The following is a 71,099-nucleotide window of genomic DNA, read 5'->3' as shown; positions in this document are numbered from 1 at the left end:
CGGCCTTCCACCCCATCCGCTCCTCCTCGTCCGCGTCATCCTCGGCAAACACCATGGCGCGCGGGTTGCACTCGCCGCTGTCGCCGAGGGAGCGGCGCAGGCGGCGGAACTCGCGGCCGCAGCCGGCGCCCGCGCCGGAGAAGCAGCCGGCGGCGCCGAGATCCTCCCAGCGCAGCACCCGACGAACGGCCCGGCCGCACAGCACCTTGCTCAGCGGGGACCGCAGGCCGCTCCCGACTCCCGCGCCGCCGCCGGCACCGCCGCCGCTCTTCCGCTTCTTGAACCCGTGGCTGCAGAGCCTGAGCAGCCGCCGGCACGCGGCGGCTGGGCAGCAGCCCAGCCATCCGCCGGCGCCGCCTCCGCTCGCGCAACGGCCGCGCCGGGGTCGCCTTGCCTTGGCGGCCTCGACGAGGAAGGGCTCCTGCTGCTCCTGCAGCAGCTCGGAGAGCCTCCTCGCGGCGGCCATCGCCTCCTCCTCGCTTTCTTGGGGCAATGCAGGCGCGCGCAGGTCGTAGCAGCTCACAGGCCGGTCAGGATTAGGAAGGCACTGCGGGCGCCGCTGCCGCTGCTCGTGGCGATGAAATGACGGCAGAGCTCATGGAAGCGGCGGCGGCAGCATGGCTGGGCCTGGACGCGGGTTCTTGTGCGCATGTGACGGCGAAGGCAGTGGGAGGAGGCGAGGAAAGGGGATCATAGCATTCTCATATCTTGGGGCGGTGGTGTGGTGCGGGCTCGGGTCGGGGGTCCCCGCGGAGGTTGTTGGGTAGTGGGAGGGAAGTGAGTGACGAGTGGGGGAGGTGGGCGAGTGTCCGAGCGGGCCAGCGGGGAGTGTGTGGTCATAGAGGTGGTGGTGCGACCGCGCGTGGAGGGAGAACGGTCTCGTCTCGCGTTTCTCCGGCTGTGCAGTGACAGGGGAGGATTGATCTGATGCGTCGCAGTGTCTGGCATCGCATTGTTGGCAGCAGGGGAAATGTGCGAGGTTTTCACCGTCTGTCTGAGCGTGGTAAAAATATTTCTTTTCTAAAAGCCTACTACTGTCTAGGGCCAAATTTCAAAGTACAAGGGCTGTCATGAAAGTCGTATAGAGAATGCCAGATCATCAAGACCGTACTGCAGGGGTAAACATGATGGCAATGCCTCTTGATAGTTGATACAGCGAAAGAGCATGATAAACATAAGTGGTGCTTACTCACAAATGTTCAGAGAGACGTAGATAAACGAAGTCAATACATAGAAATGAACACTGGATTTTTTTATTGACTAAAGATTTACAATGTGCCTCGAGCCCGTAGAAGCATTTGTTATTCTTTTTGAAATTGTAGAGTGTCTAATGAACACTGGTGAAGAGGATTTCAGTTAGCATACGGTTGAAACCGATGACATATGAGATGCCCGAAGAAGCATGGTGCAATGAGATTCTGATGCACGACCCATACAATACAAGTCTTGCAGTTATCTTAAAGTATATCGCTGCTTCAAATAATAATAAGCCAACGAGTCAACTGCGTAACATTAGATGCCATCTGAACTTCTGGAGACGCATCAGCATTCAGAAAACCCAGACATACCCATTACCCAGGCTAGAGAGACAGACAGCCACCGGTAAACGGCAACCACAAGGCTCCAACGAAACACCCACAGGTTGGCATGGCACTGGCAGCAGCCACCTGGCCCCCCTGGAACGTCGATACAGAATCAGTGAAACCACCAGCCTTTTTTTTTTTGGTAGCAACCACCAGGCTTTTTAGCCTGTCCAAAATTGCACAAAACTGCTGACACCGCTGCTCCTGATGAGCTTTTGACGCGTCCGAGAGATTCAAACTCCGAGTCAACACTGGGATTAACTCGATGAGGGGCCCGGGTTGTCAGTGGCCCTCGTGCCATGCAGCTGTTGCTACCTGTTAAAAGTTTGTTCGCAGCACGGTTAGCAGTGGAGCACTTGCACGCCTCTGCCGGCTTTTCTGCACACCCTATGCACAGTCCGTGCAGGCGAAGCCATAGCCAGGGCCCCCAAATCTCTCCGAGACTCTCCTCCGCTTCAGAGGGACAGCGCGAGGGAACAGTCAGCGATGCTATGCTAGCACCACGGCCCCCACTGCTTTTTTCTTGTACAGGCAGGGGCGCAGGACAAAGGTCTGAGGGCTCCATGGTGGCCATGGCTACTAGTAGTTGGCTATGCCCCCTGCTCCATCAGCTCTTGCAAATGATGGCGCTGCCGGCCGGTAAGCCTGTGAGCTTGTAATAAGCTTTGTGAGCTGTGAGTGGTACTGTGGCAGCTGCCGGCCTCTCTCCTGCTCTGTTTCCTTGCGCTCATTGGGGAACTTTCTGCTGGCGAAACTTATGGTCACTAGCTGGAAGTTTTTTTTTTTTGAAACATCGCTAGCTGGAAGTTCCGAGGATGGACACGCAGCTCAATGGGGTGAGTGGGTGACAGGATCAGAGAGAGATTCAGAGCGGCGGGGAGATTGGTCCGGTCGCATCGGATTGTGTCTGATGAGTTTTTAAAATGTTTTGTTTTGTATAAATACCTGCAACTTTTGAACGGTGAATGAGTGACTGGCATTCCATTCAATTGAAAAGCGAAAATGATTTGAACAGCATACGTCCGTTCCCCTTTTCCACCCGGCTTTTAAACTTTGAAACACTCGAGTGCTGCTCCTACGATTCCAAATATTGATCATTTTAGCTTTTCTAATTATGTGAAACCATATACTTAGAAAAGCTAAAATGATCTACATTTTGAAACAGAGATACCGTTCCGCTAATTTGTGGGTGTTCAGTTTAGATAACGTGCCACATGGTAACATATCACGGCGATTATGTTTGTTCCACTTCTAGCATTATGGCATACCACCTTATACTGAAGTTGTCACATTTTCTAACCCACGTGTAATTAAACACGGCATCTTCTCATGCCACCATATATCCGTCTAATTGTCTTTGTTCCCGCGCAAACTGGAGCAACTCCATTAGCGTGCCGAGCGCAAGGCGATTGGTGTCTTGATGTGCTACTACGATTTTTATCATCTAAGCTTACCAGTTACCACCTTCAATAGATTGCCTTCTAAAAAGCTCAATTATGTGGTTGTTCCCACTTCAATGAGATTTGTAGATTTTATCCTCGGGAAAACCTTCTTCAGACTCGTTCCTATAACCAAAGAGAAGAAATGAAGTTGAAAGATGAAAGGGGCATATGGCCCTTCCTTGATGCTAGGATCCAACCTAGTTTATTAATCAACCAAGTGTAATACGCTGACTAGGACATTATTATGAGAGTATCGACAAATCTGAGGAACGGTGATGGTGAGTAACATCATGATCAGGCAAATCAAACTTAAATCTAGTCTTATCTTGTCGTTGGTCGTAACACTGGCTGAGCTATGCGTTTGATCAAAACTGAGGTATCGCCCATTCGCCCCCTTCCTCCACACTAGCCTCAGTGCATCTTTGCAGGTTGTCGTTGCTGCTGAAACGAACAACATAGAGAAGTGCAATCATATACATAGGCTAGTTTTGTTCCTAATCATCAGTAAAATGACCTTCACATCGGATTAATGCTTCAATCCGGACCTTTTTGTTTTCCAACAGTTTCTGATTTTTGTGTCTTGGCTTTCTCCCCTAAACTTTAGCAGTGTCACATTAGATGTTCGAATGCTAATTAGGAAGACTAAATATTAGCTAATTATAAAACTAATTGCAGAACCCGAGCTAATTCGAGAGACGTATCTATTAAGCCTAATTAATCTATCATTAGCAAATAGTTACTGTAGTACCACATTGTCAAATCATGGACTTACTAGGCTTAATAGATTCATCTCGCGAATTAGCTCCATCTGTGCATTAGTATTGTAATTAGCATATATTTAATACTCCTAATTAGTATCCGAACATCTGATGTGACAGAACATCCTCATTGTCAGTGAAATCCTCTTAACATTAGATCGATAGTATCGTGTCAATTTTCAAATCTGGATCGTTTCCTGTTCAACAGAGTCTGCCGTTTGTATTGCAATTCACTTTTTTTTTTGACACACTCATACGGACACATGCTTTTCTTTTTGTGGGCGCGTGCTACGGTGTCTCGTAACAGCGTGCAAATATGCCGCAATCGCATTCCCATTTGCGATTCTACAAAGAAGTACTCCGTACAAACCAAACCGGTATCGCAACGTTTTGCACAGCAGAAATGCTAAACTTGAAGCAACGAAGGAAACTAAATAAAAAAATTGTTGGCCGTGGATTGTACGAAATATCCTTGGGAAATCCCATGTCTAACAGGAAAAAATGCACCTTTCGAACAGTTTGGCTGATCTGACCGCTGGTGACAGTTGAAGCTTTGAAGGCGCGTTTGGTTCATGGGACTAAAGTTCTCATATCGAATGTTTATATACTAATTAGAAATATTAAATGTAGCTTAATTATAAAATCAACATAAATGAAATCTAATTTGTCAGACGAATCTATTAAGTCTAATTAGTCCATGATTTGACCATGTGATGCTATATGTGCTAATCATGAATTAATTATGTGATGCAACAAATGTGTGCTAATCATAAATTAATTAAGCTTAATTGATTCATCTCGCGAATTAGCCACGGTTTATGCAATTAGTTTTATAATTAGCTCACATTTTATCCTTCTAATTGGTATTAAACATCTAATGTAACTCGAAATTAGTCCATGAATCTAACACGCCTGAATCGAAAGGCCGGCAGCACGGCTCGCAGTCGTCTCCGCCGCCCGGACTCCGGAGGGGAGCGCCGCTGCACCGGAGCCCGGACACGTCGTCGTTTCCATCACTGAAATCAAGAAACGGAGCTCGCCTGACGCCTGCACCAGTGCCTCGTGCCTGTCTGGCATGACTGCATAGCACGGGTTGAGCTGCTGAACGCGGACGTACGCCTCGCCCATTTGGCTTGTTGCACAGGCACCCGAGCGCTGGATGCCGCTCGTGGCCGCGTCGCATGCCTTGACTCCTTGAGCAGCAGGCCATGGATGTCTGGGTGCGCCCACGGTGTACGGTGTCGTCGCAGAGGCATTCAGGTTGGGCCAAAACTGAGAAAATTACAGAAGATAAAAGAACACTTAGCCCACTATATACTACATAATAACAAAGAAAAACAATAACAAAAAAAGGAGGTCATCAGTCAAAAAGCTGGATTAGTAAAAAACACTCGAGTAATGGTTAGGAAAAAACAGTTACGGAGCTTTTTTTAGATAAGGGGGTGTTTGATCCCGGGCTAAATTTTAGCCCCTGTCACATCGAATGTTTGACACTAATTAGGAGTATTAAATATAGGCTAATTACAAAATCAATTTCACAACCCCTAGGCTAAATCGCGAGACGAATCTATTAAACCTAATTAGTCCATGATTTGATAATATGGTGCTACAGTAAACATTCGCTAATGATGGATTAATTAGGCTTAATAAATTCGTCTCGCGATTTAGCCTAAGGGTTCTGCAATTAGTTTTGTAATTAGCTCATATTTAGTTGGCCTAATTAACATCCGAATATCCGACGTGACACAAACTAAACTTTAAACTTTAGCTTCAGCATCAAACACCCCTAAGTTCTCCAAAGGAGTCGGGCGGGGAAAGGAAAGGAAAATGGTCTGGTGATGGTGATCGTCCGCTTCTCTGGGCCACAGAGGCCTTGTCATTTGGGCCAATCTCACAAGTCCATCATAAACGATGGGACGCAACTTGGTGGGCCAGGAATGCCAGTTACTCAGTGGACCTTAATTAAAGACCCAAATCAGTTTCAAAGGCGTACCGAATCTGAGGCGCGCGCGGTCTCGGGAGGCGTATCGCTCGCCGGGCCCGCTCTCGACGTGGTGACGGGACGGACGGCGACCGAGCACCCACGGAATCAACGGCTAATCCCGCTCGAAAACGATATTAACGCCCACCAAAGCAGAGCGGCTTTGGTGACGATGGGCGCATTACTAATTCCCCCCCCCCCCCCCCCCCCCCCCCCCCCCCCCAAAATTAACGTCGACAGCGAGCATCTGCGACCTCTTTTAATCAGCACACCCAACAACGACGTGCGTGCGTGCGCTAGGTCATGGTCATGGCCCAGCATGCCACTCGCCACACATGATCAGGCCCGAATCGATCGACAGGTCGATGGAGACGGCTCAGGCCATCACACTGTGGTGATTGAAGTGATTAGTGACTATCGATCATTTCTGAATGATAATTTAACCGTTGAAACTTATATAGCAGTTTTGGAGTTTCGAAACATATCTCGTTTTTGTTTTTTTAAAATCTATAACCCACTAGAGTGATTTGAAGCATTGTTCGAAAAAAAGGTAATTTGGAGCCTCTCCTCACTTGAATTTTTATCTAGTCAAGGGCTAGATTCTTCAGGGCTACAGGTTTTGGAATTGGAGGTTCACCCAAGTAGGCGGTCCCTAAAGGGAAGGGAGGTCGATGGCAGTAGGCTGGCTCGACGCAATAGGATATTGCGAGGCACGGTGCCGGTCAAGCACGGCATCGACAACGCTACTGACCAAGAGTTGAAGGAGGCCGATTGAGCAGCATGGGAGGGGGCGAAGATGGCAATGGTGGGCGGGGCATGAAAGCAGCAGCAATGGGTAGGCTAAGATTTCGCCGGTCACTGCCGAGAAGAAAGTAGGGGAGAAGAAACCAACATCGGTGTCGCTAGGTAGAAGGCGAAAGGACTGGTCAGTTAGATGCCAAACGGACGGCTTGAAAATTCAAGTGAGGGAGAACTGCAAATCATTCGTACGCAGGAATGTAGCACGCATCTAGATATAGACACGTTTTTTTAGTTTTGTTCTAAGTCAAACCTCATTTGTAGAAGAATAAAATTAACCAAGGGAGCAGGAACGTAGCACGCATCTAGCCATCTACGACAAGTAAACCGTGTAGATAGATGACCCGGCCGTTTAGAGTTCCACAACAATCTTTCAAATTAATCTTTTCGCAAAGATTTATGATAGTAGCATGTAATGTATCTACTGTACATGACTTCAGGGCCTACGTCGACTGCATCTCGTTCACCGGCAGCTCGTGCACGCTCGCTGATTGATTCATGAGCGGAGCGCAGCGGATGCATGCGTTGATTTCTCGCGCGCTACGCGATCAACGAGGAGATCGTCTGCTCAATGTCCAGGAACCCGAGGCTGCAGTGCCGCGGCGTGGTACAGACGGCCGAGCGCGAGCGCGCGGCTGGCGGCCGCGAGCCGGCGGGACAGCGCGGCGGCCTCGGCGCGCAGCCCGGCGTTGGCGAGCCGGACGAGTGCCAGGCGGCCGCGCGCGGCCTGCGCGCACGCCGCGAGCTCGCGCCTCCTGCGCTCCATGACCGCCGCGCTGCCCCGGAGCTCGTCGAGGCGACGCTGCTTCCGCGCGCGGGAACGCCGCGCGGACTCCCGGTTCGAGATCCTCCGGCGGAGTCGCTGCCCATCGTCGCACCCCGCCGCCGCGGCGTCGGCGGCTACGACCTCCAGCGAGGACGCCGCCGGGGTTTCAGTTGGGAATGGGATCGCCGTAAGTTCGGATCCGAACTCGAACTGCGGTGGCGCCACCTCCGAGAAGCCATGCATGTCGATGCAATAGTAATCTGAGAAGTCCATGAGGGGCAGGACGGTAATCGTGTGCTTATCACAGGAGGAAGAGAGGAGAGCGAGGGAAAAGGGAAGGAAGAAGTGAACGGCTGCGGTATTTATAGAGGGATTAGAGGGGTGTTTCTGGTATTTTGTTTGTTGAGATGATGTGGTAGGTTGAATATTATACTCCATCCGTTCCAAATTGCACGTTGTTTTGGGTTTTCTAAGTTCATAGATGTTTATATGCATTTAGAGGTGAGGAAACACTGACATAAAAAGAGCTCCATGCCCCCGCATCGTCATGTGCGGGTAGCTCCCTCGCCTCCCCGCCGCAAGCTCCGCCTCCCGAATCCTTGCCTCCGCCACCACCGGAGCAACCAGCCAAAAGCGCGACGAGCTGCGAGGAGGGTGGCAGCGGGGCCAACTCGGTTCCTCCCCACCTTCTTGCTCCTCGGGCCCCTCCTCCTCATCTTGTTCATGCTCTGATGTGCCTCGTGCTTAGAAGCCATTTTTGCGCGGTAGTGGCCTGATTTGTGTGGTGGGCGGTCGGATCTGCGCGGGGGACGTCCGGATCTGTGTTTGTGGCGATTCTGGTGGTGGTCCCCATGACCCTTGGCGTGGCAGCGGTGGTGGTGTTGGGCTCTAAGCACGTGGCTCAGGGGCCTGCGCTCGACTGCTGCTGCTCACAGGGGCTGAGACAATGGCTTCCCGTGGCCCTGGGGCGGCGGCAGAGCGGGTGGCCTCGCAGCCTTGCTTGCGGTTGTGGCTCCCCTGGAGGCCTGGTGTTGCCCGAGGCTGCTTTTCCTTCCCTAGCAGGTGTGTGGCGTGAGGATGATGCACGTGGTGGCGCCTGGTGGCAGCGGGGATGCCTGCGTATGCCACTAGCGTCCAACGATTGGGGCGATGGCTCCTGTTGTTCGGTGAGGGCAAGTGGTTGTGCAGGTCGTGCGGCAGCGGCAACGCGTGGGGTGGGGATGCGGCTCTTCGGCGGTCGCGTGCGGGGAGTGCTGGGGAGGAGACCTTGCGGTGGCGGTGGCATGTGGCGAGAAGGCGGCCGCGAAGCGGTGTTGGCCACGTTCCAGTGGTGTGCGGCCGGCATGGTGGACGAAGATAGCTTCGTCGGCGCCCGGGGGCTGCGGCAGCCGTAGCAGGGTGACGGTCGCGTGCTGGATTAGGTTCGTGGCGGTGGCCAGGGAAGGCGATGGAGCTACAGTGGCGAGGGGAGGAGACTTAGCCGGTAAAAGCCTTGTTCGGCTTTCTTGCTGGGCTGACAACAATGATGTTTTGAATGTCATGTTCCCTCTCGGGGGTGTTGTTGAGGCATCACCACTCCTCTTGACATGTCTCCCAGGTGAAAACCTTGCCCATGGACTCTTGGGCGGGCGACGGTGGTGCATTTTGGCGCCTTTTACCTCCCTGGAGGCGTCACTTTTGGGGGTCATGTTCTGACCTATCCACTTTGTTGGCAGCTCATCCACGTGGCAACGGCAGTTTGGGTTGTCTTGGTGGCGGTGGGATCGTGCAGGACATGTGGATTCTTCTTCTCTCGCACTTTCCCTTTGCATTCCTTGTTCATGCCAGCGTCCATGAGTCCACGCCCCTACGATGTCTCGCTAGGCATTGTTGGATGAGGCATATCGCTTATGGCTTCTTCAGTCACGCATAGCGGCGGCTGTTCTGATGTGTGGTCATCTTCTCCGGCAGGATTGTAGTGTGTTCCGGCACCCAACGCTGAGTTGTCCTGTTGATGTCCTAATCCAACCTATGGTGGTAGTGTTGTTTGAGTGGTACGTCCGCGTTGATGTTCCAATCCAACCTGTCCGATGAGTACAGCCGTGTTGATGTCTCAATCCAACTGACTCGATGTTTTTCGTTGAGTAGAGTGGTGCCGCCGCGTTGATATCCCAATCCAACCGGCCGTATCCTGTATGAGTTGAGTGGTGATACCGTGTTGATGTCCCAATTCAACCGGTCGAGCTTTACCAATAGAAACTCACACTGTCTTGTGCGGTTCGTTAAACAAAAGCATACACTATAATTATGCATCAAAAAATCAAAACCACCTACAATTTGGAACGGAGGGAGTAGTGGTTGCTGATGATGTGTGCTTAGATTCACAAGAAATTGAACCAAGAAAATCGAAGCACCCGTGATCCGATGCAACGTGATGGAGTCGTGAACTGAAGCTATCAATCTGCGAGAGATGGGTATGAATGTGTCGTATACTCCATTTTCTGTAGAATTTTGCAATGGTAAAATAATTCAGTAAAAGTAGCCTAGTAATAAGGTGCAAACTGTATGGTGTGCATTTGAAGTTGTTCAAATTTTTTAAAATTAGGTTAGTAATTAACTATAGAGAGAAATTACCTTATACGATTCATAAGACAATAGTGTATAAAAAATTACTACTATATATGATTTCAGCATGAGAGTGATAGATACTGGAAAAACCTCAACGATTTAACATCTATAATAAGACAAAAAGGTTGGTAAATGTTGCAATAACCAATAGCTCATTTACGCTGCAGTAAGATTAAGAAATGGCTGTAAGGTGTGGTGGTGAGGGAGATGCTTATGCGCTGGGTGATTCCATTGAAAGATGATCCAAAGTCCCAAACCACAGAGATTTTAAGCTTAATCACGAAGGAAGTAGGGTCAGATATTTTATCTCCCTGCATGTTCTTGTTATCTCTTAAGCCAGGGGACTAAAGCAGATTCGGTTAGTGTGCTGTAGTTAATTAACTATGTCATTCTTGTTTCAAGAGAAAAAAACATGCAACCAAATTAAAGTTTGAAATATTGACACACACTCAAACTATCACATATCTGTAAACGTGATGCAACAAACATATAAATGTAAGTATACCACGGTGAAACATTGCTAGAAGCTTGACAAGGACCATGACTAGTGACAACACCACAGTAAGCGATAACGTGAAAACTCGAATGAGTAGCAAGTGTTAGACCGAAAGGAAAAAAATGTTCCTATCTTTGCAATCTATGTTTGCATTCTAAACCCATTAAAACTAACACAAATCCAGCATGCATCAACCCTTGCCCCATTACGTGTTTGCGTTCTGTCCCCACCTTGTTTCCATGGTCACTAGCGGACCTTTCTTTGATCTCGACGGAATCAGACACCACTGCTACCCCCGCCCCCTGCGGCCCTACCCCATATGTCCACATCCTCTTCTTCACTACCTTCAAGGATTTCTATACGGCCCATATTTGTTGCCTATGCTAACATCCAAGATTTTGGAGTTGGCTGTGGAGATCAATCCTGAAGCAAAATAAAAAAGACAGCAAACTCGTGTGATTAATTTGCTGACGGAAATTACATTATATTATACGTAGAAAAATCGGTCGTATCGAGAAGGGTATCATATCCTCGTGTGACACAACAGCATAGCAGCCTAGAAGATGCTTACGGTCAATTCTTTTTTTTTTTTTGGAAAAATTACGGTCAATTCTTTTTAACTGACTAGACCATGACGAGCATCTTTTAATTCGATGTCCTAGTCCTCCAAAAGCTAGGTTATACAAAGACGAACCTTTAGTCCATAAATAAAAAAACTTTTACTTAGGATAACAGAATATGCTGAACCACTGGACAGCACGATCCCTCGGATGGGAGCTCATGAAAATCTAATGCACGCCTGCACAACCTGGTACTGCTAGTGGTCTGAATCACTGAATGTCACCAATCATTAGAGTTGCTCGGTTAGGGGCTTAGGGCAAAGACAAAACTTTGCTGAGGTAATATCCTCAGCCGACGCACTAGCAATACTACGCTCGTAAATGTTTGCCTCTAACCTTGTTCTCCGTAAGGACCAGTTTGGAAGCGAAGGATCGATCTATCGAAGTTTTAGGATTTAGTTCAACTTGGCACTGATCGCATTTCTAGGGATTTGAATCCTAAATCCACCTTTCTAAACAGGACCAAAAGACGTTGTAAACCTTATACGTCCTTCATTTTGAGATAAAAAAAACTTTCTGCATTTGGCTAAGTCGTACTCCCCATGCATGGCCATTTCACAAGCTCACCGAGTGTTGGTGGCACTAGAGATGGAGCACCGAAATGAGGAGAGGTGCAACACATACGCTGGCCATACGGAGTTATCGCACTTATCATCAGTGCTTTATCTGGCTTTACACAACGAGTAACGACAGGCCATGAGTCTGTTTCACCAAAGCAAACAGTGTTTGCTTGTAAAGCTAGCTGGCTACCTTCAATGAACCCTTAGCCTCTCCTGCATTCCAGTGTCCAAATATATATTTCGAACTCTACATAGTATGCTTCCCTATTTGAAATGCCAAATAGCGTTGGTTGTTGAGAAAAAAAAGAAAAAAAGAAAAGAAAAAAAAGAAAAGAAAAAGAAACTAGGTGCATATGCTGCTTTTAGTTGCAACGGAGACAGCCCTCTGAGTCTGTCTGTCTGTCACAAGAAAGGTTCGATGCTTGCAACGCACAGGTGTCATCGTTCCAAGGTACATATGCCGACATGCTATACTTTGCATTGTCTGCGTAGAGTTGGTTGCAGGCATGAGCATGAGCAGTATCAATCCATGGCTTTACATCGCGTAGATGTAGCCTTTAAGCTAGGGGCCAAACGGGCGAGCAATGCAATATACTAGCTAGTGTATTGTAGCCAAGACAACAAACTAAAGCCAAACACATGGGGTGCATCAACATCCGGGGATAAAGCCGCTTGCTGGTTCTTTTGGGAATTCGATTGGATTTGGATACCGACCGAATTCAGCTTTGAACAAGGTTGCAAGCATGTGAGTGGTCTTGGTCTGGTCCTGAGATTGAGACAGGGGGAATGCACTGCTTGGGAGAGATTGGAACAGACCAAGCGGCACGGAGGTGTTTTTGGGCTTTTGGTTGGAACCTGTGGGTTTTGCTTTGCCCTTTTGCCTCGTTTTCTTGAGCTACCATATCTTTGTTCTTCCTTTGGGTTATTGCTGCAATAGTGCGATCCTATATATAAAAAGGGGCCAGAAATCTCTGGTGGCATGCACTAATCACCCTGCATTAGTCTCTGATGGTTTTCAGGATAGCAAATGTCTTCCTCTTCGACCCCAATATGATCACTGTGCCTGGGCGCGTGTGAACTATGTCTATGAGTTTCGCAAAAAAAAAAAGAACTATGTCTATGAGATCCGGATGCTTGCTCTGTCTCTCTGGACATACTGCAGTCGAGCAAATCGGACATATACATAGCACACTGTTCTTCAAGATTATCTAAATGCTTTTTAGAAAAATTATGAAGGTAATCTAGGAAGGCAAAGGCCAAGTTGGGCACAAACAAAACTCTTCTGGGCCCTCAGTTCATGAGTGGGTTGGAATAAGCGCTTATTCCGGACCAGTATTGGGCTATGGAAGCTGTTGTGCTCAAACTGCAGAATCTGGCTTGGTCTTCTTGTCTACAGATTCCGACGAGTGACACTCCTACACTACAGGTGTGTTCGCTCTCCACAGTTTTCCGTCAAACATGCATGAAGATTGAAGAACTTCCAAGTCCCAACAGGTACAGTCCTGATGAACAGGTCACTTCATTGCTTGACTGATATTCCTAAGGAAGTTCTTGGCCGTTACTCAAAAGCTAGCCTGACCTGACGCCGCGTCGCCGCTATGCAGTTTCGACAGTCAAGATTAGCAGGGCCGTGAATGCTTCGGTTTCAAAGTCCGAGCTCCAACAGTGAGTGTGAATGGCATCGATTCGCTTCGCCCAGGAGGTCCAGCCAACACGGCGATGGCTGCGAGCGGCCTCGAGTTACACGGGTGGGCTCCGTCTCCTACGACGTCGCTGAAGCAAATCCACCTGATCGAGCACATCGTCACGAACTTACGAGCACATCGCCTACTGGCCTACACATCCGCCGCCCCCAGCTCCGCATCTGGGCTTCCTGGTCCGAGCAGCCGCTGGTCGGAGGGGCCAGCCACCCTCACCCTCCCCGTCGCGGACCACCCCCGTGGCCAAGGGTGACCGTGATAGGTCCGTGGCTGCCGTTGCCGGCCGCCTCCTTGCCATTCGCGTGTGGTGGTGGTCGTGGTTGCGTGGGTGCTTGTTGGTGCAGCGGCATTTGGTGACCCGGTGCAGGACTATCGGCGGCGTGCTTTCGGTGAGCGGGGAGTGGGTTCTAGGCAGGGTTTCGCCTGCTTGCGGGCTAACGATGACGACGCCCTTGGGCGCCATATCCTTCCGTGGAGGCATCGATCGTTGCCCTCTTCCCCTTCCGCCCTTTGGCCGGTCAAACCTTCCAAGTGAAAATCTAAACCGTGATGGTCGGGTAATGACGGTGCCAGTGGCGTCGTCCTCCTAAGAGGCGTCATCTTGGAAGCTCAGGGTCTGGTGGCCGCTGCTGACGGTGCATTGCGCTACCATCGGTGCTACTCATACCACCTTCCTTCGGGCTTGTTGGGACCCCGGGATTCGTCAAGGTGGTGTTGGTGGCCTTTAGTTACCTCTACCTGGGAGTGGCTTTTCTGTACCTACCTTTGCTTTGACTTGAACATCGTTGCCTTGGTCGCTGGGATAACTGTTGTGATGTCGTCTGGTGGATGCTTGACCACCGCTGCTCTTTGTTGGTGGATACTTTGTCTTTGCCGCCACTGCCTTCAGGTCGTGCTGGATGGATTGCCTTGGGTGGATACTTTGCCACCATTGTTTCGGGCGGATAGTTTGCTGTCGTGGATGATGCTTGGTCGATGCTTGGCCACCGCTGCTCTTCGTTGGTGGATACTTTGCCGCGCTGCCTTCAGGTCGTGCTAGATGGATTGCCTTGGGTGGATGCTTTGCCACCATTATTTGTTTCGGGCGGATACTTTGCCGCCGTGGGTGATGCTTGGTAGATGCTTTGCCACCTATGTTGTGTGTGGGCTACCTTTGGATGACCTTGTCATCGGTGTACCCCTTTGCCGGTTTAGATGTTTTGGTCGTTGTTGGTTTGGCTGTGTGGGTTCTTCTCTTTTTTCTTGATGTTGGCTGTGAGTTTGGTTGTACTTTCTTTTCAGTGTTTCTCTATTTTTAATCCTTTGTGCTCTTGTTTGGGCCAAACCCCATTTAGCTGCATCAAGAATTGTGTCCGTAAATTATTTTCTTCCTGATGAAATACGTGCTAAGGTACGCGGTTGCTTAAAAAAATATATCATATGTGCTGTGCTGCGTCCGTATGAACCAGAGGCTCGATCAACGCGCTTCAACCCGAAGCAAGCAGACCTGGCCACGGCCGGAGTCTTTGGGTCACCGGCCCGGACCGGGCCTAAGCCTAACTGTCCAGTGCCCAGCTTTATTGACTACCGACCGCGCACACAGCTTTTCTCACTCTGCCACTCGGTGCGCGGGAGCTCGTCGCGCGCCACGGCTTGTCGGCTATATAGGACCTGACCTGACTTGCTCATAAGACTATAGGTCAGGACTCAGGAGACGATCCGTGCTCGTCACCATTCATCAGCGTTCAGCAAGAATGTGCCTCAAGTTTGCGTGCTTCGGCTGCGGGCACTACGACGACGACTACAGCTACAGCCCGGTGGCCGATGCGCCGCGGTGCATCTCCCCCGCGACGATGTCTCGTCAGCCAGCATACTGGCCACAGCAGCACGCCGGCTACGACTACGGCGGCCACGGCCAGCAGCAGGGCCAGGGCATGGTGATCCATCATTACGGCAGCGGTCGTGGTGCCGCCACGAGGGACAATGCCTACGGCTACCGGCACCAGCGTGGCGCAACAGGCGGCGGCGTACACGTAACAGGCAGACCGGCACGGCGGCACCTGACGGAACTTTGAAGCGCCCGGCCAGGGACTACTACAGTGACGGGGATGGCCGCGGAGCACGCTACTCTGAACTGGGAAAGGTATTAGATGAGCAGCGAGCAGGCATGCTTCAGGTTTACAATAAATTAAACTCTGTAATGTATATTTAGGAAAGTTCGTTATCTAGCACGTGATGTTGCTCAAAATTATTTGATTTCTACGGTCGGTTTATTTGAGGATTTTTTTTCTTTTGGAGAAAACATTGGTTGTAATGTATTTGATGTATAATGACCAAAGAGTAATAGAATGATATAGGTTTGGTTTCAAATGATTAGTTTATCCCACAGTTATATTACTTGATTCCTGAGGTTGGTTTGAGCATTAGGTTATTGTTCATGCCCCTGGCCGGCCCTTAAGAATGAAAGCAAAATAGCACCTTTGAATGCGAATTGTGGTGGATGTGTTGTTTTGACTGGTCAAATGATGTGCAATTTGGCTGAAATTTGGGCAGCACTCATTTGGGGTTGATCAGCTGCGTCATTCTGGGCCCTGCCGCCCTGGCGTGTTGATAAACCAAAGAAACAAAGTTGGTGACCGATGCTTGTCCCTAGGCTCTTGCGAATTCTGGAGTTGATCGGCGTTGAGGCTGTGATCATCTACAATTCTGCATGCATGTCTTGCGGCGTTCTAATGGTAGTTTGACGAGACCATAATTAAGGTGATAGCCGATAGGGATACATGTGGGACTTTTTTTTTAACGAACGGCACAGATTGTGCCATTTCTATTAATATAGAAGAGATTTACAAGTTTATTTAAAAAATACGGGTAAAGGAAAACTCGGCGCAAGCAAAGCGCTCGCCTATACTATGTATACCATGTAAGGCTATACCCCCTTAATTAAGGCTGCCAGGTGTTTCGCGCCGGCACTCTTCCAGGTACGAGCTTCGTCCGTAATCTGCGATAGCAGAGTGGGCAGGACGCTCGGTTCTTTGGAACGTTCTAGCGTTTCTTTCGAGCCACAACTGCCAGCACACGAGCAGGAGGAGGGACCGCAGTCCTTTTCGGGGAACTCCCGACATGGCGCCCATGTGTGCCTACCACTCCTTGACAGTTGACGTGTGTGCCCACTGGTTCGGGTTGACTTGATTATAGGAGATCAAGGAGGCCACCATGGACCAAATCCGTCTAGAATACCGACAGTCAACGAGGATGTGGTGGATATGAGAATAGTCATCTATGTTTGTGTAATTTTGTTACTCTCTAGATCATTTATGTAATTTAGTTAATATACATACATCATTTGTGTAATTTTAAGATTGTTAGCAGTCGATCACAACTATTGTTTCTACAGAATCCATTCCATGCTCCAAAAAGAAGAAGAAGAATAATTTGGCTAAAAAATTGCCATTGCTAGAGGCATTCGGGGTCATCTTCGCGGTAAAGGTAACGCCACAAATTCAGTACTTGCACTTATATATCACACCCTCAATCATTTCTTGTCACCAAATGTAGGATCGTCCTAACAATCTCCCTTTGTGCATAAGGTGTTTGCTGAACCTCATCATACAAAGCAGCGTGTTCCTAACACGGCGAAGCGTCGAAGCAGGCTTTCTTCGGCCGGCATACACCTTACACAAAAGCATGCAACAGGTCATCTTTGTTCACGCTGTCGCTGCTAAGTCCATTCAAGCACGAGAACACATACTTCTTTAGAAAAACAAGCCGAGTTGATTAAGACCACTACTACATATATTTTTAAAACAAATTAACTTTTTAATATAAAATTATATATAGTGCTAAAGATGTACGTAATCACTAGCGCCACAGCGCTATCTAATCAACTTCATTATTGTTCTTGCTGGCTAAATTCGTAGCTAATTGACTTCTTCATCAATCACAATGATTCTTCACATGCTTCTGTTAAAAAAACAATCAACTTTAACAGGACTACAGGACAAAGACTCACGACCTAATCTATAACTAGCTGGGATGTTTTGAGAACTTTGAAACTTCTGCATATGTTTTATCTTGAATTTGCACAATTTTGGGGGAAAGTACCCCTTTTGAACATCGATCATTTGCACCCAATACCCAAATTAAAAAAGTGTGCATGATCAAGTACCAGTAAAAACTAGTAATATGCAGGAGGGCATAGGAGAGGGCCTTGCATGGTCACAAAATTTCAGACTCTTCTCTCATGAACGAAAGGAATTTTCTAAAAAAAATTCATCTATTCGTTTGAAAAAACACAACGAAATTGTAGTCCCTACTCCTTGGTTACTGATGACCCAATTGAGATCAGTTTATACAATTGAAGAAGAAGGAGGAGGAGGAGGAGGAACAGAGAACTTAGTTTACATGCATTAATTTGAATCCACTTGGATACAATCAACATCCATGTACATACTCTTAATTTAAGCGGAAACGTAAGTAATAGCATTACAAGGTCAAAAAAACTAACTTGAAGTAGGGTGCACCAGCTGATGACGACAGTAGAAACTAGGCAAGAACTTGAACAAAAATAAACAGCAGATTAATTATCATACGCTAAAAATCCCCATAGCACCCCATGCCACCACGAGACCTCTTGGCCTTGTCGTCGCTCCTCCTGCCTCCTCTCCTCCTCTCCACGCCGGCGATCCCGGCCGTGGAGTTACCGTTGCCGCCGTCGAACATGAGCGGCGCCTCCGAGTCCCTCTGCTCGTCGTCGAGGAGGTCGTCGTGCGTGCGCACGTTGACGCACGAGCACCGCTCCAGGGACGCGAAGAACACCGCGGCGATGCCGCCGCCGACCCACCCGGCCACGCGGTCCAGCGGCCACCCGCAGCCGCCGTGCCCTTGGGTGCCGGAGGACGGCGGCGGGCAGCGCGTGCGCGGCGCGCCCGAGCGGACGCCGAAGAAGGGAACGCCCCACCTCGGGGACGCACTGGAGTCGGACGTGAGGGTTGGCATCCGCCGCTGGCTAGCTAAGGACTAAGGTGACTAGGTGAGCGCTGCAATGGCGATGGCGTGAAATGGGAGGAGGAAAGGCCAACCGGCTCACGGCCTTTAGGCTTGTGTTGTTTAAAGAAAAAAAAAAAGGGAGCAAGGAGCGCGCCGAATGGCTAAAGGCTTAAAGCCACCGGTCCTTTCCTATTTTGCCCTTGGCAAAATTTTAAAATGTCGTACAGGGTAGTACGAATAGTTAGCTGTATTGAAGGTGTGACATGTCTTGCACTCTACCCTACGTAATTTTGATGATTTTCGGCAATATGACTTGTAAAATGCAGAGAATGGTTAAGGAACCTGCAGACACTTGCGCCTATGGCCCTCTGTAATGCATGCAAGCCTATGCGTTTAAGTTGTCCATGCCTCAATTATTAGTTGGTTATATCATGCCTTTACTTATCAATGGATGAAATCCTATAGGTTCCATGTCTCGTATGTTTAAGCTCTCATTGTTCTTTTTTGTTAAAATTTCAAAGTGTACGAGTCGCCAGTATCACATAGGTTGGGCTAGGACGTGTATGTACCGTCCGTTTAAGGGTGTTCTACATGTCTATATTATAGTCATATGTATTTTACTTATACATAACACGGATAATTCCATTATATTGCAGGAGGTTCCGATACTAGATTGGTGTTCTCCTCCCTTTTACCCGCTTTTAGCCGGTCCTGCGGTGTTGCTCCTCGCCAAAAAGGGCGTCCAATTCGGTGGCCAGTGCAGTGGCCACTCATCATAGAAAAGCAGGTGCAAGCAATAAGGAGAGAAAGCTCTTGGTGTTTCTCTGTTGTCTTCTTTTTCTCGGTAGAGGATGATGGCATGGGGTCGCATTAGGTGCGCATAAATAATGTCACGGGTAAACAAATCGCAAATAATAAAACCGCTAGCTGGAGTAGCATGATGGTGCTCAAAGGGAAAGTTGCTCTGCTTCATCATCGCATTCCGCCTTTTCCTGCCACCTTTGAACGAAATCTGTGTTGTTCCCGTGACCTTTTGGTTTCTCGGTTGTTTGTTCTCTCTAGATTGCAGTATGCACTAACATAAAATAAAGTCCATCTTAACAACTTGCTGCCGTGCGGCGACCGCCGGTGAACCTCAATTATCGAGTAACACATCAACACGCGCGGACGCAGTGACACCGCCGGAGCCGCCGTCTTTGCCAAATGGCATCTCGGGCGCGCGCCGCCGCCGGTCCGGCCGGCCGGTTGGTCATTCATTCGCCGGTGGCATCGGTGGTGCTAGATTGCTAGCTGGAGGCGCGTCACATCGACCGGTCGCATTCACATCACATGAAAGCTGGCCTCCCGGCGCGCGGTTGCGCGCGCGGTCACGAGATGACGCGCCGGGAATGAGACCCCGTGCAAAAGCAGCCGCGCGCGGCCGCACGGCGCCAGCAACCCGCCGGCCGCGCCGTTGCCGTCGGCCGTCGCACGGCGCGTGCAACGTGCTAGAGGAAAACGGGTTCGCCCATCGGCTACCGGCTCTTCGCGGCGCGCATCACCAGTGGCTAAGGACCCTGCCTCGACAAAAGTTTTGACCCGTCTGGAGTCGATTTTGTTTCGACCAGATTAGAGACGGAGACTTGTGGTCACGGAACCTTCCCCCCTTCACCAATCTGTGGGACGCTCGGCGTCTTTCTCATTTGTTGAGACAAAAGTCCTTGCCATTTTGCTCGAGAGGGGAAAGAAAAGAACAAAAAAAAAAAATCTAAAATCAATACGCGCCCTTCTCTGAGGTCCAAGCCCGGCACAATCAGTTCGGCCCTTTCTCTCTGCTGGCCCTTTCTCTGTTCGGCCCAGGCCCACAAATTGCATTGGACCTTTCCTTCTCTAGGGCCCAGGGGATTTTGCTTTGCCTTTGCGTCCGTCGTCATCTTCGCAAGACACCAGCGAGAGCGAGAGACCGAAGAGGAAGACAGGATGCGGCTCTCCTTCCCCCTTGTTGCCGGCGCCGTCCTGTGAGTCTCTCGATCCCCCCATCTCCCCCTAGCACCGTGCCCTCATGGATCTCGCGCGGATTCCCTGCCTGTCGCCAGCCCCACGCCGACCTAGACGCGCCGTCGAGCAAATCCTCCGGTGCTGTTTCACTTTGGGTCTCGCCTTGGTTGTTGCCCAGCGCGTAGTTAGTCACTGCGTGTAGCGCCGGAGGCCGGAGGGTTGTGGGTGTCATTCAAAGCTCTGATTAGATGCGCGCGAAGCTTCGTTGGGCACACATCCGCGTCATATCGGTAGCTTTCTCATATTGTGTTAGGTTAGGTAGTACCTCACCCGTTCTCGTGGTGGGATAGGAGCGTTTCAGCTGTATGGAACGAATGCATAAGCGTTTGCGTTTCTGTCAGGTTGCGAAGGTTGATCAAGCGTAGGGCTTATTCATGGTACTAGCTTCAGTATGCATATCTTATTGCCAGCTTGCCTTTTTTTTTGTTCCATATGTTTGGTGATGTGGTATTGTTGTTAGTAACTTTGTAATCTGGGCATTCATAATTCATAAGTTCTTTTAGTCTGTTTGAGACGTAATAGATGCGTGCTTCAAGTGCTGACTTTCAAAGACCCCTTGTGATGCAAAGAAAGTGTTTAACTAGGTTGTTCATTTTAGCCAGTGATGATTCTGTACTTTAGAAATTGTCCATCTACACGTTCATTTTAATCTGAATATAGTGCCTTCTAATTTGTTGTAGTCAGTTGTCCTCCGTCAATTTACTCCTGAGCAACTGAATTTTTAGCATAATTGAACAAATTCAACTAATAATTGATAATAGAGTCAAGACAACTTTGAAGGATGTGTGCAAACTTTTCCCATTTTCAGTTATAAACTGCTTTCTAGTTCATTGTAGCCAGTTATTCTTGACCAACTTATTCCTCAGGGCTCAGGCAGAAATTTTTTAACTGAATTGTATATATTTACTTGATAATTTGACATAGAGTCGAGATAATTCTGAAGGATTGTGCAAATACTTCCACTTTAGTAAGATCAAAGTTGTGCCTTAATGCTCAGGGCATCCAATCAATTAGATCTCAACTTATAACACAACAGTTGCTGCTTTCTAATGTGATGGCATATTTACAAACTACATGGGTTCGCATCACAATAGAAGTTGTGCTTTTAAAATGAGATATGTATTACTATTGAGAAAATGTTGTTACAAAACAGCTATTGCCATTTCTCTTGGTTGGAATAGTAATGTGTAATAGATGTTCCATCTGTTTACTTTTTGTTTGGCCAAAGAATTGAATAGTCTATGTTACTGTAGAGAAATAAGAATACCTGGCTATGCAATTGTTCTTATAGAGAGATGCCATCTCCATTATTTTTAGAGGCATCTAAAATATTGTTTTTAGACTTTAGAGGCTGCTAAAGAAAAAAAAGGTTTCCATGTATTATCTTCAATATGCATGGCAAGTTTCTAATGTTCTACCGCACGAACTTTACTGTCTTATCCTTTCTCCCATGCAAAAGTTTGGCTCTAGAAAATTTGTTTTAGACTAATTGCAGAGACATTGGCGGTGTTTTTTTCATGTGCAAAACTGCAAAAGCATCTCCAATACTTGAACGAGCATGGGCATTTTTTTTTCTCGAACACGCAGGAGAACTGTGTGTGAACGAGTATGGATATAGGCACATGGTTTTGTTAATTTGGGCACAAGGCTTGGTCAACAGATTATCTGAGTAAAATTGCTTCTGAAATCTGAATGAAATGATTATAGTAGCTCTGTTGCAGTATGATATGGGAGCAGGGGAATCATGAAGTCAAGTTGGTAGTTCTATTGCAGTAATATGTGAAATTTATTTGTGTTGATACAGTGCCATCTTATTTGCTATTGCTGACCAGAGGTGCTGACGTATGTTGCGGCTGTTCCTCTTTCTGTACTGAAACCACCTTTGTCTGAGAAAATCTTGTTTCTTGGTGTGCTGTTCGTTACTGTCACAACTACATACCTGCTTCTCTCACACTGCAAGCATAGCTTATCTTGATGATCTTAGTCATTCCTTCCTGAAAATGCCACAGGATCGGAGTGATTTCTGGGAATGTAATATTTGGGCCACCACTTCAGAAGTATTGGGCAGAGAAGCAGCAGGAAGAGGCAGCAAAGGAGGGTCAAGCTGGTTCAACCTAATAGAGGGCCCTCGGTTTTCATTGTCGCAGTTCTGTCGATGGAACACTCTACTCTGAATGCTGACATTCATAAGAAATGTGTACTTTCTTTGGTCCCTTACTGTAACTGTTGAGCTAACTTCAGTGTTTGTTAGCGTTGGTTGAATTAGCAGCCTTCGTAGTGGAAGGAAACAATGTATAAAGCACAGTATCAGTTCTCTGTTGATTCCCATTGCAAGATAGTTTCGTTATATGTATAATATATCTGTTCTCTGTTGATTTTATGCATCTCAGCCTGGGTGTCCTGTTTGGGCCGTGCGTTGGAGCGCTTCTCCTCTCGGTAGCCCAGCCCATCACTTATCCGCTTTTCTGGAGCGGCAGGCGGGTGGGGAAGACGACGAACTGCCGCCAATGTAGAAATTCCCCGCCCACTACAAGCCCTAGCTGCCCACATTCCCGCCAAAACAAGAACCTCGCCGGAGGTCACAATCTCAACCCCGCACAGGATGCCGAGGAAAGCCAAGCCCGCCGCTCAAGCCACGGCGGCGGCGACTGCCGCCACTGGCGTCCAGTACTGGCTTCTGAAGACGGAGCCAGGCGAGTGGTCGTGGTCCGACCAGGCGCGCGCCAAAGGCGGCGTCGCGCCGTGGGACGGCGTCCGCAACCACCAAGCCATGAAATACCTCCGCGCCATGCGCACCGGCGACCGGTGCCTGTTCTACCACTCCGGCGCCGGCGCCTCCTCCCGCCGCGTCGTCGGCGTCGTGGAGGTCGCTCGGACCTGGTACGAGGAAGGCGAGGGGGACGGGAAGGGGAAGGGGAAGGAGGCGGCCGCCGGCGGCGCCGTGGACGTGCGGTCGGTCGGGGAGTTCCGGAACCCCGTCCCTCTGGGTGAGATCAAGAAGGCGGCGGGAGAGGTGGAGGGGATGAGCGACTTCGCGCTGCTCCGGCAGCCGCGGCTGTCGGTGATGCCCGTGCCGGCCAAGGTCTGGGACTGGATCTGCGACGCGGGAGGGGGCTTCGTGCAGGACGGCGAGGCTGAGGAAGAAGAGCCTTGATGCTGCAACCGTCAAGGTAACCAACCTGATTTTGCAGGGCAACAAAGGCCTCATGTTGCAATGTTATATTAATCTCGGTAAATGTATGCTAATCTAAGAGTATAATTAGATGGTTCGTGCTGCAGGGTGCCACCCCAATTGCAAAGGCCGCATTTTGTGGAGTCCTTTTTGCCCTGCAAGGGGTGCTAAGTTGCAATAGCAGCACCCTTTTGTTCAGAAGAGGGATGGAATCAGTGGTATTCAGTTCATCTTTCTTTAGCGTCTGCCATCTCGGATCCGAAGTCTGCCAAACAAGGCGTGTAGTTACTAGTTGATCTCGGTAAGTTCAGTGGTTGATGTAGCTGGAGTAGCTTGTGGTCTATGAAGCACACGAGTTGTTGTGTGTGCTTCATATTGTAGCTTGTGACTTCATAACTGGGTCATCTACTTGCTGCTCTGTATGGATAAGTTGGATGCATAGTTTACTGAAGTTTCGATGTTATGGGCCTATGGCATGGCGTTAGCTGCTACTCGATTACTAAACTTTACTACCATGATGCCCACTTAGATCATCAGAGAACAGCAGGTGGTCATGATCCATGGCCTGCTTTCTGTATCTGTGCACTGAAAGTTCCTTTGCAGCTGTTCATTTATATCAGTGTAAAATGCAGATGAAGGATGCCGTGCGCTGCTCGTTCGAATGAAACTGGAAATTCAGAAAGCAGGTTCTTGGATCGGAATTGACGCTTGCCGTTTCCTCGGAGTGGGGAAAAAAGAACGACGGTGTTCATGTGAGATGTAGCTAATGCAGACACAAATGTGGTTGGTCAGCTGAGCTCTCGACAGATATGTGCAGCCCGCAGGATGCGGGCAACTCTCGGTGACTTGGAGCTGCACCTGAAAAAATGGTTGGGACTTCACGATGTCGGACAACGATTAGCTCCGACTCATTTCGACCTCAACTTGCTTCACTTGGCTAGTTGGGCTTCACCGGTGTTTTTAGAACCTGGCCCCTTTACAGGTTAACTCACGGGTCACGTAAATTTTAGAACCTGGTCTTTTTATATCAGTAATCTCAGAATGGTCCCAGATGCAATTTGGATGGGAGGTGGGAGCACATGCAGCCAGCGACACGGCTTGCGTATCGAACTGACGTAGTAGTGACGTGGCAGGAAAACAGTAGCAGGGAGTCCTCCGAGTCCAAGTTGTAGTTAAACTTACACATACACATAGACACACATACAATACTATACCCACACACCTATGCGCAAATTAAAACCTACATTCTACACTCACACTCGCATGCCTGCCTTGAAGAGATGGTTTCGGACACCAGTTCCCAGCACGTGTTGAGGGTGCAACAATCCTGAAAAATCGCTTCCGTAGAGGATTGAACCTTCGACCCTCTACTGAGGCCGGTGGTCTTACGCCCGTTCGCAAACAGCAGCTTATTTAGCCAGGTTCATTTTTTTTAAGATAAAGTTAGCTAGGTTCATATGGGGCTGCCTTAAAATTTAAAGGATAGAAGGAGGTGTCCTTTTGGGTTTTGATGGAGTGAGAATTTATCAGATCACGCGGCGTCGCCAATCAAGCAGATTCAGATAGCGCGTAATAAATGTGACCGAGACCTGAAGCTGATGGGATTGGGACTGGGCGATCGAGCAGTGCCGGTGCCGGTGCCAGCGCCGGTAGTGCCGTAGAGAGCTGTGTCGCACACTCTGAGCTGAACCGTCCATCCTCTTTGGGCTTCAATTCGTCCCATGTTGCCTGTCGGCGAGTTGCATGCTGGGGTAGCATTTTTCTCCTCTCTGACTGCCATCGGCACAGCAATTCTGCCAAATCTGGGCCGAGCATTGAGTACCGGCACTCCCAAGTCATATGGATAGCATCATCATCCTGAATGCCTGACAAGATGAGGAGGAGGATGAATGCAGAACGAACGATGGGGAAGCCAAGCCACCTCCCTGCACTGCCACCGCACCGGGGTGTCAGATGAGTCCAGCGGCGAGCGGAAAATGCGGCGGCGCGGCTGTGCTCGGTCACCCAGCAGTCGCCGCCACGCCGGTGGCGGAAAATGGACGGGCCACGACGACGCGAAGGCCGCGCGCGCCATAAATGTCAGCACATGAACGGCTCGCGTGCCTCACTCCCACCACAGGTGTCGCGAAACGCGGTGCTGACAGACGGCTGTGAGAGTTCTGTGGCCCGATTGAAATTTTTCGTGGGCGTTGGACGACGTCGGCCGTCGCCGGTGGGGTCCCAGCGTCAAACCGCTGGCGCGAACCGCTGCTGCCGATCATAATAATGGCTCCACCAGATCACCGGCCCTAGTCTAGCATCCCCAATCTCCACAGCTCGAGCTGCCTCCCTGCTCTGCCCTGCCCGCGAGATCCCCAACCTCCAGCCTCTCACGCGCCTCTTTTAATGCGCGAATCGCCCCCTACTTATTGGGTTAGCGCCCTAAACTCACAAGCCCGTCATCACGGACAGACAGCGCACACAAACGTACACCAACCTCGTCGAGCGAACGCAAGGCCGATCGGAGCAACGAGACCCGCAGCCATGGCCGCGGCCGCTCCCCGCCACGCTGAGCTCCTCCTCGCCCTGCTGCTGCTTGTCGGCCTTCTCTCCACGACAGCCCTCGCCGCGCGCGCCGGCGCAGGCGCCGTCGACGCGGAGCTCATCACGTCGTCCAAGAAGCCCTCCTCCCCGGGCCCCAGGAAGCCCGCCGTGAAGCCGCCGCCCGTGGTGCCCAAGCCAAACCCCAACCCCGGCGCGGGCGCGGGAGGCGTCGGCGGCGCTATCCCGACCATCCCGGGCTTCGGCAACGGCATCCCCGGGATGGGCGGGTTCGGGAACGGCATCCCCGGTATGGCCGGCGGGTGGGGCGGCGGCTACGGCGGGCCGGCGGGCGGGTACGCGCGCGGCGGCGTGGTGGCGCCCACGGTCACCTGCACCGAGAAGGGGCCCTGCTACAGGAAGAAGGTCACCTGCCCCAAGAAGTGCTTCTCCTCCTACAGCGGCGCCGGCAAGGGGTATGGAGGCGGCGGCGGCGGGGGCAGCTGCACCGTCGACTGCAAGGTCAAGTGCACGGCCTACTGTTGATTGGCTCACCTCTATCGCCGGTCACCACGCAGCAGTGAGCTTACTGGACAGCTGGCTGTTGGTGTGACCGCGCGCGTCGGTGAGTTAAGAGTACGAGACCACGAGTTGTTATCGTTAACTGCAGTGTCATAACAGTACTAGGCTTTGTGATGTGATGCAGGCTCCATGCTTTGTTAGTATGTTTGAGATGCTCTGCTTATGGTGTGTAATCCTCTGCGTTATGCTCTTACTTCTCATAAAGTTTATAGGCAATGTCGGTGTCAAATCCACTATGAATCAATAAAGAGTTTTATAGACATAAATGTGTGTCTTTTTTTACTTGTACCATGTGGAGTGAACCAAGTTGTTGAAGAATTCTTGCAAATAAGATTTTTTTATCGTGGATGACAATTACTTGAATGATGTTTCTCCAAATTCCTCCATCAGCAATATGCCATAATTTAGTGGGAAGTACTTTTAGCAAAACATTCTCATAGATCCAAGTCCTGGACCATTTTCCCCAATAGGGAAAAAATATAGAGGAAAAGACCATTGCAATTAATTTTACAGCTTTCACAGGCAATTTGTTCAAAATGATACACTCCCACCCTAAAATCCTCACATCTAAGAGTAGTGTGTAAGTGCATGTCTATTGTAAACTTTGTTCTTCAGCTGAGGCTGTTCTGAAAAATTGGTTCCTACAAGGCTACAACTCTTGTGGTATCAAAACTGCTATACCTTGATTCCTGACTGTCTTGCCACGCCTAACAATTCTCATTTGACCCCTCTGTTTCCTGCAAGTTCTCATTTACCGTTGAAGCTCACATACAAAATCAACGAGAGGGCTCACAAATAAAGGTTTCCTCGATCGTAAGCTGTTTTTTTTTCAGTAAGAAGTTAAAAGTGATTTGCAACAAGAGGACATTTACTAGGGCGAAAATTATGTGGACAAGTTTTTTTTTGTTTTTCACGTTTTGAGCATAATTCTTAACTCCTCAGATGCTCCTACTTCTGAAACTTAATTCTCACATGCGCAACTAGTCTAATGCTAAACTACATCAACCAAAATATGGCAGCGAAAATGTGGAAATGATTACCGGCTAGCAGAAGGCAAAGCTTACTGTCATCATTGGATGCAAAACCCAAGCAACAAAGAATAGTACCAAGCTTGATTTATCTTTGTTTCCAATCATAAACTAGTTGCTTAATTTCTTGGTCCAATTCATTCGCGCTACAAGAAGGCTGTCGCCACGCCCCAAAAGCAGGGGAAATGAGACCGGAACACGAACAACCGAACAAGTGATCGAAACTCCACAAATATCCAAGAATCCGTTTCTACAGCTGGTGGCCGCCGAAGCCGGCCGCGCCGTACGCCGGGCTGAGCAGCGGCGCCGAGTACCACGACGCGTAATCGAACTGCTGCTCCGGTGCCACCGCGGCGGCGGCGGCGGCCGCTGCCGCCTCCATGCGCCTGCTCTCCGCGACCATAGCCGGCGCCACCACCCTCTGCTGCGCGGCCAGCTGCGCCGCGGGCCCCGGTGCGGCCGCCTCGCTACCACCACCGGCGCCCGTGAGCCTCTGCACCAGCGCCCGGAAGTCCCTGGGCTCCACGCGGTACACCTTGGGCGGCGGCGGCGGCAGAGCGCCACCTCCACCGCCGGTGCCGCGCCAGGGCCTGGCCGCCGCCCCGTGCGCGCTGCTCCTCCTCTCGCCGTGGTGGTCCATTCCGCGAGTTCTTGCCCAGCAGCTCGTGTTTCTTGTGCACCGTGCCCGCTGGTGGAGCGAGCGCATAAATAGCCGTGGGCGCGCGCGTGCGTGCGGGTTTGTTCGGCCGGGGTCGGGGTCGGTCAGACTAGTCAGCGGCGAGAGGGATCGGCGGCCGGGTGCAATGGCACACGTGGAAACGGTGGTCAACGCGCACCTCAACGGGGGTGTGTTGAAGTGGAACCGCCGGCGCCGAGCGGGACGGCCGGCCGGCCTAACCGAGCCAGGCTGGCAAGCGGGGCCCAGGGGCCGCGTGGGTGAAGTGGACGCCGACGCGCGCACCTCCTGGGTGGGCGGCGCCGCGGCGGCAAGCCGGACTGCCGGAGCACGGCGGCCCGCCCCGTGGATGTGCGACTGGTGGACGGTCGTCGAGTGGTATCCCGGGTTACTTTCTTCCATTTTGGACGGGTTCGGGTCCATTTTTCTGAGCCGTGCAGCTAGGCGAGATGGGATAGTTTGTGAATTGTGATGATCTTTCTGTGCTTCTAGGAGGTTACGGGTGGGCGAGATTTTCTGTGCTGGAGCTATCAGTAGCGGCGGGTGACCAAGCTGGTCCTTGCACGCTGCGGTGACGTGCCAAGCAGTGACTTCCGCATTTGGTCCCTTTCTTTCGTCTCCGTCCCAAAAGCGGCATTACTACTATAGAACCTAAATTGGATCAAAAGTCTTTGAATAAGATTGAAATTATAAGATCTTCTGTACAAAAATAATAAAACTGCAGATTTTATTGATTGGAATTATAAGATAAAGACTCTAAGTTATGAACGAAAAGAAGCAAAATAGAATGTTAATAAAACTGCAGATTTTATTGATTGGAATTATAAGATAGAGACTCTAAGTTATGAACGAAAAGAAGCAAAATAGAATGTTGCGAACTGAGCTGTGTGGTGGAACTTGCCTACTTAGGTTTGAGTCCTAGAGTCAGCGTGGGTACTCGCATTTTCTAAATTTATTTTAGGATTTTAAACGGCACATTTTTTTATTTTTTAGTGGTAGGTGACGTGCCGTCGACCGCGAGTCTATCGGAGGTGCTCATAGGACTAGGGTGTTCATAGGGGTGAGTATGCATACGTGTATGTAAGCATTTGCATATGTAATGTGTAATTCGAAAAAAGTGAAGTAGAGTGTTAGAATCCGACAATCATGAGAATAGACTAGGGAATTAGAATGTTACCAAGTAAAAAGAAGATCTAAACCCGGTTCTAAAAGCTTTAATCGCTCCCTTTGTCCGCCAACAGCTAGGTTAGCTATCTCTCTCAATTTCATCACTCACATCCAACAACTAACGAAAGATGTATTGATGAAGCTATAGGAGGGGGGGAAATGTTGTTTTTGAATGGTAACCTTGAGATAGCCAGGTTCGTCCATAGCTCTATCAAGCCAAAGTACCGTTGGACGGATAATGTTTTTTAATGCAAAAGTAAATTAGTTTATTATTTCAAGCTGCGCTCAAACTGGACTAATTGTCTCGGGCCACCAAAATCCGCGCCAAAGCCCTAAATATGCATCGGGCTGGGCTTAGTTCGCTGGGATCGAGCCGAGCCGTTGGACCAGGCCTATTTTTTTTGGAAAAAGTTTTATTTACCTCCTTGGATATTGAGCCGAGTCCGCGTTTCCTCCTGCGATTCGAAAACCGTTTGTTCTAACTCCTTGAGCTCTTGAAACCAGACACAAGACCACCCAAAACCGAGTCCATCACGGTTTCGTCCCACTTGGCGCTGACATGGCAGCAGTTATGTCACCTGTACGGACTTTTGCTGACGTGGCCTCTTATGTCACTCTCTTATCCTTTTTTTTCTCTCCCGTCCTCCCCGGTCATCGTCTCCGCGTGGAGCGTGAACCACACCACCGTCTTGAGCTAATCCTCCACAAACTTGAGCATTAATTGAATGCATAGAACGGATCGCGCTCTCTCTCCTCTCGCCATTCTACCACTCGGAGCAAGAAATGGACCACAAAAGCTCCTCCTCGCCTCCCCCTTCCTCAACCTCGGTGAACTTCGGCGACTGTTTTCTTCACCGTCGGTGAGCTTCCTCGATGAAATCCTCACTTTTTTGCTCCAGTGTTCAACCCTTAATGTCGTTTCCCTTCCTTGTTTGACGTGAAAGGCTCGCCTCCTTCTTTGTCGTCAGCTATTCGACTGCTCATTTGTGTGTGGGCGGTGCGTTCAATTTGCATGTTCTGTCGCCTTGGCCTCGTTGGCAGATGCACTCTATGTGCTCGACGGACTGCCTATGAAAACTGAAAAGTGCATACGATAGAAGATTGTGAAAAGCGCATACGGTAAGCATGTGGGCTTAGCTAGCGTGAGCCTTGTGACTTGTGAGCAACTTGCAAAATCGACATCTAAGCAATACGGAGGAGATCTTGGAAGTGGCCGACGAAACAAAAATAATCACCAGAGCTCGGAAGCACAATCCTGCATAAATAATCCATATGCTCGCAGCACTCGCACCATGCGACCTCCACCCCCTCCGTGAATTGTGATAGCCGGCAGCTGCTTCTTGGCGCGTTGGCGGCCTTCCTGTTCCTGGCAAGCTCCAGTGCGAGGTCGGACATGGCGCGCTAGAGACCGTCCATCGAGATCCTCGGCTTCGACGATGCGGACGGGGCGGACAGGAAGGACGACGCGGAGGCCCCGGCGCCATTGTCCCGGTGGCCTATTTCGAGCGCCTTTGACTGCGCCGGACCAGTCGCCGTCCGACTGGAGCCGCGCGTCTTGGAGGCAGGTGAGCGCGTTGGCATCTTCCATGCGGCAACATTGCGCTGACCGTAGTGGCCGCGACCCCGGCCGCGCCCCTCCGGCGGGGCTGCGTGCGCCCGCGCTACCGATTGCCGTCGCCTTTGGCAGCCTGCCGTTGAGGCGCGCCGTTCGGGACCACCCCCTCCATTGCGTCGCAGAACTCCGACGGACGGTGGACGGCGCGCGGAGCCCCTTCTCCGTCGGAGCTGCTTGCTGTCGCCCCGCTGCGCACGCTCAGAGCTGCCATCGTCCCCACTCCCACCGCACCGCTCGAGATCGTCCCACCCTCTCTGCTGCATCGTACATGACAAATCGCCCGGGGAAGAGCGACGGTCTGCTTCTCCAGCTCCAGGTGGGCGAGGAGCTGAGCTCGCAGGAGAAGCGTGCGGCGAGATCCTGCGGCGCGCGCGGGAGGCGGCCGTGTCGTCGGCGGAGGAGGCCACCGTGCTCGCTGAGGTGGTCTGGGGCGCCACCCCGTAGCTGAGAGCTTTGCCTTGACAGCTGACTTTCGGGGTTCACGTGCTGACTGACGGGGTCAGTTTTGAAGTATTGATGAGTTTATTATTAGGGTCTGTTTGGATACAGGCTCATAAAGTTTAGTACCAGTCACATCGGATGTTTAGATACTAATTAGGAGTATTAAATATAGTCTAATTATAAAACTAATTATACAGATGGAGTCTAATTTGCGAGACGAATCTATTAAGCCTAATTAGTCCATGATTTGACAATATGGTGCTACAGTACCATTTGCTAATGATGGATTAATTAGGCTTAATAGATTCGTCTCGGGAATTAGTACAGGGGTTCTGCAGTTAGTTTTATAATTAGCTCATGTTTAATCCTCCTAATTAGCGTCCGAACATCCGATGTGACCCCTCCTAAAGTTTAGTACCTCGTATCCAAACACCTCCTTAGGGATGTACCGTGGGATGATATGATTTTGGAATAAAATTTTTTAGTAGAAACTCTCAATAAATAATTTTAGGGGAGTTTTTTTAAGACTCGGAGTTACTCTGAATTTCGAATGCGACAACATGCTACCCCTATACACGAGACGGGGCGACGGGCTAGCAGAGTGGCAGTTGACGTGCAACACGCAACAGGGCATGGGCGCCTGATCGAATCGGTGTGCAACAGGGCATGGCCGAATCGGCGTGCAATCGTATCAGGGAATCAGAAGAGTACGCGGTACGTGAGGGGAGTCACGTCCGACTGGGCATGGCAGCTCCCTCAACCCTTGCGAGTTGCGACGTAAGCATGATCAAGGGTAAAATGGGACGGGACTATTGAAGCGGCCGCCGTTCGATCAGCTGATAATTTTCAGGATTAAAAGACTTGGTTTTTCTTAAAAAGACCACTGATTCACCGACCTCATGTAATGGATCGATGGCTGCTCGTGCAACAAGCACGCCTGTACGTGTTCATGCCAGTTCAACAGTGCAACAGGCAAGTTCTTGAACAAATCATTTTTACAAGCCAACAGTTGTTTCATAGTAGCACACCTCCATTTCATTCGACACCAGAAAGATGATTACAAAAGTAGCCCCCATCCTAACTCTCAGACAAGAACAAGAAGCTATGCTTTAAGAGCATCACCGATTGCACAACCGAGACAGCAAACAATGCAAGCTATTCAGTAAGCTGCATCAGCCACTATACTTGTACCAGCGACATTACTCACTACGGGAGACACAACCCCAGGCACTCGGCAAAGGCCTGAAAACACTCGGCAAAGCCTTTGCCGAGTGTAACACTCGGCAAAGAGCACACGGCAAATATTGTGTCGGCAAAGCCTAGTTTGCCGAGTGTCAAAACTCGGACACTCGGCAAACATGTTGCCGACGGCGAAAAAACACTCGGCGAACCGCGGACTGACGGCGTCGGGTAACGGCGAGTTTGCCGAGTGCCAACACTCGGCAAAGACCACGTGTTTGCCGAGTGCCGGCTCCTGAGCACTCGGCAAAGCCGCCCCCTTTGCCGAGTGCCGGCACCAGGGCACTCGGCAAAGCCGGCCCCCTTTGCCGAGTGCCGGCACCCGGGCACTCGGCAAAGCCGCCCCCTTTGCCTAGTGCCTTGACCATAGCACTCGGCAAAGGACCTTTCCTACCACCTGGGAAATGCCCCTTTGCCGAGTGCTATGGTCAAGGCACTCGGCAAAGGTCCCTCTTTGCCGAGTGTAACACTCGGCAAAGTGTCCAGAACCGCCCCTTTTTCGACATTTTGCCACGTATAACGGACCCCTCTCAATTCACAATACACATATCACAGGCATTTATAATAAACAACCACATGGATAATTCACAACCACAGGCACAATTCATAAACATCACAGGCATAGTTCAACATAAGCACGAAATAATCCATAAATCCAAGTTCTTCTCACAATTTAGTTTCCACATTGTTCACAATCAAGTCTACTTCCGTGGAGGCCAAGGAGACCACTGCGACAAATCTTGATCTTCATTATTCGAAGCCGCCGATTGATTCTGCACATAGGATAGGACATTCTGAGGTAACATCTAAAGTTGTCAAATTTAAACTATTGAATCTTAAACACAATGTGTCAAGTGACTCACAGGAGTAGTCGTGGGTGGCTGAGGCGGAGGGAACATCATCGGCGGTGGCGGAGGCAAAGTCTGTCCCATGCTCGTAGCAAAGTTCTGCATGTACTGGAACATCTGCTCCATCCTAATCCGGTTTTCCTCCTCCATCCTCCGCCGCATTTCCTCCATCTGCGCCGCCATCTCCTCTTGTTTCTTCCTTGATTCTTCCACCTGGGCCTACAATATTTTATTGCAATGTTATAATGCAAAGCTAAAGTACAACAACAAACGAACGATGAATGGAAGAGAAAGAACCTGTAGAGCCTCCATCTGGAACTGTGCAGCGGTGGGTCGTGGGCGTACTGCCGGGCTCGAGTCCGTGCTCCTAGCTCGGATCTGGGAGAGAGTGGGAGTAGAGGCCGTGTCGAGGACGCCGTCGCCAATCCAATATCGGCCATGCTTCTTGCCTCCTCCCACCCTCATCACGATTTCTCCATCAATGTCCTCGGAGCTCGGATCGAAGTCTGGCCCGTGAACCTCCCTAGCCATCTTTGTATACTCGCTGACGCGGCTGTATATGCTAGGGTGGCTGTACGCCTCGGACGGGTCGTCTGGGTTGAAATCTATATCGGCCGTCGCCTTGCCCTTTTTTGAGAGGACCCATGCCTTGAGCTGGGAGCAAGGTCGGCCATCATGTGACGCCGACTGCGGCAAAATACAAAATCATTAAAAATTACGTAGAACTGAACGTTACAATAAAGAATTGAAGTTGCGTACCCATTTTTCTCTATATTCATCAAGGCTTAGGCTGCCTTGATGGTGTGATGCAGTCGGCATCTGCAAACGCCACTGCCGGCAAGAAAGGTGGGTCTCCAACCACCCGGGCTCCAACCACACGTCGACCATCCTCTCCCAGCACGGCATATGCGCACGACACCACCACGGAGGCACCTACATCATCAAGCGTGTGACGTATGAAAAAGAAAATGAGCCTAATTAATCATAAATAGTAAGCATCAACGTTCTTTACTTACCCTCATGAATTGATCCTTAGTCAGGTTCATTGTTCTTACCTCCTCTTTTCTAACCTTCGTATGATTGTATTGAGCGTTGAACTCTATGATGGCCTGGATGCGCGCCTCGTAATGCATGTCCCTCACGAGCTTCTTGGCGGCTACATCACAGACGGCCTTCGCCTTGGCCTCGAACCCCTCCTGGCATCTATAGAAGTCCTGCATATACACGCGTAAACAGTTATTATTTCAAGAATGTCGAAAGTAGCTGATGTATTGAGCAATTTAGTACGAGGAGTACTTACCCACAGCTCGGCCTTGACCCGCTCCGCTATGTTGGGGAATCTTCTCTGTTGACGATCAGGGACGTCGGGGGCGGCGACGTAGTGGTCCCACGTGTAGGCCGGCTGCAGCTGTCCGGCATACACCACCAAGCCAGGGAAGTGAACCCTGCACAAAAGGCCAAGGATCCCGTTGGCCTTACGGTTGTGGTCACCCCCGCTGAGCTTAACCCAACTCCTGCACAAGTAATTAATATGAATTATTAGTTTTTGTAACTTACAACATAAGAACAATTTTAAGAATATTTAAAGTTACTTACTTGGTCCCAACCGGTTTAATGAGCGGGCGTAAATGCTCAGGTATCGGCCGCTTCGGGAGGGATGAGGGACCTCGCAACCATATCTTGGCCTGGGTATCCCCTGCCTCCCCGTCCCCCTCCTGCTCCTGCTGCTCCTCCTCCTCCGCCTCCTCGTCCCCAGAGGAGTGTGCGGAAGGTACCTCCTCCTCCTCCTCCTCCTCCTCCTCCTCCTCCTCCACCTCAGGTTCAGGCGACGGGGGCCTCGCCGCTTTACCTTTCCCTCGAGGCCTCTGGACCACCTCCTGCTCCTCCTCCTCCTCCTCCTCCTCCTCAACCCTACGTCGAGGCCTGCCTCGACGCCTCCCTTGACCACTCCCTGAACGTGACCCTGACCCTGAACCAGTCCCTGCCGCGGCCAGTCTCTCGCAAATCGACGTGAGCTTCCTGATACCGCCCACCATTGCTTAATGACCTGCAATTAAATAGAGTACACGAGTCAGCATAGGCAAACAAAACATAATTAGAAATATATGCAAATTACAAGTAATTATAGCTAAATTATTACGAATCATACATGTATTAGAAATAATCATCATGATCGGGATTAGCTGGATCATAAGTCTCATCATCACTATCACGCGTGTCGATATAGTCAAGCTCGTGCTCCGAAGAAGGAATGTCGTCATCACTGTCATTATCTAACTGTAATCGTTGAAGTAATTCTAAGTCCTTCACATTCTGAACCTCGTCTCCACCGTCTTCTGCAGCAACCCTCTCGTTGTCTACTTCCATTCCGATCGCTTCGGTTAAATCTATCACAAAACTCCCTTCGAGCCCATCTTCTTGGAATAACTCTCCTTCGTACGTGTCGGGGTCTATATTGTAATCTTCATTGTTTGGTACAGGTAGTTTACCGTGTGGTGATACCTTGTACACAACATCCCAACCCTTAAGAGGGCTGTCGGTTTGGCACGGGTATGACAAATAATAAACTTGCGTGGCCTGTTGAGCCACAATATAGACATCGTCTCCTGGTAACCTGGATGACTGTCGAATTTCGACTAGCCCAAGGTTAGGGGCCCGTCTCACGACAGATGGATCAAACCAATGGCATTTGAATATAACTGGATTAAGAGGTTTGCACCCATGAAAAGTGAGTTCGTATATTTCTTCAATTCTTCCGTAGTACTCGACTCCATCGGAGCCTGGCGTGAAAACTCCGGTATTTGTGGTTCTTCGATTGGGCCGACTCTGCTCGTGCCTTGTTGTGTGAAACCTATATCCGTTGACGTCATAACCGGCAAACGACCTGACCCTATAGTCACAGCCATCGGCAACCTGTCTCAACTCGACATTCATAGACGCATCAGTTCGGCCCTGCAAGTACGAACAGGGCGGTTCGTTATATTAATCGTATACACTCATATATAGAATGTTCACGGAAATGAAACTTTACCTTCTGTTTGAACCAAGAAATGAAATCGGGCATTCCATTTCCCGCACCCTCTTTAAGAAGAGTCTCAGCTTCATGCGGGGTCGGTTGCCTTGATTTACGCCAGAATTGACGATGAAATTGCCTATGCCAACGAGAAAGATACGTTTAGGCAAGAGATACCATTAATACGTCGAAATAAGTTTGTCAATGATTTACATCATGTACGGCTCCACTTCAGATAGGTTGGTCAACACATATAGCATGATAGAGCGCCACTCTTCATGATTAAGGGTCTTGCGGGTCGCACCACTTGCACTTCCGAGTTGCCCTCGGAAAATGCTAAGGCTTAATTCATCTTCGCTAGCATTGTAACGAGGAGGTGGATTATGCACACTAGGAAGGTTCTCAGCGTAGTATTTCGATGTGAAGTTTGACACCTCCTCCAGAATGTATGCCTCTGCAATGGATGCTTCAATTTTGCACTTATTCTTACATTTAGTTCGAAGAACCTTTTGACATCTCTCAATTGAGTAGCACCAACGACTCTGCACAGGCCTCCCCATTCGTGCTTCATACGGGAGGTGTAGAATCATATGCTGCATTGGATTGAAGAAGCCTGGAGGAAAGATCTTCTCCAACTTACAAAGCAACACAGGCGCCATTGTTTCCATTTCTGCAACCACGGTACGAGATAACTCCTTCGCACAAAGCCGGCGGAAGAAATTGCTCAACTCCGCTAGCACCTGCCACACATGCTCAGGGACATAGCCTCGAACCATCACCGGAAGGAGGCGCTCAAGCCATATATGGTAATCATGACTCTTGAGCCCGTTGATTCGCATAGTTGCTAAATTCACTCCCCTCTTCAAGTTCGCTGCATAGCCATCAGGGAACATTAATGTTTGGAACCATTCTAGAACCTCCCTCCTTTGGGCCCTCGTCAGAACGAAATCGGCCTTAGGCTTCCTCCATGACTTGCCAGCTCTTGGAGGCGCCATGTTTAGCTGTGGTCTGTTGCACAATGTCGCTTGATCCACTCTAGCCTTAACGTTATCCTTCGTCTTGTCAGGAATGTCCATTATTGTACCAAAAATTGCCTCGGCGATATTTTTTTCCGTGTGCATTACATCAATGTTATGTGGAACAAGGAGATCATCAAAATATGGAAGGTTCCACAAGCACGACTTCTGCGTCCAAGCATGTTGCTCGCCATATCCCCAAAAACCACCTTCTTCATTATTGAACTCAAGAGCGTCTAACTGAGCACGAACTGCGGCCCCTGTCATCATCGGCAGTGCGGGGGCTGTAACTACAACATCTTTGGTAAAGTTCTTCATGTCTCGTATAAATGGATGGTCAGGAGGGAGGAATTGTCGATGTTTGTCGAACGAGGAATATTTGCCCCCTTTCGACAACCAAATGAACTTCAAAGATGCTTTACATACTGGGCAAGGGAACTTCCCGTGAACACACCATCCGGAGAAAATCCCATATGCCGGCAAGTCATGCAGTGAGTACTGGTACCAAACATGCATCTTGAAGTTTGTCTTTGTGGATCGGTCATAGGTCCATACCCCTTCCTCCCAAGCACGGAGCAAATCATCAATCAGAGGCTCCATATACACACTCATATTATTTCCCGGATGCTCTGGAATTATCAATGACAAGAATATATTATGTCGTTGAAATAGGACGCCGGGTGGGAGATTCAGTGGGATAACGAAAATGGGCCAACAGGTGTACGGGGCGGCCGCCATTCCATAGGGATTGAACCCATCAGTTGCGAACGCAACGCGTACGTTACGGGCCTCTAGAGCTTTTGCAGGATAAATCGCATCAAAGCTTCTCCAAGCTTCAGCATCGGATGGGTGTACCAGCTTCTCTGGATTATAGCGACGGCCATTTTTGTGCCATGTCATCTGTTTTGCGGATTCTTCAGTCATGAAAAGCCGTTGGATCCTCGGTATGAAAGGAAGATACCGTAGAACCTTCACAGGAATTGCGAGCTGCTTTTTCTGACCCTCACCATAGTCAACCTCCAGAAATCTAGACGATTCACACTTCACACAGTATTTTGCTTGCGCATACTCTTTCCTAAATAAGATGCATCCCTTCGGGCAAGCATGTATATGCTCGTATGGCATCTTAAGTGCACGAAGGAGTTTCTGTGCCTCATACATGCTCTTTGGCAAGATGTGACCAACCGGGAGCAGGCTTCCAAAAACTGTCAACATAATATCAAACGCGTCTCGACTCAAACTAAACTGAGACTTCACAGCCATTAGGCGTGCAATGGCATCTAGCTGAGAAACCTTGGTATGGCCGTGAAGGGGTTGCTGTGCCGCAGACAACATTTCGTAATAAGCCTTAGCGGTAGCCTCTGGCTCCTCCTCCCTACGTGCCTCTTCGAAGTGTGCTTCATGAAAGTCATTTAACATGTCTCCCACCCCGGCATCATCATCAAATTCCTCGATTCGTTGTCTCAAGACCTCTTCTCTCCCACGGTCAGATTCACCATGGTAGATCCACCTGGTGTAGTCTGACGTAAATCCGTTCTTCACCAGATGTTTGCCCATCTCCAGCTTGGTTTGCCGACGCATGTTTCCACATTTGCTGCACGGACACCAAGTCGATCGAGCTCCATTGACACTTGCAAACGCCCGTTCCAAGAAAGCATCCGTCTTGTCAAGCCATTCATTGGTCAACGTATTCTGACTAGTGCGACCCGTGTACATCCACTGACGATCCTCCATCCTCTACCATTTAAATAAGTAATACAAAATTCACATGGCATATACACGCTCCTATATTGTCTACTAGGTAAAGATAGGTCCTAATCCCACTCGAGGATGTGTAGGTGGGTTTAGTATCCATGGTCTTACTCCGACCCGAGATAAAATTTCGGCAGCACCTCCCCGCTGTTCTCCAAATACACGTCCTTGATAGGAGATTGTGTATCTAGAGAACAACAGGGAGGTGCTGCCGAAATTTTATCTCGGGTCGGAGTAGACCATGGATACTAAACCCACCTACACATCCTCGGGCTGTCCAAAAAACGTGGACAATTCGAAACAGATACGATTATAGATATGCAAAGATCTGCATATTTCCAACCGTATCTCTTTCGAACGGGAGACGCCTAACTAGGTTACGTGATATACGAACATTATACGGAAAGAGCATGCCTCACCTTGCTATCCTGCAAAGTGACGAGTCGAGGACGGTCCTTGTAAACCTCTCCTGCTACAAAATAAACAAAACACTGTTTAAGTCAAAATTCCGGCAGCATCTCCCCTACACGGGGAGGTTTCCAAAACCTGCAACATAATAAACGGCACGATGGACGACAACCACAATCTCACCAAAGAGTTGGCACGATGGCCAACAACCACAACCACACCTCTATTATTTTCAACCTTTTGTAATTCCTACTATTTCTACCTCTAATTTATAAAATAAATGCTACCTCTCTAGTATTTTCAACATTTAATTTCTAATTTCCAATTTTCATGCATACTCTAATTTACGATGTGTAGCGGCAACATAAACTTACCGGAGGGGTGACGGAGGAGCGGGCGCAGGGCGGCGGCGGGGGCGCGGCCTGGCGGCGACGGCGCGGGGCGGCCGAGGGTCGGGGCCGGGGGTCGGGGCCGGCCGACGGCGGGCGTGTGCGGGGCAGGCCGGCAGCGGGACGCCCGGGGCCGGCGTTGGGCGGCCGGGGCTGGCCGCGGGCGGCGCGGGCCGGGGACGGCCGGAGCGGCGTCGGGCGGCCGGGGCCGGCCGCGGGCGGCGCGGGCCGGGGGCGGCGCGGGCGGCGTCGGGGCAGCGTCGGGCGGCGCGCGCGGCGGCGGCGTGGGGCGGGCGGCGCGCGCAGCGGCGGCGTGCGGCGGCGGCGGCGTGGGGCAGGCGGCGGCGTGGGGCGGGCGGCGCGGGGCAGGAGGCGGCGGCGGTGGCGGGCGGCGCGGGCGGTTGCGGGACGGGCGCGTGCGTGTATGTGTGGGTGTGGCGTGAGGACTTAGCCGGTTTGGGGGCTTATCCGAAAACTTTGCCGAGTGCCCGTGATGTAGCACTCGGCAAAGGGTATGCCGAGTGCTAGATCAGGGGCACTCGGCAAAGTGTATTTACCTTTGCCGAGTGCCCTTGATCTAGCACTCGGCATACCCTTTGCCGAGTGCTAGATCCGGGGCACTCGGCAAAGGGTGTTTTTTCCCCCGAATTTCGTACTAACACTGCGAGACACTGCGATGTGGACCTGAGTGCCCTATTTGTGACTTTGCCGAGTGCCCTATTTGTGACACTCGGCAAACCATCCCTTTGCCGAGTGCCCTACGTAGCACTCGGCAAACACCTACCTATATTGCATGTACAACACCACTTTTAGTAATTAGAAGGACGTAAACTTTGTGTAAACCTAGTCCAATTCACTAAACATTGCGTATTTCATTTTTTAAGTAATATTGTACCATTATTTCATGGATTTATAGCTCATATTTAATTTATATCTATTAAATTCATATACATCCAATTAATGAATAAAAATTACCAAACGGATCTGAAAATTTCCCAAAATTTGACATGAACCTATCTATGTTCTCTATAGCCTATAAAAAAAAATTTGGACTCAATGAGAATTACTTTTATCGATTCATCTCAAAATCTTACCGGATCCTTTGAACTTCTCTGAAACCTCTCCGGAGATGCTTCGAATTGTAAACATCATATGTCAAAACTTGTGCGAAACCTTATCAATTTTTTACCACGGCCTCTGCATACGAAATCAAAGCATCTTGCAAAATCTCATGATTTTCAAACTTCGTTTGTATTTTTGAGAATTAAACAATCATTTGGCCACACGTTCGTAGTCGTGTTTCCTTAGCAACATGTTCGAAATTTCTTTTCGTTTTCTGGGTGAGACCTCAATTTAGACTCACTAACATGAATATGATTTTTTCACTCATATTATTCCATTATTCCAACCACCTGCAGTTCAAATTTGACTTAAATCAAAAAATTACTCTAAATGAAATTAATTGATTAAATATAGCAAACAGGTCAAAAAATAGTCCATCTTCTACCATGCAGTGCCAAATGCCATACATGTGGAGTGTAAAAAGTTTGGAGGGTGAAGGAGGGGAAAAAAATTATGTTTGCCGAGTGTGTGAAAAGACACTCGGCAAACTGTAGAGTTTGCCGAGTGTCCCATCAAGGCACTCGGCAAACTATTGCCTTTGCCGAGTGCCCTATGTTGGCACTCGGCAAACACTAACGGCCGTCACGGAGGGGCGCCGCCGGCGGCACGGGGAAGTCACGTGGGCGTAATTTTGCCGAGTGTCAAAGTTTGCCGAGTGCCTGTTGGGTGTTTGCCGAGTGTTTTTTGGGTGGCACTCGGCAAACCGGTATTTCGCCGAGTGTTTTATTTTTGCCGTGTGTTTTTTATGTTACACTCGGCAAAACGGCGCTTCGCCGAGTGCCCGAAAAAAAGCACTCGGTGAAGTAATTACACTCGGCGAAGATAAGCTTTCCCGTAGTGACTAACGCATGCTAGTCGCTAAGGCGATTAGGCGAAACTAACAGGGGGATTATCTAGCTAAGACACGGCTACTGCATCAACCACTTGCTGTCATCGCAGCCACAACACACCACAAGCTAGCCTCCTTGTTGAGACCCAGACGAACATGAGACCGGCAGGCTAGGGAGGCACCACCGCGGCGGGGCCGTAGATGGGCACGTACTCTCCGTTGGCGTCGAGGGACTCGGACCAGTCCCAGACCCTGAGGATCTGTACCGGCACGACGTGGAGCCACCAGCCGCCCCACCTGATCCGGACCTCGCGCGGGATCTCCCGGGCGTGCTGGAGTCGGATGACGGCGCGGACCGGGGACAGGTCGGGCGCGGCGAAGCAGGCCGGGTCGACCTCGATCAGGTGCCCGAAGCTGTTGCAGTTACCGCGGATCTCCTCCACGCTCCGCTGCTCCCTGGGGTAGCCGTGCAGCGCGACGTGGGCGAGGGTCTCCAGCCGGATGCGCCGGACGTTGCTGCTCTCCCCCTCGCGCACAAGCTTGACGGTGGCGCCGTCCAGCGCGAACGGCTGCCGCGCCATGGCGGCCTCCCGGTCCTCGGGGCACCGGAACCGCACCTTCCTGTCGGCGCCGTGGCCGGGCGGGTGGAGCTCGTACCACAGGGCCGGGAGCACGGCGCCGATGGCTGCGCGGATGAAGGGCGCCGGGTGCGCCTTGCACGGCGCGTCCGCCGGGGTGATGTAGGCGTGGGCGATGCACTGGGAGAAGTACATCATCTCCCGGGGCGCCGCGGGCATGTACACCACGGCGGTCTCCCGCCGGGTGGTGCTGCGCTCGTGTTCCGGGGTGACCGCGTTGACCGCCGTCGCGGGGATGGGGCGGTTGCCCTGCACGTACGAGTCGACGTAGTCCGGGCGGCCGGGGATGTCGACCGCGTCTGCCTGGGAGACGGGCTGGGCGCCGCCTGGCTGCATCTTGTGCGCGGGAAACGGGGGAGGGAACTGGAAGCATGGCTCTGGCTGTGTAAAGGCATATGTGTTCTGGAAGCGTTGAATCTCTGTAGAGGCCGCCCCTTGCTCTATATAGCTAGCAACAACCGCTAGTGTGGCAATTGCCGATGAGATATTCTAGGTTGGTTTGTTGCAATCTATCGTAGGATTAGATTACAACAGCAGAAGATACAATACTGCGACTGAAACGATTTCTATCCCAACTTTCTTTCAACAGGCCGACGAGCTGCCTCTGCCTGATCGACCGATCGTGGAGCGCTTTGGGAGTTGATGCGATTTGCGAGGAAAGGAGGCCCGGAGCCTGGGAGATCAGGAGTTGAGTGATGGCCGGACCGTGTGACAGTGGGCACGCTCACCAGTTTACCACTACTCTACACCGGTTTAGAACTGAGGAAAACACGGATTTCTATTCCAGAGGAAAGGCTTCTCTTCTCTGAGGAAAACATGGGCATAAAAGCATCCAGTGGAACCCAAAGTATAGTTTTCTGCGTCATTTCGTCGAGCTAACCCTGCATCTACTAGAGAGCTTCAGCATTTGTCGCCGATCAATCTTTGGCATCAGAGCACCAGTCTCTTGTCATTGCTTGCGATTGCGTGGTCAATTGAATGCGCATGGCACGGCTACTGTCGCCTGTCGCGTGTGCCGTTCAGCCGTTGCCGTGTTGCGCTTTGCAGCACCTTGCCGCGCTGCTGCACCTTCACAGTTCAGGGCTTCAGGCAGGGCGCCAGCGAAACGCGTGACCAATCGAGCAGCACGCCAGCAACACTGCAGCAGCAGCAGTGGACGGGTTGCCGCCTTGCCGGTACGGCGCCAGCGGTGGATCGGGCAGCTCGCAGCGCTGAAGTAGTTTCCGAGCCAGCCAGCCGTTGGTCCATCGCGCATTTGCGCTGAAACAGGACCTACATGCTACAAGTACAAAGCTGGGTTCCAAAATAAAACATGCTTTTCATGTGGCGGGCTGAACAAAGCCTATGTACGGGGATTGCCGGCCTTGCGGTGGCCGCCTAGAACTCATCTTCCCTCGCCTGGCCAAATGCAGGTCGCCATTGGGCAAGCTCTTCAGCTCAACCACCAAGAAGGATGCGGCATCGTAGGTGATAGGGGGGCCGTAGTCGTTGGGATCCATCGTGCTCATCGGCCTGCAGATACAGATCCTGCCCTTGCCCAGGTACGCCAGACTGGGCATGTCCCTCGGCTTCGAGGGTGGATGGTCCTCGTGGCATCGCTGATGCACTCCTCCCAGGGCCGAGGGAACGTGTCCTTCCACACGTGCCGCACCACCGACGGCGTCCCGGCCTTGACGTCGCATGCGCACAGAAATGAGTCTCGGCGGTGAGGCCAATGACTGAGTCGAGCTCCGGTACGTAGATCGCGCGACCCTCGAACGGCAGCAGCCAGGTTCCCTCCATCCGTCATGTGCCGTCCTTGGTGTCCAAGGAGAAGGTGCCCTTGTGGCTCACTGAGATCCACACGCACGTGCCGAGAGCGAAGTACGCCGATACGAACGTAATCTCATGGTGAGCCAAGGGCCCCACCGGTGGATTCGGCAGGAGGGCGTCGTGCCAGCCGGCGGGGGAGAAGCCGGAGTGTCTCGAAGGTGTAGATGCCGTCGAAGAGGATCGTGTCCATCCTGACCACGGTGCCGTCGGCCACGGGGACCATGGCGGGCTTGTCCCTGTGGCGGCCACCGAGAAACCGCGAGGAGTAGCCGCGGCACATGGGCCACCATTGGACGAGCCGGCCCTCGGATTCGCGGAGCCGTGGGCTGGCCTGCCTCTCCCAGAAGTCGTAGCCGCCGACCTTCATGACGGTGTCGTCTCAGTCGTATTGGGCGCCCACGATGCTGCCGCCGGAGACGGCGAAGGAGCAGCACCATTGAGAGGGTAACCGTGCGACGGGGTGCGGGAAGCAGGCCAACGTCTCTTCCTCGCCGTCGAGGAGGAGGAGGTCGTAGACGAGGTGGCCGTCTTTCTCGTCGTGCAGCACCACAAGCGGCCGGTCGGTGGCCATCTCCACCACGCGCACACGCAGGCTGAGAGAACGTGGATCGATTAAGCACGTAGGCTCGGCTGGCCTCGATCTACCGCCGCCGAGAGGATCTGCAATTTATAAGGGGTTTGAGGTGTTCGACTCGAGTACGGCCGGGCCGGCCCACCCCTAAATCCTTCCAAATCCGACGATTTGGCTTGGGGAAAGTAGTGGGAATTCATCACCGCATCGTGTGGAAGGTATCTCCCAACATTTTCCTTTATTTTACCGTTGCATTTCGTAGATCGGAGGATGTTTAGGTGACCTAGGGTTAGGTTGATGATTTGAAATTTTGATGAAATGCAATGTTGTTATGTGTTAGATGATGCTTAGTTCATACGCACTAGACTCTCTGCCCGCGATATTGACGTGTAGATCTTGTTGCATGCTTTGATTTAGGTAGATATTCATCCAATTGTGTAGTGTACATGATATAGGTAATTTTTTTTGCAATATGTCCAATTGATATGTCATATGTGGAATGTGTCCAATTGATATGTCCAATATGTGCAATGTGTAGTGTACATGATATGATGAAGTGTTTGTATTTTATAGATGGATCGTTTAGTTCGTTTTTTTGATGGTGGTATTGTGAAAGAAAATGGGAAGTTCGAGAATATGAATGAGGCAGTTGAATTCTTCGATGGTCCTTGAACTTTTATTGATTTAGTTGACCGTGCAATGAGGAAGTATGGATGTAGAGTGGATGAGATGACATTAAGAGGCTGTTTTGATTGTGGGAAAGATAGAGCTCATTATGTTCTCATAAACTTGGATAAGCAGAATTGAAGCACTAATGGAAACATAAGGACCAAACATGAGATGGATATACTTCAGGTGAGCATCAAATAGGCTTTTATTGAGTTACAGTGCGGCAGAGCAGCACTGCCGCGCTAGAAAGAGTGGCGCAGCGGACCTCTGACCTACTGAAAGTTTATTGTGTTTTGCGTGACACCTCAGTCTTGCCGTGCCAGCTAGAGTGGCGTGGCAGCCCTCTGAAAGTTTGTTGCGCTTTGCGCGGCAGTTCAGTCCTATCGCGTCAGGCTGGCGCGACAACGCCATCTTGCTCTACACTTCCACATTTATAACTTACTGCTCTCAAGCTATTGTACATATGCCTTTGAAATCAACAAGTATCGTTACAGAGGGGCTTATAGGAAAACAATAAACCTAAAAGTGAACAAAGAAAAAGCTAGAGGATACACTTCAATTTACATAATTCAGTTGCTTATGTCTAAATTATAAATTTTAAAAGTTGGTCATTGATCGAGAAAGAAACAACTACTGCCTTGGTGGTTACTCAATTTTTCTCAAAGCAAGGGTGCCTTCTGTATGAGATCACAAGTGCTAAATCACACACACTTTTTGACCGGCAGGTTTCTAGTAATATCATGAAACTATTCGAGTAACTGCAACACAGTGTGGTACTAGCAATAGTAAGTAAGTTTTTACCCCAATAATCATGTATAAACAAAGTAAGGAATCGTTAATGACTTGTGCTATGAAACGAAATAGCCCTTGTATAGTATATGCAAATAACGTACTACCAAAATGCAAACATTGATCACGACCACGCACACACACTCAATACAAATAACATATTACATGTTTCTTAACAAATAATCATAATTCTCACAATAAACATAGTTCTTTCACAAATGAACATAGTTTTAACAAATAATTATAGTTCTCACAATAAACATAGTTCTCTCACAAATAAACACAGTTTTCATAACTAAAGATAAATATGAACCAACTAAAATCAACACGTTCATCTAGTCGGAGTCTTGAAGTAACTCATTATCATCATCATCCCCCGCAATAACAACTCGCTTCCCTTTTTTATCCACATTAACCTTACCAACAGGTAAATCGGCAACAAGTGCCTTCATCGCCTCCATTTGCACCTCTTCCACCTTTTCTTGTAACTCTTCCATTTCAATCCTTCTCTTCCTTGCCCTAACCTGTTGCAAATATTCTTCCCATGAACCCTTAGGGTATTTTGCATTCGAATCAACCACAAAACCTATGCGATCTCTCTCCTCCCTCAACCTTTATTTCTCCAACTCCCTCTCCTCCTACAATTTCCTCCTATTTTCTCTCTTCTCATCTTCAGTTAGAGGTCGTGGATACTTGGTTCTATTCTGCCTCTAATACTTAATAATAGTTTCCTTCGCATAGTTCTTCATGCTTCACTCCAGTCTCCCGAACCATGTCTTGGTATATTTTCCCTCAAAGCAAGTCGCTGTCAGGTATAGGCACATCATACTCCTTCCTAATCTTTTCTATCAGTTCTTGTGTTTGTCTTGACTTCCATGGTTCCGATGTACTACCCAACTTTAACAATAAATCACGACGACTAGAAAAGTTTTCCCAATCACATGTTCTTCCCTCCTGCAACAGGATTTTCATATTCTTACAAATTTGAAACAATGGATACACATTTCACATGTAAGCTCTCAAGGCACCACAAAAGAGACGAGCAGTTACTCACCCAGTACTCACCATGTGCATTGCCACAGAACAAATCATATCAAGCTCAGAAGGCACCACACCTTTTGTTGCCAATATACCATACTTGCATCTACGACTAGGAGAGGACACACATGGCAATGGTACCTTTCTACTCTCGAACTTCCGCACTTGCTCCTCCATTGGCCACATCACCTTTGGCCCGTAGATATACTCATTGAAATCACATAGCGGCCACCCATCCTGCATAAAACCAGTGACAAGATTAAAAGTGAGCATAAATTAATAAAACTATCACTGCTTGCTACACATCATACTAACATTCTCCTAATAAACTTACATGAGTTTTTAGCGAGCATCGAAAGGATGGAGTGAGCTTAGGTGGAACCCCTAAGTTAGGACGTATAAGCTTAGAAGCAACTCCACACTTGCACATGGGAGGATCCCTCACACGCCTACAAGCAGCCTCCTGCTTCTCCGCCTCGATCACTCTAGGTGGGTTTGGTGGAGGAGGAACCCAACACCTAAACTGATGGTATGGTTTAAGCTCTGTGCTTGGTATGGGAATAGGCAGATCCTAGGATCATTTGTTGGGTCCATCTATCCACTGAAAGAAATCACAAGACGCAACAGACATTGGATCAAAAGTCCACTTGCACACATAGAAGGCTCTTCCGGCTGTCTTTGGATGCCTTAATTGTTTCACCTCAGCTTGCACGCCACATCTACAAAGAGGTACCGAAAGGGCAGAAGGTACGGGAGCATCCGCATTGGACTCGCCCACATAACGCACGTACCACCTATGCCACTTGTATTCACAACCGGACGGCGTCATCTCACCTACACATCAAGTGCCCGTAAATTAATACACAACTAAACTTTAGACACGTAATCCATCTACTTTACCATATGAACTATATACATCAATTTGACAAAATACAAACACTCCATTTACAAAATACAAACACTTTACCATATAAAATATAGCAACTATATTATAAAATAAACATATTGGACAAATTAATTGGACATATTGCAAAAAACATACCCATGTCATGTACACTATACAATTGCATACCAACTTTCATAATGCCACCATCAAACATACAAATTAAATAATCCATCTACAAAATACAAACACTTCACCATAAAAACTATAGCAACTATATTACAAACTAAATATATTGGACATATTAATTGGACATATTGAAAAAAAACTACCCATGCCATGTACACTACACAATTGCATTAATATCTACCTAAATTGAAGCATGCAACAAGATCTACACATCAATATCACGGGCAGAGAATGTAGTGTGTATGAACTAAGCATCATCTAACACATAACAATATTGCATTTCATCAAAATTTCAAATCAACAACCTAACCTTAGGTCACCTAAATATCCTCCGATCTACCAAATGAAACGCTAAACTAAGGGAAAAAGTTGGGGATACCTTCCACACGAAGTGGTGACCAATTCCCACTCTTTTTCCCTACCGAAATTGCCGGATTTTGGGTGGATTTAGGGTTGGAGGCGGCCAGCGGCGTGTGCAAGGGTCGAGCTCGAGGTTACTGGAGGAAGAAGAAAGGAGGGAGGGAGGAGGGAGCCGATGCACGAGTGATACATAGGTGCTGCCGCGCCAGGTCGCTGGCGCAGCAAGCGCCTACCCACGTTAGCGCCACGCTGGCCCGCCTGCCGTGCTGCCACGCCACGTGCGCTGGCATGGGCAAAAGGGTCACCCGTGCAAATTTAGTTCGGGGGTTAATTTTAAAATATATATTTTTTAAAAAGTTAAAAATAAAAAAATTCGACTGGAGTAAGCCATGAACGAGCTGTTTGACTGTGTGGGCGGTGGCGACGGGCCATCTTCTCACTTTCATCTGTTCATCAGGTTTGCCACGGTCAGCTAGCCAGTACTCCACAATGGCATGCTAGAGAGCACTTCAAAGGTCTGAAAATGACGTGCATTGGACGAACAAGTATCATTGATGGATGGTAGGTTTTCATGATCGTGGGTGCTTGTTTTAGATCGGGAGCATAGGGTAGGCGGTAGGCCTTTGAAACACTAATTGGAGTTATTCTTCATCGACATCCTCACCATGTTGGATCAACACTGAATCCATCCTTACCTCTCTCATGGGTTCATGACGAGGATTATGGCGAGGATGTCTCATGGGCTAATCCTCGCCATAACCGAGTGAGTGCAGCATGGGCTCATCTTCGCCATCAACATTGTAAGTCGATGTTGATCAACGCTGAATCCATCTTTACCTCTCTCATGGGCTCATGGCAATGTCAGATGACATATGGGAGCAGTGAGTGCAACAATGGTGGATAGGAGAGTCAGAGTGTGCGTCAATGATGCAGTGTAGTGGTTGGCATTCAAAAGACGATCTTTACAATTTAGTAACAAAAGCAGACGAATCACAAACTCAGGATTAGGGATGGATTTGGATATCTGGAAATCTGAATTATCCAAATTCGTATTCACTGAAAATATCAATATGGATATTCGTATTCGTATTCATTTTTAATGTGGATGTCAAATGAATGTATCCAGATTCGATTTTCAATATTTTTCTCTACCCGGTTCTAGATTCGTATACGACAAAAATGTGAAATATCCGACATTATCCATATCCTTAAAGAATAAAGTAGCCAATGAAGCCATGTAAAACTTATTTATATTACTAAATACTAATTACAAATGATATTAATTTTAATATTGCTAATAAAATAATTACTTATACCATTTAAACTATTAAAAAATAATCTATATGACAAATGACTAATTACGTTAACCTTTTCTAGTGATATATAATGATAAAGTTTAATAATTTTTAATATGACTAATCATATTAATTTAAATTCATTATACTATTTATTAAATGAATAAATCATATTTAAATGTATTAATGAACTCATTTTTATTATTAATGATATATATTTATGGAAATGCTTATTTTTTATTTATTTTGATATATTTAGTTATTTATTAATAAATATGCTATTTTTAATAAGACATCTATGCTCATAATTTAATTGTAACATGATTTTTATTAATTATAAAATAAAATTGATATTCATTATGACGGTATGTTATAAGTCGAGCTAGTATCCGAATGCGAATCCGAATTTGAACTATTCGTTTTGTATTCGCATTCGAATCGAATTAAAATATGGTAAATAGTGCTACCCGAATTCAACTCCGTACGTGTTGATCCGAATCCATCCTCCTCAGGATCCCTCCCGGAAGTGGCAAAGATTTGCTTTCTCTTTCCCTAAAGCAGCTCTGAAGCTAGTTCCATTTCAATCGATGTTTCTCTCCCTCTCTGCATTCTGACCGCCTCTGCACACGTCCTTTGCAGGCCGAACGGCACCGCCCACCGGACCTTAGCAGGCTAGCCCACCTCAACCCGTGTGATAGATAAGAAGAAGCAAGCTGGCCTGCACTGTCTATCAGCCCAGTTTTGTGAGGCAGGAGGCCAGGCGGGCTTGCGACTTTGCAGCTTCCTCAACGGATCGCCCGGGCCAACGCGTAGCTTTCCCTTACCAGTGGAGGAATAATCATAAACCTTTGGCCACTAACAAACAAATACAAAGGTTGACGAGCGCTAGCACATCATTTTGCTTAACGCACGGTTGTCAACTTGCGATAGTCCTTCTCACGGTCACCGGTCCAAGTCACAGGTGTTGAAGAAGTCCTAGGCTGGTTTTCTTTTCCCGTTCCTGCAAATTATTATATATTGAGAACCGAGGCTCAAAGTTCTCGAGCACTTCAAATGAATATTGTGGAATGGGGTTCCAAGCACAGAAGTCAGCGATTGCTCTATTCTTTTTTAGATGACTGGTGGGTGTTATTGGTTTAAGCTATATGCAGAACGTCGAAGTCACGTTGATCGCAATATTGCTTGATCAGCCACGTTGATCGCTGCCTTCTTCCTTCCTTTTCCTCTTACGATCTTCACTTCTTTTCCTTAAATTGCCGAACATTCTTTCCTCAAGCTTCTAGTTTCTTTAGCTCTTTGCCGTATGAACGCCATACAGCAGCTATCTGCTTCCATTTGATATTATTATCTTGCTGACGAAACTGCCCATTACATGTCAGTAGGTCACCATCAAAACGAGTTCCGGAAACGAAGAACAGAACAATTCAACTAAAAAGCTGGTGAGAAAGCTCAAAGCTTTACGATCATACCAGGCCCATTTGAATGCTATCGCTTTCTCACCAAACCAACTTCACAGCTCCATGCCTCCATCCCGCTAGCATTAAACTACGTGCAGTCCAAAGAAACGCCCAGAGGCGGCCATCGTGTGCCGTCCATGGGCGAGCCCCGCGGCCGCAGCCGCAAGTCGCGGGGCGCGGCGATGCGCGCGCTGCGCGGCGCCCGCGACCTCTACGTCCGCGGGCTCAGGGGCCTCGACAGGCTGCTCGCGGCGGCGAGCCCCAGGAGGGCCGGCGTGGGCCGGCCGACGTCGTCGAGGGTCTTCGGCGTCGGCTGCGACCGCGACCCGGAGGAGGAGCTGCGGGAGCTCGTGCGCGCCATGCAGGCCCGGCGCGCCGCGGCGCCGTCGTCCATGGGCGCTGCTGACGCGAGCGGGAAGGAGGCGGCCGGCGCGCCGGTTGTCAAGAAGAGGCGCGGGGCCACGCAGCTGGAGAGAATCAACGAGGATGCTGCCGTCGTGTACCCGACCAGTTAATCGGGAGGCGCGGCGCACAGCGAGGGCGTGCGCCGATGGGGTTTCTTGTTCTCTCGTATGAAAATTAGGATATTTAGCCTGTTCTAATCCCCTTACCTTTCCTGTTCTAGAACTGAGAGAGAGCATAGGCATAGCTTTAATCCTGTTGATGTTGCACCCTCGGCTCAGGTATGCATTCAAAATTTCAAATTCCAGTCTACCTGTTGGAGTAGTAACTAAAGTAATCTTTACCAGTAAAAGTTTTTTTTGGGGGGTCCAATTAACTTTGTGCATTTTGCTTTGCACGTCCGATGTCTCTACTGAAGTTTAGAGAACTTTTGAAGTAATAAATGACCAGTACTTCAGTAGTAGTCAGGACTGAGCTTTAAGGATTCTTAGCTTGACACTTGTGAAATTTTGATAGTTTTAGGGCCTGTTTGGGAGCACTCCACTTCAGAAAAACCAGCTCCACTCCACCAACTCCACACTTTCCTAGCTCCACTCCACCGACTCCAAAAAAATATGGAGCTCCTTCACGTGTTTGGCTGATGGCAGTGCTCCAGCTCCAAAAACGTGAACACTTGTTGTGAATAGTCTATTTTACCCTTTGTTAACGGACCCACATGTCATACTCTTTTGTATTCTCCTCTAATTCTTCCTCTCTCTTCTCTCCTCTTCTCTTCTACGGGCACCTACCAGAAAACTCCGGTGCGTGAGGGGAGCAGCAGCTCCAGCAGTCCAGGCGGCGGGATGGGGCGGCGGCCAGCGCGCGAGCGGCCCGGCGGGCGTCGGCCGGCCGGCGCGCGGGTGGGACGGGGCGGCGCGTCGGGCGGCGGGCGGAGCGTCGGGGCGCGGCGGGCGGCGGGCAAGCGGCGCGCCGGGCGGGACGGGGCGGCGGCCGGTGCGCGGGCGGCCCGGCGGGCGTCGGCCGGCCGGCGCGCGGGTGGGACGGGGCGACGCGTCAGGCGACGGGCGGAGCGTCGGGGCGTAGCGGGCGGCGGGCAAGCGGCGTGCCGGGCGGGACGGGGCGGCGGCCGGCGCGCGGGTGGGACGGGGCAGCGCGTCGGGCGGCGGGCAAGCGGCGCGCCGGGCGGGATGGGGCGGCGGCCGGCGCGCGGGCGGCCCGGCGGCCGGCGGCCGGCGCGCGGGTGGAACGGGCGGCGGCCAGCGCGCGAGTGGACGGGAGTTTTATTTCGCGAACCGGTACTGGTACTGTGTAACGAGTGGCAGTGGTGGGTAAATACCCACCAACTCCACGAGGAGGTCTGTAAAGCTGATTTTTGGAGCACCTCTTGAGGTACTCCACCAAAAACGTGGATCTACCCCCTGCTCCACCTTTTTTTCTGGAGCCGGAGTTGCTGGAGCCAAACGCGTTTGGCTGCGATTTTTTTGGAGTTGGTGGAGTGGAGTGATTTTTGGTGAAGTGAAGTGCTCCCAAACACCCCCTTAGTATCGTCGGTTGCTCAGATAATCATGCTTATATGCAGTTAGTTGCACGGCCGAAATAAGTAACCCAGACATGCAGTATACTCTGTGCAACGTTACTGTTTATTTTATTCCTTTCTCACTTGCAAAGTAGAGTACGGTTAGGTTGGTTCAATCGTCGATGGAAACATTCTGCACTATTTATTGTGCATGATCTTGTACCAAAGCGTGAACAGTAACTAGTTCTGTTCACCAAAGATAAGTGTCTAGTTGGTTTGATTTTAAACTATTTCAACAGCCAGGTCCCGCCTATAGTTCCTCCTGGAATTCCATGATTTCAAAATAAAGAGAACCGGGAAAAGTACATATATAAGTGTTCGGCAAAGATATAAGGAAAAAGTCCATTTTACTCCCCTCAATTGTTTACTTTATCCACTTAACCCTCTAAGCAAAATTTACGCTCACTTTACACCCCTGAACTATTTCATTCGGTTCAATCTACCCCCTAATTAGATTTCTCTTTTTTTTGTTTCTTCAGGTACAAGTTGAATTTTAATTTTAGATTTTTGTCAATTGACTTATAACATGATGCTCTACGTTAGAACGAAACATTAGAAATTTTTCATGACTACTTCTCGTACAATTTTGTATAACTAAGATCAATTTTGTATTAAATATTCCTAACCTATGAAAATAACCATGAAAAATTCTTAGTATAATTTTTTAACATAAGGTATCATGTTTTTGTATCTATTTACAAAATTTGAACTCAAAATTCAACTCATACATAGAGAAACAAAAAAGAGAAATCTAATTAGGGGGTAAATTGGACCAAATAAAATAGTTCAGGAGATTAAAGTGAGTCAAAATTTTGTCCAGGGGTTAAGCGGACAAAGTGGATAGGCAAGAGGAGTAAAATGAACCTTTTCCAATGGACTCTTCTTTCTTCATCGAGGGGATTGTACGATGCTATTAGCATTCTAGGCCCCACTTTCAAATTAGAAGTAAATATATTAATAGCATTTGATCGGATGAAAAATGAATTATTTCCCAGGAAATTCAAATATTATAAAAAGTTTGGACACACCGTGCTACAACTTCTAAATACGATGCATGCAACTTGGACTCTTGGACTCGGATGAAACTTGCTGTTATTGTCCTCTTGGACTATCTGGTGGTAACCTCACCAATACATGCAAGAGGTGACTCCACCAATTTGTTTGCAACCAACCAAACAAAGCTACCCTGCATCTCCAATTTGAATCTGCTGGTCATCCATGCAACCAAAAAGTTGCTGGCTGCGGCCTGGCCAAAATGAGCCAAGCAACAATAGCATCTTGCATGCGCTGGGTCTAGCCAACAGTAACCTTGTGCGAGCTAGGCTCGGCTGGTCAGTGAACCAAACAGGTCCTAAATGTTTCTCTTTTCACATAGCAAAGAACAAACATGTATGTAATGAGTTTCGTATCAAACAAGAAGTCCCTACCAACAATTAGTGACGCATGCAGCAAGCGTATGAGCATAATGACCGGAGGGCAAGCATGCGCACCCTTTTATAGGCCTATCACTGTCTTGTTAGCTAGCGTAGTTACTCTCATCAGTCCATTGCATGAGCAAAAAGCAACACTAAATACCAAATCTTTTCTTGTTACTGCCACTTTGATTTCTAGTTCTTATCTAGCTTTGTTGGAGCTCATCAGCATAAGCTTTTAGGTTGAACTGGTTGGTGCATGCAACTCAATATAATGTCAGAGCCAGAGGTCTCAAGTTCGAATCCTGGCGGGCGCGATTAAAATAAAATAATTGCAACCCACTCCAATCTCCACGTATGCAGCCTAAGGGAACCTACACCTAAAGGAACCTGCACGTGACACACACTACCTTTAGGAACTTGACTCCAGGTTTGGGAATGAGAAGCACTGGGATTTATGTTCTCTGTCTATCAGGTGAATAGTGCCAATTGTTGGAAGCTATCCACCCTCTTCGTCCACCATTGCAGCCGCCTTTGGTTTTGCAGTCTACCTATAGGTTTCGCCATTCTTGCTACGACGGCAAGGAAAATACTAGAGAGCCAAAATGAACATACTAGAGTGCCCTGAGAGATCTCTCGGTTCAGTGCAAGGATCAAACGAAGCATGGTTGTCAACATGCATCCAAAGATTCGAGCTGGCATGCTATTGCAACGACATGATCACATCGACATTTTGTTCATGATGTGGATTCTTCAAGAAAAAAGAATATGAAGCATAAAGATATTGCCAATAGTCCATGACTGGCATATATTTTTTATATCTTTGTATAAAAACATTCCATTTAATTTGTTTTATTATGTTTTCCCCTATCTATAGAACTTACAATAATGCATATGCTGACGAAGAAATAAAGTATGAGTCCCAAGAAAAAAAATCAATGTGAAATAACCACCATATCCCTATTAAATAACAAGATGTACAACTATCTTTCAAAACATTTACTTAGGGGCATGGAGTAGAAACAATGCAATAACTACATTATTAGTATTCATAGTTGACAAAAATTCGCTGCAGCCAAAAACTAACAAGAAAATGATATTTGGCAGACCAATCGCCAAGTAAAATCTGCCAAGGATAGAGTGCCAAGGAGATACCATTTACTTGGTGGCTGGCCACCAAGAAAACTAAGGCGGCAGTTAATTTGTCATGCAGCCAATGCATGAAAATGTTCAAACCACAAAGGAAATTATAATCCTAGCGGACTAGAACCGCCAAGTTAATTATAACTACTTGCAATATCAGCTTCAGCATCCTCGGTCAAACCATATTTTTTTAATACGGAATTGGATTTGAATAGAAAAAATTAATAAAAAAGGGATTCAGATACATCCACTTTAGTACCCATATTAAAATAGGATACAGATGCAGTATTGACTTTTTAGTGGATAGAGATACTGAAATTTTTGATTTCTCCTAACATTCATATTCATCCCTAACATCTGCGATCTTGGTTCCACCTAGTGGCCTGGTTCCTAGGCGGTCGCACATCTCGCCCTGGCCAATAGCTAGGCCTAAGCAGGAGATCGTGCATGACCAACCCCGCTCTAATGGGTAAACCCACCGCAAATCAAGTCCAACCGACAAGTGACCAATGCAACCCAAGTCCACTCTAATGCAATACTAATTGAATCACTCCCCAACCCCAACCCAACCCACAGAATTGACAAACCCACAAAATGCTTGCTAGTGTAGAGAGGTTATGTCAAAATTTTCGCTTCCAAATTTTTGTACAAGCTTGTGGGACCCACCTAATGCATCTAGTTTGGAAATTTACATAAATGGTAGCTGAAACAAGTTTTTGCTAATGGTAAAAAGGGAGAGTTGGATATAATCATTGCTACCCGATCATATTTCTCTTGAGTTGAAAGAAAAGATAGGAAATCCCTCTTTTCCGATATATCATGCCAATAAAAAATATTTCTCAACAAATAAAATCATCCATGGCAACTGCTAATCAATTTTGTAAAAAAATTACATTATGAAAGCAAGTCGGAAAGTTCAAATACCAAACTTTTACATAACACGTCTAGTCCTAAAATTTGCACAAATGAGCTCTTCAACAACTCAAATCACCCACATTAATAACTTCCAAATCAATCTCGCCAAAGTTTTATAGTGTCCACAAGGAATATTATTTTTGTATTCCTTTGCACCGGTGCGCTGGAAAAAGGCCCAAGTGCTTGGAATTGCACTTCTCACACCACTGTACCTCCTAACACCACCTAAACCCAACAATTGACCTGCATCCTTACTGAACTTGCTCTTACTATGCTTAATTTCTTGTTCTGATCGTGTTCCCTGCTGCTCCTGTCATTCTGTATTTCAAATACATAGTACCACTGAGTGATGGTGTTGCTTTAGTTGCCTCTTAATTTTCATCCCCAAAAAGGAAAGGTTCCCAAGACAATAATAATGCAAGCAAAGATAATATCTATGAATCTAGAAAAGTCAAAACGACCTACAATTTGGACCGGAGGGTGTATACAGCAAATCACAAGTTCGGAGCAAGCTAGATAACGTCTTTTATCAAAAATTAACCAAACATGAACTTGTCAATCATTTGTACGCAAGCTGGATAGCATCTTTTACCATAAATTATCCAGACATGAAGTAACAACGTTTGAACGCAAGCTAGCTTTCTGTGTTTATCATAATTTATAAATACGGAGTACATATATTAATTCGAGGTCACCTTCAAGCGTTGAATGGACGATCTGCTATGACCGAGCTTTCTTCTAGAACTCATGAACTCAAAAAATGTGAAATTCCCGTACCGTGCAGGCCTTTCTGCTGTCACCAGCTCCGGGAGAGGCCCAAAACGGTCTGAATCGCCACGCTTGGCAGGATTGAAGAAGAGTGCAATGGAGACCCTTGCATCTTGTTTAGATTTGATGACCACCCTGTGCTCCACGCTCTTGAATTCATCATTTGAAACCACCTGCCAATCATCGCGTGTGGGCATAGTAAATGTAATCCGACGTCCTTGTCTCATTGCCAATTTGCCAGACAAACACCAAGATGCGTACCTTGAGCAAGTCGCCGATGTTGACGAGAAGCGCACCGGCCACCGGCACCACATCGACCCAGACGCCTCCTCCGTCACCCCCACCCCCATCTCCGTCGTGGTATCTCACCTGTAGCCCGCCGACGCCATCCTGCACCAGCACCGTGAACACGCCGGGGTCCGTGTGCTCGAGGCTGCCCACCACCCTCGCCGGCTCCGGGCACGGCGGGTAGTAGTGGCACGCCATGAGCCACCCTCTCACCCGCAGCTCCTGCTCCAGCCGCCCCGCCCCGACGCCGAGCGCCTCGGACAGCAGCCAGGCCATTTCCTCCCCGAAACCCTTCAGCAGCCGCTGGTACACCCGCAGCGCGTCCCGGCACCAAGCGGGCAGGTTGCCGAGCTCGGGCTCCCCCGGACCGAAGCGGACACGGAGCGAGTCGCGCCATGGCAGGACCGGAGCGTCGACGACGCCCTGTTGTTGTTGCGTGATGGGGATGGTGGAGTAGGCGACGGACCCGACGGGGTGGAGGGAGTAGAACGCCGAGCGCGGGGCGAGGGGCTGCTCGTGGAAGGCCCTGACGGCGGCGATGGCGGAGGCCACGATGCCGGCCGGGACGCGATGGTTGGTGACGTGGAAGAAGCCGCGCGAACGTGCTGCGGCGCGGACGAGGGCGACGGTGTCCGAGCGCGGGAGGGAGAGGTCGACGACTGGGACCGTGAAGGACGACGACGGGGTCGCCGGAGCCTGCGGGGTTGGCATGGTGGATGTGGTGAAGAGCGGCGGCACGGCCGTGGCGGCGACGCCGGACTCCACGAGGCCGCGGACGCCGGCGCGGAACTCGTGGAACCTGGCCAGCGCGGCCTCGGCGTCGTAGTCGTGAGCGGCGGCCATCTTCGTCTTCTGTTTGGTGCTGCTTCTGCCTTCTGGTAAGTACGCCTTCTTCGCATTTTGGCTTCCACCATCATTTTACTTCTTCTTCTTGTTATTATTACTATATACCACATTATGAAAAAACAAAGATCAGATAGAACGTAATCATCGTTGAATAACCACCGAACAATATGTTTTTACAAATGCTATGCGTGACGACCACATGGACATGTCGGGGTTGACCAAATTGTTCACTCTAGTATCACCAAATTGTTCACTCTAGTATCACATCTTGTTGCCTGCGAGCATCATCAGCGGGAAGCTCACAGCGAGAGATGGAGCCGCTCTTGTCCCCACACCCCCGCGCCCTGCACCCACCCCAACGCCGGCGACCCACATCCCCACGCCGGAGACACCTCCACCCGAATCCTCACCACCACCCAGAATCCCTACCCAGCTCCCTATCCGCCTCCTTGACCAAGTTGACTTCTCCTTCTCCCTAGCCCAGACCGCTCCAATGGCGATCTTAGTTGCATTAGGGGGGAATCTTCCCCCGTCCAGCATACGGACAGCGGGAGGCCAACCTACAAGGCGGCGCTGCTCTCCACCTCGCCAACTCCGCCCGTGATTCCGACGGAAGAAGGAAGCGGACAACATCTCCAGCATCTGTAGGTCAGTTCCACCAGCCACCGAATCGGGAAGGGTCTGTTATGCGTGGCGACTGCATGGACGTGTCAGGGTTGACCAAATTGTTCACCTAGTATCACATCTCGTTGCTCACGAGCATCATCAATGGGAAGCTCACAGTGAGAGATGGAGCCGCTCTCGCCCCCATGCACCCCGCGCCCCGCATCCACCCCAAAACCGGCGACCCGCACCCCCACGCCGGAGACCATCCACCTCCACCAGAATCCTCACCACTGCCAAGAATCCCCACCCAGCTCTCCATTCACCTCCTTGGACCAAGTTGACTTCTCCTTCTCCCCTAGCCCAGACCACTCCAACGGGGATCTTGATTGCGTCAGAGGGGAATCTTCCCTAGTCCAGCATACGGACGGTGGGAGGCCAACCTACAAGGCGGCGCTGCTCTCCACCTCGCCAACTCTGCCAGTGATTCCAACGGAAGAAGGAAGCGGACAGCATCTCCAGCACTTGCAGGTCAGTTCTACTAGCACCGAACGGAAGAAGGAAGCGGACAGCATCTCCAGCACTTGCAGGTCAGTTCTACTAGCACCGAACTGGGAAGGGTCCGCTCCATCCTGCTCCGCCTACTACTACCTCGGGCAGGCCGCAGCTCAGATCTGTGGTGGTCGCCCCAAAAGGGCAACTCCACCAAGAAGCCTTTCCACCGGAGCCTAGGAAGCCAATCCATATGCGCGTGAAATTTCCATCCCCGAGCGCTGCTGCCCCTCCACCACGCCCGACTGGCAACGCCAGCCATGAGTGGTAGGAAGCTCGCAGCAAGCATGCTTGCATGGAGGCCGCAAGACTCCAGCACGCCGTTGGTCGTGGCCGGCTCAGCGCACAGAGCAGACTGGCCTGGCCTACCTCCGACGACCTACGGGTCCCCATACACCAGCGTTTGGGTCCCATCCATGCTCCAGATTCGTTGTCTTCCCTCTTCAAATCCCACACTGCTGGTCGTTGCTTCCGCTACCTTGCATCTGACCACAAAGTCCAACACTACCGCGACCCCTTCAAGTGCATACTCTGCTTCAAATCCAGCCACCGAGCTCGCACCTGCAAAAGCCGCCGCACCAGCACCCACCACCACCCCTGCCACCTACACCACGCGAAGAGTTCCCTCCACTCCCAAGCAAAGCCGCAACCCCACCGCACACCACCTCCACCCCCGCCTTTGCCGCCATGGAGTTCATCCCGGGTGAGCTGCACCGCCATCCTGATCTGGTGCGTGCCTGTGTGTCAGGGATACATCCCCAGTATCCTTAAGGAAGGAAGAAGGCGGACTCCTACTAGAATTTCCCTGTAATCCTGCTAGGACTCATACCATGTAATCCTACTAGGACTCATCCTTATAACCGACTAGTAATCCTGCCCCTGGAGTATATAAAGGAGGGTAGGGGTACCTAGATCGGTAGTTCAGACCAACAGAGGCGAAGACCTCATAGAACCATAACAGAGGACCAAATCCTCAATATCAAACAACACCCAAGCGCAGGGCACAATATACAACACCCCAAACAGCACGTAGGGTATTATGCTACTCTGGAGGCCCAAACCTGTATAAATCCGTGTCTTGTGTCCTCACTTTTACCTTCGAGTTCCAGGTCCAGCGATCCCCCACCAACCAATCTACTACCTCGGGATACCCCTCGGTAGGTTGCCGGGTATAAAACACCGACACTGTGCTCCGTACACCGTGATGATAGGCTGCAGCAAGGAGGACCTCCGCCACAATGCTGTGGTGGTGGTTGTCATGGGCGACTGCGAGTCACTCCCTTGTCCCTAGGTGATCGCTGCGTTCTGCCATTGGCTGAAGGTTCCCAGGGACATGATGTTTGTGACGTGGTACCACCCGGAGTGGTTCCTGGTGCATTTGAAGGAAGACGGCCTCCACGACAGGGTGCTGTCCCTTCCAGCCAAACTCAAGATTGAAGGTGATTCCATCAGGATCATGCCATGGACCGAGCTATGGCACGCGACGGCTTGCATGCTCAAGTACAAGCTACGCATCTGCATCAAGGGGGTGCCACCGTATGCCCACAAGCTCGAGATGGTGGCACCGCTCTTTGCCAAGGAGACATTGGTGGAGCGACTGGACTACCGCACCAAGAACACAGCTGAGGCAGCTTGCTGTTGTGTCTAGCTGTGGGCCAAGAACCCCGCCAACTTTGCCAAGTCTGGAGTGCTGCAGGTAGAGGCAGTGTCCGACCACGATGAGGAAGTGTGGCACTTCAATAGGGGCAGTGCCTCAGCACTCCGCCCGCGTCCTGTAGGTTCGGTGAACCTGCTATCGTACGACATCTTGCTCCATCTCAACCACATCATCGCCTTCAACTCTTGTGCCCCTAGCGAGCCGTGGCCCAAGATGCATACCTTCCTTTGGCACTACGGTGTTAAGGATAGCGAGCGGCTCATCCCACGACCGTCAGTGCACAGCCGCCTTGACCCTCACAAGCAGGATCGATCTTCGTCCGGTGGTGGCTGTTCCAGCGAGGAGGACACAGCCTCCTCACATCAGCGGGGTGGATATCCTATGTGAGGTCGCTCCTCCAATGGCGATGGTGGGGCCGGCAACCGACGCACCCGGCAGCGAGCAGCGCCACCATGTTCGCAACGCGGTGTTAACGTACTCCCACAACCATGACGTCGCACTGCGCTAAAGGTGGGTCCCTAGGACGTCACCACCAAGCCAGGGGCCCCAGTTGTCGAGTGTGCCTAAAGAGGTAATCCATCCAACTGAGACCCCTGTCGCGGCAGAGCTCCCTCCACCAGTCCTGGTGGGCATAGAGGGGCTCCAGCTCAAGGGCCCGATGCTGCTGGAGGCCAGCCTACTGCTGTCGTCGTCACCCCTGCCAACCCTGACCAAGCTTTCCCAGCTCAAGTCATCGACGGGCCCCCCTGCTCATCGACAACTCTGGAATCTGGGCTACCTCACTGGCCCAACTGGTGGTAAGCCCATCCCACTCCACACCTGACTTCGTAACTGGTCACGATGGAGAGCTGTGGTTCAACAATGGGCCAAGCCCAACACCAAAGGACAAGTTACAGCCCAATCGACGAATGGGAGCAAGAGTTCCTTAGGCTGCAAAATGGGTCTGTGCTGGATGAGGATGCCGAACAGGAGGCACTCCCAGGTGATCTCCTTGGCTCTCACACATGAGAGATAGAGCACCCAGATATTGATGTTGCGTCGGACCTGCTACCAGCACCGACACCTGTACAGGCACTGCCCCTACCACCAGCAACACCAGCACCTGTACCACCAGCGCAAGCAGAGGCACCACTCGATGCAGCACCTACTCCTGTGGCACCCCCCGTGGCGGAACAGCCGCCCATGGCGACACCATGGAGGAGAAACCGCCTAGCACAAAAGGCACAAAAGGCAGCTGAGAAGGCATCTGCGAAGCTTCCGGTGGAACGTGCATAGGGTATGCTCATGTCCAAGTGGGGCATCACTAAAGAGGCGGAACCACCCAAGGAGGCTCAGAAGAAGAAGTACATGAAGATGTATGATGGTCCGATACCACAGGCTGCAGTGGCGGTAGTAGATGAACTATTTGACATGGGCACGGAGAAGCCGGCCACCACTGGCCGTCGCATAGGGAAGGGAACCAGGATTTATTTTAATTTCATGTTCAAGCAAGTTGCAATCAGTATTTAGATATGCATTATGCTACTGTTATGGGACTAGTGGTTGTGGGGTGGCTAGCAGGTAAGAGGATGTATGTTGAGGTGTATGTTCAAACCGGTTGGCAATGCACAACCACTATAAACGGCTTCAGTACAGACATAATGTCTGTCTGCCGGCCTAGGCCTAATGAAGTCGTCCTTCTGTTGCAATATGAATGACAAAAATTGCATTGTGTTGAACTGGAATGTCCAAGGTCTGAATGCAGTGGCTAGACAGCAAATTGTAAGGGACATGATTCAAGATCACCATTGTACAATAGTATGTCTTCAGGAAACCAAGATGGCAATGGTTGATGATAGCATAATTGTGCAGATACTGGGACCTCAATTTGCCTAGCCATTTGCATTCCTGTCGGCACAAGGGACTTTTGGGGGTGTTATAATCGCTTGCTCCTAGGATTATTACAACATGCAGACAGTTTCAGTGGACCAATTTTCAGTGTCAGCAACAATTTCAAATAGAGCAGACAATTCCTCATGGAGCCTTATTGGTGTCTATGGACCGCAGCACGACCATGACAAGTTACAGTTTCTAACTGAAATGCAATCACTAAAATAGCAGATGTTGCCGAATTAGACCATAATGAGGGATTTCAACCTTATTTATAGAGCTTCTAACAAAAACAATGACCGAATAAACTGGTGGCTAATGAATAGTTTCAAGTCAACGTTGGATAATCTTGAACTGAAGGAAATTCACCTCCATGGCAGGAAGTTCACTTGGTCTAGTGAAACTAAGAACCCAACATTTACTAAAATTGATCACATCTTGTATTCAAGGGAATGGGAGCTAACTCACCAGAACTGTTATATGCAAGCCATCTCAACATCGATTCCAAATCATTGTCCAATGCTGCTAACATGTTCTACCGGCTACACTTACCTGGTTATGCTAAAACAGTAGTGGAAGCTTGGACCAAGCCATTCTTATCCACGGATAAAATCAGAGTCCTCCATGTCAAGTTAGCAAGAGCAGGCAAAGCATTAAAACAGTGGAGCTGCACCATGGCTGATGCATGGAAACTGAGAACTGAAATTGCACAAGAGGTAGTGTTGCGTTTAGATCAAGCATAGGAATAGCGGCAATTGTCTGATGAGGAATTGGCCTTGCGTAAAAGAGCCAAGCAGCAAATATTGGGTTTCGCTGCTATTCAACGAATCAAAATTTGGCAGTGATCAAGGCTTACTTGGATCCAGGCCAGGAATGCGAATACCAAATTGTTCCACCTGAGAGCAACATCGCGACGCAGGAAGAACCACATCCCTGCACTGAAAGTGCTTGGACGCACAATTACTACGCAGCAAGACAAAGCAGAAGCTCTCTTCAGCCACTACAACAACCAACTGGGATCATGTTCACCTCACCCTCAGACTCTAAATTGGGATCACCTAGGCATTCAGGCAAATGAACTCCAGCATCTGGACATGCACTTGACAGAGGAGGAGGTCCGGCGGGCTATCTTCGAATCACCATCAGAAAAAGCACCGAGGCCGGATGGCTTCATCGACCTCTTCTACAAAACATGCTGGAATGTGATCAAGGAGGATCTCATGAATGCACTAAATCAGTTATACAACCTTAGGGGGCCAACACTGGAACTTGCTCAACTCAGCCAACAGCGTGCTACTTCCCAAGAAGGATGGGTCCGAGGCAATTACAGATTACAGACCTTTCAGCTAATGCACAACATCGCCAAGATTATGGGAAAAGCCCTAGCAAACGGATTAGCACTACACCTAGATGCCATTGTTTTGCGCAGCCAAAGTGCCTTCATTAAAGGTATGGTGCAATCAACCACTTCCACAGAACCAAGACACCTATGCTGTTTCTGAAGCTGGACATTGCCAAGGCCTTTGACAATGTTCAATGGGAGTACCTATTGGAAGTAATGGAACGTCTTGGGTTCAGGCAGCGATGGCGCGACATCATCTCCATGATCTGGTCCACCACATCGTCACACATAATCCTCAATGGTGAGGCAGGGCAACCGATCAAGCATCACCAAGGCCTTCGTCAGGGTGACCCTCTATCGCCCATGCTTTTCATCCAAGCCATGGATCCCATTCAGCGAATACTCGAGAAAGCTACAGAGCAAGGAATCCTTCAACCAATCGGAGCAGATCTAATCAAATTCCGAACAAGCCTTTATGCAAATGACGCCACACTTTTCCTTAGACCCTCTACCCAAGACATGACCAACTTGCAACAACTGCTCAAGTGCTTTAGGGAAGCTACAAGTTTATTTACCAATATGCAAAAGTCTGATATGTTCTCTATCCAATGTGAAGACAGTGACCTCACAAAATCCATTCAGCCTTCTCAGGGCAAATCAGCCACTTCCCATGCCGCTATCTGGGACTACCACTGCGGATTGGCCATACAAGAAGGGCAGATGAGCACATACTAATTGACAAGATTGGCGTCAAGTTACCCGGTTGGAAGGGTCGGTTGCTGAATAAAGCGGGGCGTTTAATACTAGTCACCTCAGTTCTTTCCTCAATTCCAACATACTACATGACTGTGTTCCCTCTTTCCAAATGGGCAATCAAGCGCATAGATCGTCTGTGACGAAGCTTCCTGTGGCGCGGGGATGACACTACAAAAGGAGGTCATTGCCAAGTTAACAGGGCAAGGATAAGCCGTCCTAAACGGCTAGGGGGACTTGGAATTCCAGAACTCAACAACTTTGGCTAGGCCCTTAGATTACGTTGGTTGTGGTTCCAATGGACTGGTCGAAACAAATCATGCTTGGCGTTCCCAGCTACCTATACCCAACATGAACAAGCGTTATTCAAAGCCTGCACAAACATCACCATGGGCAATGGTTAGAGCACAAAATTCTGGAAGGATTGATGGCTACATGGTCAAGCTCCACAGGACATTGCTCCACTCTACTTCAAGCTAGCCTGGAGAAAGAACATGACGGTGGCGGATAGCATTCCTCAGAAAAAATGGATAAGGGGTCTCAAGAGAATCTCCACACCGGATGAGCTTAGGCACTTCATCAATCTGTGGCATCTTTTGCAATCGATACAACTCAACTCCACACCTGATCAGATCCAATGGCGCTTCACATCTAATGGCAAGTACTCCTCCCGATCAGCGTACCAGGCGCAGTTCTTCGGCTCTCACCTTGACTACCAATGGGACCGAGTATGGAAAATGAAGGTGGAAAACAAATGCAAGTTCTTTCTTTGGCTTCTCCTTCAACGCAATCTACTCACAGCAGATCGAATTATCAAGAGGGGAGGCCAGGCGAACCCGATCTGTCAGTTCTGCAGGACATGAAATGAATCCATGATACACATGGTGGCCAGATGTTCATATTCATAGGCGGTTTGGAACCAAATTGCCCAAATAACAGGGCAACAAAACCTCAATCCAATAACCACAGGGATGATTCTGCAGACTTGGTGGTCTGCTCTCACGGGAAGCAATACGGTGAACATGTCAGTTGAAAGAATGCGCATCATCACTTATACGACATGGAACATATGGAAAGAAAGATGCCGGCACATCTATGATAACAAGGCCATCCCACCAGTATAGCTTGCGACACTTATTTAGCATGACATTGAGGCGATGAGAATGGCGCACGACGAGATCGAGTAGTCTCCTAGGTTTTTTGCTCTTTGGTTGGGTTTTAGACTCTGGAACGGCTGTATTTTCTCTTTGTAGCTTTCTGAATGCCTAGCATATCGCCTAAGCCTGTGTACATACTTCATTTGCTTCATCTACTTCAATGAAAAAGCAGGGCACCTGCCATTGCCCTAAAAAAAATTGTTCACCCTAATATTAAGATGTAGTAGGAGCTGACAAACTGAATCCTAATTTTCTTTTTGGGAGTGTCTATTTATCTATCGACAGATTTTTAGGGTAAAAGTTATCGAATTTTATGATGTTGCATATGTTGTTCTTTGATGTTGCAGATATTATTCTACCATGTTGCATATGATTGAAACATAAAATACTATGCAACATGCGAGAACAATACATTGAAACATAGTAAATAGCATATGTAACATTAGGAGAATCTGCCACATTTTCTCCTTTAAAATCATGAAATATTTTGAAACGTCGAAGAATAATATTTGCAACATAAAAAATCTGATAGATTTTTCTCTAAAAATATGTCGACAGATAAATAGAAATTAGGCGAACAAACTGAATCCTGGTTGGCTAGGTGACAAACGCGCTAGCCAATCTTAAAGAGATGCTACCATTTTGTTTATTCTTTAGTATAGAAAAATAGAGAGAAGTGCATATTTGAAATTAGAACTTTGGCTGTTTTATATTAGTTGCTCGCTTGCTCCATATGACCATCCACACGATCAGAATTATATATGTTATAAAGCTCTCCATTGCACTCTTGAAATGCTGACAATATGATCGATAAACGTTTCCATATGTGACCCCCAAGGGTGCAAGAGAAGACAATATGCACTAATGAAACCAAATTACTGTTAGATGAATTGTCTTCGTTTAGGTCTTTGTTTGCTGTCCCAGCTTTTATATACATGGTATATACGGCATCCAGGCAGTCACGCACATACGGGCCCCACGGCCACGTACCCGACGCGCCCGCCCGTCGCTGACACACGGGCCCAGCGACCGCGCCGTGCAGCTTTCGCTGTATTCCCTTCCCATTTCTTTCGTGTTCTCCACTCCCCTCGTGGCCAAATTGCCCATCCATCCGATCCCAATCGCTAATCCATCGATCAATCTCGGCCACAGCACCGTACCCACGCCGCACAGGCGGCCGGCGGCGGAGGGCGGGCGTTGTACACGCGGGCGCGAGGTCGTGCGGCGGCGCGGCCGTGCGGGGCAAGCGAGCGGCCGGTCGTGAGGGACTGTGGCCGTGGGAGAGTCCGGTTCGGTCCTGCCGCCCCTCCGCTTCAGCTCCATCAAGATCGTCGCCGGGTTTTGCTGGTCGCCGGTCTTCTCCCCATTGGCCAATCTCTTCCTCACGCCGTCACGCCTGTTCCTCGACCGGGCCCAGGAACTCGCATCACCCGCGTGCCCTCCGATTCAGCAGTCGGCACAGGAGCCCAATTCGGTCTCCTGCCCTGCTGATTTTCGCCAGATTGCTGCTGGTTGCCTGCTGTTGCCGTTGCCGCCTTGCCGGTTCACTTCTCCGGCCGCCTTTGTGCTCGATCTCCTGCCCGACGTCCACCCCACAAACCATAGCCCGTGATGGCCTTTGGCGCTTCAGCTCCCCCGGAGGATCGCGTTGGTGGCCATGACGATGGCGACGGTGGCGTGGACGATGCCGCAGCCCCCTCGGAGGATAGTGATGGTGGTCAGGATGATCGTGGAACGGCCTCGGAGGATGATAGTGATGACGACATTCTGCCATATGGCCAACGCGCGGTGCAGGTGTTGGCCATCCGTGCCAACTTCCCTATCAGCACTATCAACGGCTACGACTGGCAACAAGGCCGCTGCATCTACAGGCGACTCGAGGAGGGAATACAAGAGGTATATATACTATCTACCTTCTTTTATATCAACTATATATAATTAATTTCATCTTATATATGCCATCTTCATGTCTCATCTATACTTACTGTAAATTATAAACCCTTCACATTTATGCTCTTGCACATGACATGATGGCATGGTCGATCTGGTCCCCGTTGGACCCCTAAGTATTCTCATGGCTTACGGTTACTTCGGCGTGGAAGTTTTCCCTTCCACTACTGCAGCCAGCTTGGAGAGGTCTAGCACGTTTGGTGCTCCCATCAAAGAGAGTTGGGATGTTCTCGAGGATGAGGAACTCGTGGAATACACACAAACCATCTGCAGAGATCCTGGGCGCAAGTTGGAGCTCACCTACTTGGTGATTCCCAGTGCCATTGAGGCCACGGTTCAGGTCAGGTTGAAGCCCAAAGACCTCGGTTCTAGAAGCCGCGCCGTGTATGGTAAGATCAAGGCGAGCGCCACTGACTATGGGAACAAAAGCGTCCACCTCTTCAGTTGTGCACGAGGGAGGAGCTGGTCCGTTCCCTCTGGCTCCACATCGATCCTTCCGCTCAGTCCGTCTGAGATTGCCTTGCCGTATCGTAGGCAGCTCGAGCTGCACATAGACGTGGACCTGACAGTAATCACAATCTCTGACAACCAAGAAGAGGAGGGCAAGAGTTTGAAATTCACCGGTCTAAAATTTACCCGTGGAATTAGGAGTCAAGAAAGAGAAGTTGACGGCGATCAAGTTGAAGTGAGCATCACCTGGTACCCGGAAATTTGTTGATACTCAGCACCCACAGAACTGAAACGCCAAGAGGAGTATGATATAGAGTAAAATGCATGGTCGGTCCTTAAACTTATCCGACTGTGTCACTGATGTTCCCGTAATCTCAAAATGTATATTTGACTCACTAAACTTGGGCCTAGGTGTCATTTAGTCCCTATACTCTTAGAATGCAGATCTAGCTCCTTCGGGCGTCATGTAGGTCCATATACTCTCCAAAATCATTGTCATCTCAATTAAATTGATTAAAACTTTTTTTTACGTAGATACAATTTAATTATAGCCAAATAAAGTGAATTTCAGCTCAACGTGTGTGGAGAATATTGATGTGCTGAATCCAGAAAGATTGATAATCTTTTACTTTGGAGGCAATGTCTTAACTTGCTAGGTGTGTATGATATGTGTGCTCTATTATTCTTGAAAGATTGTCCAAATTTGAATAACTCATAGTTGCACTTACTAAACTAAAATTAGGGGTTTATAAAATAAATTATTGGATGAATATTAGGAGAAGTTGAAGGGCAATAAAACAAGTTAAAAATGTGCTAATTAAAGTAACGGCTTGCTTGAAAGCACAAAATTTGATCTTATCATGTTTTATTAGTGGGATGGCATTGCATTTCAAGGTTTTAGGGACCTATATGACACTCGAAGCCAAGTTTAGGAAGTAAGATATGTATTTTGAGAGTAAAAGGACCTAGGTGACACCCGAGCCCAAGTTTAGGGAGCTAGATATGCATTTTGAGAGTATGTGGACCTAAGTGACACAGCCTGACAAGTTCAAGAACCGGCCATGCACTTTACTCTATCATATAATTAAAGGGGTGTAGTGGTAGTCGCAGCTCCCAACCTGGAACCGTGTGTATGGTTGCCAAATCATGCTATATAGCTATTTCCTTTTTCTTTAAGCAATTCATGTCGTTCAGCGAGTGGGTATCATAAATGCAAATGAAATTTGGTTTGCCATGTAACGATATACCTCTTGAAAGCTCTTGTTACTTTGGTCCAAGCAGGTCCCCGTTCAAAAGTTTCTTCCAATGACGTGGACGTGGACACAAGTTGTCAAGCCTGGGCGCCAACAACTACTCCCTCCGTTCCTATTAAGGTTCATGCATATCAAAATTCAAAGTTTAAGATTGTTGACCAATAATTTAGCCAACAAAATTTTTATTTTGTAATAGAAATTTGATATGGTTGAATTTATAATCAAATATACTCTCTAATGATTATAAGTTTATAACCATAACCAATACAATATAAGATAAATGAATGGTCAAAATCTAATTTGGGAGACTGTGCCATGTCACGTCACACCTT

The 71,099-nt window shown here is 49.3% G+C and overlaps 5 protein-coding genes and 1 long non-coding RNA gene across 6 annotated transcripts in view; 3 read left to right on the top strand and 3 right to left on the bottom strand.

Moving 5' to 3' along the window:
* Positions 1-808, bottom strand: part of LOC117836312 (uncharacterized) — a 1,772-nt gene extending 964 nt beyond the window's left edge. Inside the window, exon 1 of the mRNA XM_034715717.2 lies at positions 1-808. This exon is cut by the window's left edge and continues 93 nt beyond it. Within this exon, the coding sequence (XP_034571608.1) occupies positions 1-466 (466 nt within the window). The 5' untranslated portion in view covers positions 467-808.
* A 21,674-nt stretch (positions 809-22,482) lies between these two features.
* On the top strand, positions 22,483-23,956 carry LOC117839182 (uncharacterized). The gene is made up of 2 exons (XM_034719458.2): positions 22,483-23,483; positions 23,593-23,956. The coding sequence occupies exon 1, from the start codon at positions 22,916-22,918 to the stop codon at positions 23,465-23,467; it is 552 nt and encodes a 183-aa protein (XP_034575349.1). The 5' UTR covers positions 22,483-22,915; the 3' UTR covers positions 23,468-23,483; positions 23,593-23,956.
* Positions 23,957-25,700: 1,744 nt separating this feature from the next.
* Positions 25,701-26,869, top strand: LOC117839181 (uncharacterized). Its single transcript, XM_034719457.2, has one exon. It carries the CDS (start codon positions 25,871-25,873, stop codon positions 26,549-26,551), a length of 681 nt encoding a protein of 226 aa, XP_034575348.1. The 5' UTR covers positions 25,701-25,870; the 3' UTR covers positions 26,552-26,869.
* A 762-nt stretch (positions 26,870-27,631) lies between these two features.
* On the bottom strand, positions 27,632-28,312 carry LOC117839183 (uncharacterized). The gene has a single exon (XM_034719460.2). It carries the CDS (start codon positions 28,253-28,255, stop codon positions 27,866-27,868), a length of 390 nt encoding a protein of 129 aa, XP_034575351.2. The 5' UTR covers positions 28,256-28,312; the 3' UTR covers positions 27,632-27,865.
* Positions 28,313-57,841: 29,529 nt separating this feature from the next.
* Positions 57,842-59,207, bottom strand: LOC117836731 (1-aminocyclopropane-1-carboxylate oxidase homolog 4). The gene is made up of 2 exons (XM_034716212.1): positions 58,309-59,207; positions 57,842-58,220 (listed from the first exon to the last, which is right to left on the bottom strand). The coding sequence occupies exons 1-2, from the start codon at positions 59,176-59,178 to the stop codon at positions 57,960-57,962; spliced, it is 1,131 nt and encodes a 376-aa protein (XP_034572103.1). The 5' UTR covers positions 59,179-59,207; the 3' UTR covers positions 57,842-57,959.
* LOC140221454 (uncharacterized) lies at positions 58,603-70,617 on the top strand. Its single transcript, XR_011897238.1, has 2 exons — positions 58,603-69,010; positions 69,217-70,617. It is a non-coding gene; the product is annotated as an uncharacterized lncRNA (long non-coding RNA).
* The last annotated feature ends 482 nt before the right edge of the window (positions 70,618-71,099 follow it).

The sequence above is a fragment of the Setaria viridis genome, chromosome 9 (assembly GCF_005286985.2).
Source record: "Setaria viridis chromosome 9, Setaria_viridis_v4.0, whole genome shotgun sequence".
In the NCBI taxonomy this organism is placed as follows: domain Eukaryota; kingdom Viridiplantae; phylum Streptophyta; class Magnoliopsida; order Poales; family Poaceae; genus Setaria; species Setaria viridis.
This window is presented reverse-complemented; position numbering and strand designations above follow the sequence as displayed.

What these genes read in the sequence shown, in the direction of transcription:
- LOC117839182 (XM_034719458.2), top strand. Translation starts at nt 22,916, where the DNA reads ATGCCGAGGAAAGCCAAGCCCGCCGCTCAAGCCACGGCGGCGGCGACT.
- LOC117839181 (XM_034719457.2), top strand. Translation starts at nt 25,871, where the DNA reads ATGCGCGAATCGCCCCCTACTTATTGGGTTAGCGCCCTAAACTCACAA.
- LOC117839183 (XM_034719460.2), bottom strand. Translation starts at nt 28,255, where the DNA reads ATGGACCACCACGGCGAGAGGAGGAGCAGCGCGCACGGGGCGGCGGCC.
- LOC117836731 (XM_034716212.1), bottom strand. Translation starts at nt 59,178, where the DNA reads ATGGCCGCCGCTCACGACTACGACGCCGAGGCCGCGCTGGCCAGGTTC. An exon ending in ACATCGGCGACTTGCTCAAG is followed by an intron (nt 58,221 to 58,308) that starts GTACGCATCTTG and finishes GATGATTGGCAG; the next exon opens with GTGGTTTCAAATGATGAATT.